The sequence below is a fragment of the Nannobrachium achirus genome (genome assembly GCF_963921795.1).
Source record: "Nannobrachium achirus genome assembly, chromosome: 15".
NCBI lineage: Eukaryota > Metazoa > Chordata > Actinopteri > Myctophiformes > Myctophidae > Nannobrachium > Nannobrachium achirus.
Window position 1 is genome coordinate 24453414 of NC_137822.1, and position 72089 is coordinate 24525502.

At 43.3% G+C, this 72089-nt stretch overlaps 1 protein-coding gene across 8 annotated transcripts; it reads left to right on the forward strand.

Moving 5' to 3' along the window:
• Positions 1 to 491: 491 nt before the first annotated feature.
• cdk5rap2 (CDK5 regulatory subunit associated protein 2) lies at positions 492 to 55394 on the forward strand. Of its 8 annotated transcripts, none has more exons than XM_080743905.1 (50): positions 492 to 645; positions 3499 to 3554; positions 7400 to 7461; positions 9959 to 10069; positions 10166 to 10242; positions 10800 to 10923; positions 12699 to 12871; positions 13143 to 13290; positions 14124 to 14177; positions 17453 to 17569; positions 17683 to 17802; positions 18615 to 18707; positions 19436 to 19654; positions 20207 to 20377; positions 21327 to 21441; positions 21532 to 21665; positions 22267 to 22446; positions 22875 to 23069; positions 25559 to 25729; positions 26170 to 26290; positions 26517 to 26656; positions 26764 to 26880; positions 27610 to 27753; positions 27940 to 28052; positions 29276 to 29415; positions 30776 to 30916; positions 31850 to 31959; positions 32286 to 32408; positions 33277 to 33351; positions 33476 to 33657; positions 33958 to 34309; positions 34534 to 36025; positions 37057 to 37164; positions 38793 to 38941; positions 39414 to 39880; positions 40727 to 40959; positions 41342 to 41393; positions 42764 to 42945; positions 44457 to 44789; positions 45571 to 45696; positions 46040 to 46153; positions 46802 to 46991; positions 48521 to 48642; positions 49691 to 49903; positions 50175 to 50255; positions 50867 to 51120; positions 51546 to 51695; positions 53134 to 53272; positions 53791 to 53837; positions 54773 to 55394. In XM_080743905.1, the coding sequence occupies exons 1-50, from the start codon at positions 593 to 595 to the stop codon at positions 54794 to 54796; spliced, it is 8607 nt and encodes a 2868-aa protein (XP_080600031.1). In that variant the 5' UTR covers positions 492 to 592; the 3' UTR covers positions 54797 to 55394. The 8 variants fall into 8 exon arrangements, with proteins under 8 accessions (XP_080600031.1, XP_080600034.1, XP_080600032.1 ...); XM_080743908.1 differs by having other exon boundaries at positions 50870 to 51120; XM_080743906.1 differs by having other exon boundaries at positions 37060 to 37164.
• The last annotated feature ends 16695 nt before the right edge of the window (positions 55395 to 72089 follow it).

Below are 72089 nucleotides of genomic sequence, written 5' to 3' on the forward strand. Positions count from 1 at the left end.
ACACACACACACACACACACACACACACACACACACACACACACACACACACACACACACACACACACACACTGTTATGAGTTTTCAACCAATCGTTTTGTACCAGTTCCCACCCCGCCCGCAGTTTGGTCCCATAGTCCAGACACTTTGTCATGCTGTGTTTGGCTAGTTGGCTGTTCCGTTACAGTTAACAGTAACACTGGACGGTTTAGTTGGATCGGACTCGGAATTAATAGTTTCCTCTTCCAAGAATGAAAATATTGTCATATTTTAATAATCCTTTATACTCCTATTAATCCATGGAATAAACAGGCTACATATCTCATAATGGCAGTCCACTGACACTGAGTAGGATAATAAATGTTCCTTGACAACCAGCTAGCCAATCACAGTGAGACCGTCCCTCTGGGCTATGGGGTGTAGAATCCGCCGTAACGTCCACAGTGGTGACGTCTTCACATCATGATGGCGGTAGTGTGTGAACTGTTTTGAATTGTGTCCGTTGCTTTTTGTTACGTTTATATGCAGAGCCTCGCTCGCAAAACGATGTGTTATTATTATAGATAGGACACAAAACTGATTAAGTCTAGCGATGGATTCCGTGGTGGGGGATGACCCGACGCTCCCCGTTGACATCAACGGAAGGTAATGTTCATAAGAGGGAGCTAGCTAACGAGCTAACGTTAGCATGGTCCACTGTACGTTATAATATGTTTATTATTTTTTTAATCGGCATGTTTTCCAGAAGAAACACGCTTACAGTGCACGTTATACGTGACGCCGAGTGCTGTTCATTGCCACGTTCAACTTGGTGCACCTATTTCGGGCATGACGGCATGTTATTATATGCAAATGTGAAAGAATTGTCTTTCATGTCATCTTAGATAGTGAAAGTAGCACATTTATAAGCTCTCAAGTCTCAACGCATCCCGATGCGAGTTCTGAGCGTGTCTACAGCTTGTACATTAAATTGCTCTAAGTCAGGTTTAATGTCTCCCAGGCTTTGGTGTACATTTTGTGTAACGTTACTGTCTGTCACTAATTCCATGTAAGGATTTGGTGGTCGGTATTGTGTACGGTAGCTAGCTATGTGGGTGATTAATAAATACATGAAAGACATTCGGGTTTGATGATGTTCTTATTGACAGCTTTTGACTGCTCTGATTGACTTGTTAGTGTTGCATCAGTATAGTAGTGTGGATAGGGCTGCCTGTCTTCCAAGTTGTGCTGCTCAGTTTATGGTTTGGTTAGATGTGCAGTAGCCTCGGGATCCAGGCATTTCAAGAAGATCTAGATGTACAGTAATAATGACAATAGTTGTTGTTGTTGTTATTGGTGAAGTGTAATTGACTTGTCATGCTTGTCAAAATGGTGCCATGGCCAGGTGCCTAAAAGAGGAAGTCAACAGACTGGGGCTCTTTCACTGACTGGGCTTGAAATTGATGTGCCTGTGACTCCTAGCTTGTTGCGAAATATTGTATGTATTTTTTGCTTGCTTTCTAATGAGAATAATATAATTTTGGACCATTAAGTGTTTGCTCTGAATTCTTCTTCTTCTTCTTCTTATTAATGTGTACATTGGTTGTCTGTCTAGCATCTCTCTGTGTATGTGTGAGCTGTGAATGGCAAGTATAGTCTTATACAGCGTAATGTCTTCAAGTTCAACCACTGAATAAGTGAAGATGGGTACGGCGTATGCATAAAGGTTGTTTCCAGGTGGTAAGCGAGCGTGCTGCCACAGTAATCCAAGATGTAAGTGATATGTGTGGTCGGTGTGGATTACTTATTTAGCAATTTTGAATCTCATTTATTGGGTTGTTTAACTGTATTCAGAGCATATTAATTTAAAGGAGCTATAGTCAACTTTTATATTTTGGCCGTTGTCAGGCTGACTTTGTTACATCCCTCTTCTATTCTTTTATATGGATTCCAAGAGGGATGTAAACAAAGTCAGCCTGACAACGGTCAATTGGGTCAAAATGATTATTTTATCATTATTTTACGCTTTTTGTGGTCATTTTTGAAAATATTTTCGAAACATTCATTTTATTTTAGCATCCATTTCTCAAGAAAATGTTGACTATAGCTCCTTTAAAGCTTGCTGGATGTTGTTCATAGTTCGTACTACTACTATTGCGTCCTGCCCTGATGTTTGTAGCTGGCATTTGAACACAATTGAGATGAGAAGAGGAAGTTACAGTTCAAAGTCTGACAGCGACAGCGTTTTCACTGAGAATGAGATTAGTTTTTAGTTGCAACAGTTGACGTTGGCAAACCTCTGTGTCATGATTAGCACTGACATGTTTTCTTGCTGACTTAAGCAATTTGTTCTGCTGAAACTAAATGAGTTGTGTCATTGTGTCAGTCACCTCTAGTTCCTCAGTTTCTCTGTAGTACTGTAGCACTGCTACCCTTTCAGATGAGGTTTATGCCTGCCTTCATTGCCTGGCTGGCAGCATAATAGAGACAAATCATGGCCTTTGCTGTATGCCAAGGCCTATTGTAACTAAGCGAACAAAGTGCAAGTAAGGTGAGGAGACTGTATGGTTATTATAAGAGACTTATAAGAGATGTGTTAACTTTTCTCTATTACTGTAACAAAAATGGAAAGGCAAATTCTGTTAGATAGAACAAATGTGTTTTCTTGTGTAATCCCTTGTTTTCATGTCAAGTTTGTAGATTGGCAAAAATCACCTACAATGACATGCCCAAGATAGCAACACCAGGTTTACAGTGTTTAAAAAATGGAAGTTGTTTTCTTCCAAATCCAAACAGAACCCCCATCCCATTGATTGTGGTCCAGATTTGCATTATTCTTCTTGTTTAAAGCATTGTGTTGGTGAGTGATGCTACTGTCGCTTCTGGGTGATCAGAACTACAGTGCTGTGTTTGTTTAATAACCAACGCTCTTTGCATCCACTGGCTGCTCTGTTCTCTCTTCTGTGTCAGGCAGCACATCACAAGGCTGCCACTGGCACATGGAGTCATGGACACACACACACACACACACACACACTCACACACACGCGCACAGCCGCACACACACACACACACACACACACACACACACACACACACACACACACACACACACACACACACACACACACACACACACACACACGCAGAGAGGTAAACAGCGGAGCAGGCAAAGGGAGACAGGCAGTGTCAGAGTGAATGTAAATGAAGCAGAGATTCAGTCTCCAGCTATTTATAGAGTGTCCTTTGGGCTAAGAGGAACTGGCCAGTGTGAGTAATGCATAAACATCAGGCATAATGTGTGTTGTTGTTGTATAGTAAGTAACTAACATTTTGTGGGCAGAGAACATTGGCCAATCTAGGACGGAAAACACCTGTGCTTTCAGTTGCGATTATCGTTTTAATTGTTTATTCTAGTGCTGCTGGTACAAAAATGTTACTTACTGTATATTCCATTTCACTGTATTTCATGGTACAATTGATTAGGCTGTGTTCCTAATGGTGTAATCTTTTCCCCAGCTGCAGACTAACTGACTCCATAGGTTCTGGAGAGTATTCCATGGACAGCATGACAGGTACAGTACAGACTTTCCTTTGTTCTCTCTCACTCTTCCTTTTTGTTCATGTTCTCTCGTGTTCTCTCTCCATCTCTTGACACATCTCCCCCGTGTTTTAATTAAGGCTGTTGCTGTGTTTTGCTCGTTTCACTAAGAGGTGATGACGAGGCATGTGGTGTGGTGGGTGTAGCTAATGATCTAGTTTCACTCTCATTCATGGTCAAGGTCTTACGTGTGCCAACAATATATACATAGACCTAGGTAAATATAGAACATACATTATGTAAGCAAGTGGTTGAGAAAGTGGAAAATCAGGTTAGCATAATGGATTTATGATTTAGGATAACTCCTTCTGCACTTAAATACTCACACGGTTGCTTAGATTAACTATTACTCCAGTATAGAAATGCATATTATTCCCATGCAGTGATGTTAATAGGTTTTTAATGTAATGAGTCCCGGGACCCAAGGAGGGTCTTTCGGATGAGTCCCAGGGATATTTTATGGGTCCCACAAAAATTCAACGCGTCATGTCATTTTTGACAAAGTGCAGCATTTGACTTGAATTGGTTATTATATGGTTATGTTCATGTTACGTAGAAATGTGTCTGAAAGAAATTAACCACAATTCCAAATCTTACAATTTTAATACTTCCAAATAGTCATGTGACGGTTTGATTTTTTTTAATACCGAACCGGTAATATCGGATGTTGACCACTTGGGGGCGCAGATAGAAGCTTTTACAGAGTCTTCATAATCAACAGCCACCTGTTATTTTATATACATCGATAATATATAGATCTTCTCAGTGAGATGTCTCCTGTTTGTACTGTTACTGCTTCTATGGAATGGGGGAAATGGTCTCTGCCGTGCTTGTGTTTGCTCTGCTGTACAGAGAACCAGTGGACTGGGTCAAAAGGGATTGCTTGTAGATCGGCTACTTTTGTTTTGAACGGTTGATCATAGAGGGACGTGCCGCCCCTCTATGGATGCGGGAGGGCAAGGCACAGGCGGCCGCGGTGGTCCGCTGCCCCGGCGGACCTCCAAAGGGACGGCGCCGCCACGAAAACACTATAATCAATCAAACAGTTAGGCAGCCTAGGCTACATACATACTATCTCAGATAGCATACATGCTAGGCTAGCTTGCTTCCTCCGTGTTGTAGTTGAGCCAATAAAGGTTATTTGACCATGTTGTAAAGACGCAATGAAGACCTGTGTGGCTTCTAACACGTTCTCCAATGTCCACCACATCTATAAACAATAGCGCGTGTATCCAGTTGTTATTGAATGAAGAGGATGAAGAGGACAGGGGGAGAGGGGGAGAGGAGGCGGGGTCGCTGTCTGAGCAGTGAGCAGTGAGCACGTCACGTTTCTGCGACGTGCCTTGCCATACACGTTCTGTGGGGGAACCCTTTTTTGTGTATCACCTAACACCCTGTGCCACTATGGTCAGAGAGCGGCCCGGTGCTACGCTAAAACTCAGGCACCCATTGAATTCTGTGACCATGCACGGACACAAAATGGCGTTCAAAACACACTGTCATTAGTTCTATCGTCTGTTTTAAGACTTTCTACGCGGATTTCATTTGTGTTAACATAGCGTAAAGTAGCATGCCTTCACCCATGAACAGTGGTGGCGTCTGTGGACTTTTTCAAATATATTTTGTTTCGCGACGTGGTAAATTATTTTCACGTGGACTCCAATGGAGGCGATGCGTCCGTGGGACCCCAGAACACTGACGTGAATGCGTCTCTAGGCAACGTGAATGCGTCAGAGACGCGGGACGCGCACGTAATGACGTCACTGCCCATGGATGAGAGATGAATGATGGTAGACTTAGACCAAAACAACATTATAATATTTAGCTTGGCCTTTTCCAGTACTTCAATCATGATATGAATGTGACGTGAAGAAAAAGGATAATGAGCATTGGTCAAGATAATATGAATATGAATGTAGGATAGGATAAGGCTAAATCACAGGAAAAGGGTTTGGAAATCAGCAACACAGAACGCACAAACTCAAATGTGGCAATAGGCTATTTATTTTCTATTGACTTGATTTCTCAACCTCCCACACCTGCCTCTCTAAACCACATTTTAAAAGGCCTTTACCTCAGGGCATTAAAATACTTCAAGTATGTTATCAAGCATCTCACCTGACTTCCCACATCCGTTTCTATACACAAACTATTTGCCATCAATTAATTAATTCTCACAGTTTTTCTTTATTTATACTTTTGTGTAATAGTTGTAGATATTGTAGGTTTGAAGCATTTTCACTGTTTTATATATTGAGAGCAGCAAGTATACATAATTTCCTTTGTTGACTAGTAGCTAACATATTTATCTTTATAACTAATATTGAACAACTTTTCATAATGTATACCCTAACCTGCTCTAATTTACCATTATCTTGAATTTATAAATATTAGCTGTTGGTTTATTGTCGTTAGAATTGATTAGATTACCACTGTTTGGAATGCAGTTCAGTATATATTTTCAGTATAGAGCAGAGGATGAAAAAAAAACAATATCATAAAGACATCACATACAGTATGCTTTCCCAACCAAAAATGATGGATGTTCTCATTTATTTTACACTTCAACCACACAACCCATTGCTCTGTGAGGCAGGTGTAAGCAACCTATGAAAAAGGACACCTTAGGTAATTATAGTGGTCCCTTATTTTAGTAAGCAGCCACAGGCATGCCAGAGAAACGATGAATCATTTCAAAATGATGTTATATGTTTTTTTCCTCAACAGTCGGCTTGCTTACAAGAGCTCTGCAGTGCTGTAAACAGAATAAATAAAATGTATAAATAAGCCTACTTGAAAAATGTATATATAACTTAAATCAGTGTTCAGCAAATAGTAGCCCAAATGAACATAATAAAAAGTAAATAGAAGAACAATAAATTAACTGTTTAACCAAAAGCATTTGATTACAACTCTTATAGCTTTACAGTTAAAAGCGTAATCATTAGCATCCCTGTTCTGTATGTTCGTGAAGGAACATTTGACGTATTTGACCCCGATATTAAAGAAACTATCAGCATGGCTGATCATTGCATGACACAAACAAAGAGGACTATTAGAGTGATGAGGGTCTGTTATACATTATATCAGTGCAGTTGACATAAACAAGATTTAAGTATTAAAATCAGTGGGATAATGACAGACCTTCTGTGAGTCTGATGGATTGTGACTGTGAGTCCAGTCCTGTCAAATGGTCAGCCTGTCAGTGAGGAATTAGCGTTGTGAAATGTGCTGTTGACTTATTTAGAGTGTTATATGAGAGGCAGTCGGTGGTTGGCTCACTGACCTGAACCGCTCTGAATAGGGCAGCACTCCAACTGTTCTCTTCACCTCTGATCCTCCTTGCAGAGAAAAACATGTCTGTTCTCTTTCTAACATCGTCAGGATTTATATTTTTGACTAGGTCTGCGTGTAACCTGTGTATGTATGCAGACTATGCACTTTTGAAAGAGAGGGAGTTATTGCCTTAAGCAGGGACTATTTCACAATTCCAAATTGTAGCTGCATGCTTTCTTTATATACCTGGTCCCATGCTGGAAATGGGTGCATCCCCCATTCCGACATGCTGCCATTCTGACATCCCCCCATTCAGACACTAACCCTATACCTAATCCTAACCTCTATGGAAGAGCTGCCACTGCGACAATTAGAAGTCTATGTCGGAATGGAAAGAAGCCCCCGCTGGAAATGGCCAGATTAGCTCACACCACGTCAGTGTGTCGTGAGCTTGTATATCGTCTATTTTCGGCGTGTGATACCGGCACACAACCAACAAAGTATACTGTCAAATCAAGCCTAACTCTCCCTTTTCCTCTACAGCTCCATCCTTCCCAGAAAAGATGTCGCCCATCAAGGCTGTCACCATGAAGGACTATGAAAATGTGAGTGATTCCTAAAATGTGGTGGTAGTCTTTCAAACCTTAACATCAGTCTCTCCAAAAATGAGCAGCCTAACCATATATGGAGATTTAGCATTGTAGGGGAAGAGAAAGGTGGCTCACAGCCTGAATTTCAGCATTTCACTGTGACTGGTATGCACACTCAGATTTCTTGCTTGTGCTGCCTGGCTGGCTATATGAATGATTAGAGGTTTGTAGAAGTGGTCCAGACTCCCCCCTCCCCCAGTACCAGATGTATGCTGTTATAGGCCTGGAGCACAATGATGCTCAGTCTGCTCAACGGAGCCCAGTGTTTCATGCACGCCTGCACACACTCAAACACACATACGATGCTCACTCCCATTCCCCCCATCTGTAGTAGCACACAAGCCTTTTCATTGGCCTATTAACCACTTTCAACCTGCGACCCTATTTTGGGCGAACATTTTAAAGATAAAAAAAGAGGAAAATTAGCTGATCTACAAGCTCACAACGCTTTGCAACACAATGCACAGGCATGTAACAATTCATTCGACTCACGATACGAATCACGATATTAGGTTAACAATACCATTTTTCACTTTTTTTTTTACAGTTTACAGTTACAGTTTAGGCATTTAGCAGACGCTTTTAATCCAAAGCGACTTACAATAAGCAAATAAACATCACAATAATAAACAAGATTAAGTGTCAGTACATCAACAGCAATATAACAAATGTGAATGAATATATATCTAGAAAAAAAAACTATATAATCCGTAAAAAAAAGGTTTCTAAAAACCTAAAAACAAATGCTAACTAGCTTCATGTATGGTCATTAAAAACACTTTCCAGACAATTGACCGAAAAATATATATTTTAAATTATTTCTCTCCCTCCCCGTCACCTGTTTGAATCGATTTATGATAAATCCTCACCTTGCCTTTACCACTTGGCCATTTGCACCACCAGATCTGCTACTTTTGATACTTTTGTGTGTAGTTTGAGGCATTACGTTTCTGCCCGACAGCAACGATTATAGGGGTTGAGTGGCTTAACCCATTCTGGACGGGTACCCATTAAAGTGTATTATCCCCTCAGGCCAGGAACACATTATGTAGTACAGTAATTTTTGAAAAAATATTTTAAGTTTTTCTGAATTTCTTCTATGAAAGCAAAAGGTGTAAGCCAGTGGTTCTCAAACTTTTTACGCCAAGTACCACCTCAGAAAATATGTCTCTCTCCAAGTACCACCATATGTTAGAAGATGTTACCGATCAATCGGCAATGGATCGGATCGGGCCGATCAAAGCGTGATCGGCGATAATCGGTGGTTTAGATCAAAAGGTAAATTCACCGATCCGATCCGATCGGTGCATCCGATCAACCAGCCGTTCAGTATGCCCACTTGAGGCCATTTTGGGGTATTGATTTCCACAGTGCTGAAGGAATAATTAGTTACTACTATGATAATAATTACATAGTAATGCTGGTAAATAACTATAAGGCAAATATATAAATGAATTCATGAGTGAATGAATGAATTAAAGTTAAAACATTAACATTTAGAAAACATAAATAATAACTTGATCGGATCGGTGATTGATCGGTATCGGGTGATCAAACTTTTGTGATCGGTGCTCGGTTCCAAAAAACCTGATCGGACCATCCCTAGTTAGAATATAGGTGCGTTACCGTGCGTAGACCCACCCCATATATGCACAGTTAACACAGGAGGCCAATTTATTCCTTGAATTCATGGAGACTTTTTAGTTTTTGTTGCATTTCTAAGCCAATAATTTGATGACCGGGGTCATCAAACAGATTTATCTATCTGTGAACTTCCCATGCAAACTGATGATATTTCTAATGTGATGAATCCGTTCTCAAATCCTCTAAGCTAGGTGTGTCCCTAGTGTTATTTTTGGGAAACTCCTCTGAGTACCACCAGAGGGGTGCCCATGTACCACCAGTAGTACATGTACCACAGTTGGAGAACCACTGGTGTAAGCTATCAAATAGTTTGGGAATTTTGTTTCTAACTGCTACAGAGGCTGAGTAATACGTTTTCCAGAAAAACTGTGGGAAATCGGAATTTCAAATCGGACTTAGGCCTAACTATCTCTATGGAATGGATGAGTGGTCGGATTGGACTCAAACCGTGTCCAAATATTTAGTCATACTGTACGTCATAGATATGTTATAGATGACTGATATCATACATAGACTGACTGGACACATGACATCCAGGATCCATGCTGTAAGTACTTGCGCCAGCAGAGCGGGCAAGTACTGCGATCAGTGATGTCTGTTTCCGGCCGACAGTACAAAGGCAGGACCTACTTGTGCGCTAGGCGCAAGTTGACAGAGCGTATTTCTAGTTAGACCCTGTGTTGTTTCAATTTATTCAGCTAGTTTTGTTGTTAAGAAACATAAAGAAAGATGTGGATAACCTTGTTAGGCAAACCTGTAATTGGAATGTACCTGCAACTTATGATTTTTCTTTCTTGTTTAATCACAGCAAATCACAGCTCTAAAGAAAGAAAACTTCAATCTGAAGCTGCGCATTTATTTCATGGAGGACCGCAGGCAGCAGAAATGCGATGACTCCACCGAGGACATTTACAAAACGGTGCGTTTTAGACTTTTTAGTCTTGTTACAATTTTAATTACCGTAATAACTGTGGTACTGTAGCTCTGTGTTAACACAATGATTATTGTTTCTTAGAACATTGAGCTGAAAGTAGAGCTGGAATCCATGAAGAGAGACCTGGCAGAGAAACAGGAACTTCTTGTGTCTGCATCGTAAGTATGACCCAATTTAGGTGCATATGCATATTCCTAGTTCCTCCCCTCACGTCACACGTGGGGGGGAATAGTAGAGCGTGTGTCTCCTCCCATTAACATGAAGTCACTAGCAACTTATTTTCACCTGACGAAGAGGAGTCATAATGTGTTTGTCAATTAAACAAAAGTTACTTGTTTTACAATCTTTCACTGGCATAATTGCCTACATGATTTCTTTTTCTTTAAACAATATTTTTATCTTTTAGTATCGGACTCCAACACTCATGCCAAAATGATACAGGCAGTTTCTGACAACTTGTTGTTGTATTCCAAAATATCATTGGCAGCTATGACCCTTCAGCATTCCTTAATTATATACTTCTGTATAGAAAAAAAGAAAAACGTTGTAATGACAACTAAGTACTTGTAGCAATCTTTTTGTGTGTTGGGTGGGTTAGTATCAAACATTAGTCAACAGAAACCTTTGTTCAAGATCAAGAAGTACAGATGTCATCGAGTCAGAGATGGAAACATGAAAAAGAATTAACATTCACTATTTGTGTGCACGTTGCTAGGAAAGCGTTGGAGAGTCTTGCTGGTCGAGAGGCAGGAGATCCCCGTCGTTTGAGAGATCAGTACCAGAGAGAGATGGCTGCCCTCCGGGACACGCTCAACAAGAAGATAGGTGACCTACAACAGGTGAGGATTCAAGAATGAATCTGATGCACAACTCATTAACTCTGCTGGCATCCCTATTTTGGACCTGTTGTTATGGGCAAATATTTTCAAAAATATCCCAGGCATATATCGTTGCTGTTGGGCAGCTTTTTTCATACGACAGTGTCATGTCATGCGAAAGCAATTTTGACAAATTCTTTTGTCAAAATGTTTGCCTATAATGTCATGCCATGTACACAATAAGGCTAAGGCCGTGTTTTATAATTATTTAACCAATGAAAAGTATTAACAAGAGCTTTTGACTACTAAGTAACTTTGGACCAATTAGAACACGGTTTGCACATTTAGGGCCCTATTTCCGCCAGTGCCTTACCCCCTTATCCCTAAACCATTTTGCTATTCTTTTACTATTTAAATGTTTTCTTTTTTAAACAGTTCAATTTCAATTAGCCGACCTACGATCTCACAATGTGTCGATGTAGTTCGGCTATTTGAGGTGTTATGAAATATTTTTCAAAATAGTAAAGAAAAAGGCAAAGAAGTTTTGGGATAAGAGATAAGTCACAGATGAAAATAGGACCCATAAGGTTTATATATTATACAAATATATATTCGTAGTACAGCTGTGTTGTGCAGCGCGATTAGCAGATCTACAAGCTCACAACTAGGCCTGGGGGGGTATCGACATTTTGTTACCGCGATTACCGTCTTCCCATTTACCGCCGGTACTGCGGTAATTACCGCACCCCCGTATCTATTAATTAAGGTTCGGCGATAAGCCAAAATATTGCAATCATCTTCCCTAAAGTCGCCTCTCCACAGCCTGACTGCCCGAGTTATACTTCCAATACTTCTCCGTACAGCACAGCGGGTATGGCTTTGAAAGGAGCAGATCTACAAGCTCACAACACATCGCATCCGCGACGCGTTCTGAGCTTTTAGATCTGCACTTACCATAGTCGGGTTACCATAGTAACGTAGGCTAGCTACTTGGGCTTTTCAGACACAAACAGCTGTGTGAACAAACCAGAAGAGGACGGGTAGTCAGATCGTGTACAGTGATTCTGTAAACTCACGTCACGTCTCAACTCTCACATCGCAGTGATTGAGTGCTGCTATATACAGGTTTTAGTTACAAGACTTGACAGAAAAGGTTATAAAATCGCCGACGCGCCGCCAGACGGGGCACAACGTGCGACGCGGAGGAAAAAGTAAAATAGTTTCATTTTCGGTTTTAGTCCACGCGGCCCGCGCTCCGCCAGTAATCCGTATGAATAAAAAAAGATATGCCACAACACAAGGTATGTATTAACATCCTTGTGTCGTGTGGATTACAGAGAAAGTTTACACTGCTCTGTAGCCTACTCCTCGCTGCTGCTGAGCTGCCCTGCGTAGGTCTGACTGTCTGTGTCTCTGAGAGTGAGAGTGACGTATGTGGCTTCCAAAGTGTGGTAGACGGCCCAGAGCAGAGCGGCATGGAGCGCATGCGGTCCTTGCTTCTCCCCCGTTTTAAAACTCGCTTGTTTTCCAATAAAAAATAGATTTTTTTTTGTCTTTTTTTACCGCGGTAAGCACACTGACACCGCGGTAGACCTCGGTTTACCGCGGTACGGTCCAACCCTACTCACAACATGACACAATTAGAGGCGTTGTGAGCTCTACACAAATAATCACCAAGACAGTAATCTGTAGTTGCAGTCTTAAACCCTTTTGTTACTTTGTCTGACTCTGACTTCTTCAGAGTCACCACTGTTTTATTAGTAGTTTCATTTTTATTCTTTGCTTGGCTCTGGCAGCAACTGAAAACAGCAGAGCAGGAGGTTGAGAAGATGGCAGCGATCGCTGAGCAGGAGAAAGTGAAGAACATCAACTTGGAGAAGCAGCTCCAGGCTCTGGGTGTCGCTGGTAATCTCACTCCTGCCCCGGGCACAGACCGTGATGTCCAGCAGGCCCTACAGGACAAAGACAAGTAAGACCACAGGACACTCCATGTACCCGTAAGGGTCCATTTGGTTCCATTTGTACACTCTTTAGAGTTAAATAAAGACTGAGGACTTTACAGTATAGATTGGGATCCCAGAGAAGAAATAGGAAAATAAAGATTGTCAAATGTGTCGATGGCCAAATTGTATCAAGTGGGGGTCCGAGGCCTAATCTAATGCATATAAAACTGGGGTGCCTTGAAATAAAAAGGGCTGTTAATGGACTTTTGTCCCACTGCTCTCCTTCTTTTACCCCAGTATCATCGAGCAACTCAGGATCTCTTTAAAAAACCAGCAAGCTGCGATGGAACAGAAGAATAGTGGTGATCAGGGCACAGATGCACCAAACAATGATCATGTCAGACAACTCTCCACGCTGGTTGCCAAGAAAGACCAGGAACTCCAGGTACATCCTCTATTCTCTTTTGGGAGAGTGTTTTTTGCAGGTCTTTCAGTCCGAGTGTATCAAAAAAGCAACTGGGTTAAGGCTTGTGATTGGCTGCGCGGAGGTGAAGAAAGTCGGAGGACGGAGATACACCAAAACCTAACCTTAACTTCAGTAAAACTAACGCTGGTGAATGCTAACCTGGCGGGTGAAATGCTAACCTGCCGAGTGCCGACTCTGGTGAATGCTAACCTGGTGAATGTTAAACTGGTCGGACCACCGGTGCTTAACCCAGTTGTTTTTTTTTTCGATACACTCGGACTGAAAGACCTGCAAAAACACTCTCCCATTCTCTTTTAGCCTACACAATTATGAGTGTTGAAATGATCCTCAACAACTCACTGTATCATTTAATGAATAGCTTTTTAAATTTAGTTGGCACAATACAGTTGCTGCCATAATTGAGTGGGTAAATATTTAGTATGGGTGATTTCAGACACATTCTATGTATGTGGCTGTGCATACATTGATCTACAGTATGTGGCTGTGCAAATGTACTGTAGAAAATACCCCAACAACAACATTATAATTATTATTATTATGATTATTACTGCTACAGTATACAAAAGCAAATAAGTTGAAAGATATGTTTGAAATATATTCTGACTGACTTACTGTATATGGATGTATTTATTTTCCTGTGTGTATTACACAGATCTTTGCTGAAGTACATGGCTTTGTCAAGCTAGACAAGGATGTCAGAGCAAATCTTTATCTATCCTGCAGTGGCCCGTGATTAATTCTGGCTGATCTTGTATAGGGGTTTGATTATAATGTCTATTTTTCCCCTACAGGCCCTGAGGGATGAGCTGGACTGTGACAGAGACAAGACACAAAGGGACCATCAGGTCATTATTCTTTTGTGTCATAATTTGATTGACCACACACAATAGTGATTTGCTCTGACTAAATCTGTCAGAAAATGCATTTTGTGTTATGTGCAGCTAACAGGAGCTTCTTTTGTTGTTACTGCCAGGCAGGCGAGATAGATGTATGATGTTGCAAAAATGAAAAAAAAAAGAAAAAAAAAAAAGAAATCTACTCCAAATGGGGACTGCCCCATAGGTCTCCTCCCGTTGTGTCGAACAGCGTCGGCAGGTTAGATAATCACCCGCGTCAGCAGGTTAGATAATCACCCGCGTCACGGTTACTGAGGTTAGGTTTAGGCATAGTTTTACTGAGGTGTTCGACCTAAGGACATGTTACCCTCCAAATTGTAGCACATTTCCAAAATGTTTCAGTATTTTGGAAATGACATGCCCTCAATAAGAATGCCAGGTTGAATGTGATTAAGACTGGATTACCAAACTGGTAGAATACAGTTTTGTGGAGAGAGTTATGGTCATCTGTGTTATGGTCATTTGTGTGAGAAAAAAGCTGTTTAACCTACCAATGTCTTTCATATTAGCAATGCCATCTGTGTGGTAAACAGATGGCATTCACAAACATGTACTGTATGTGCTGCGTGTGAGCACCCAGTAAGAGCGAGGTAATAAAAATCCCCCAATAGCACTTGATTGTCTGGCCCTCTTAACTCATTTAATGCCACCCTTTCACCACTAGAGGGTGCCCCAGGTGCCACAGACAATCCCATAGAGATATGCTGGTATATGCAGAAGCCCTGCAGCCATGACTTGCCTAAACACTTTCCTTTGTGCATGTACAGGAAGAGGATGAAGTTAGCTTGAAGTTAGCTATTGGCTACCAAGCATTTTAAAAGCCTTATTTTCGTCAACTTAGCCATGATTAAACCTTGCACACCTCATGCATGGGAAAAAAACAGAGAAGAATGAGCTCTAAAAAATCCAATGCAATCCTGGATTGCATTGTTGTGGGTTTGTGCAGTTTGTTCACAGCTTTCAAACAAAAAAATCCGATTGGAAATCCGTTCAGGCATTCTTGAGATAATAGCCATTATGTTTTACACTGTTGTGAGCTTGGAGGTCTGCTACCTGAGTTGTATGGGGGTTGTATGGGGGTTAAACATGCAAAATCGCGATTGAAATCATGTTCACTAGTTTTGATGGGGTCCAAAAAAAAATTTTCAAAAAAAAATTTCCAAAAAAAATTTTTTTTTTTTTTTTCTTTTTTTTTTGAATCACGTGTATACACGTGATTGGCACTGTGGGATGCGCTAATATATCACGTGTATACACGTGATTGGCACAGAATGAGTTAAGTTATCTCACCAGAAAAAAGAAATAAATATGTAATGTAACTCAACTCAATGAGGGTCTGGTATGATGAACAGTATGCATCAGGCAGGGTGAATGCTGCTGAATGAAGCTTCTGCATCCCCTGCCCAGGATGGCGTATGATTGTAGTCATATGACAGTTGTGAGCTTTTAGATCTACTATTTTCATGATTTTTGAAAATGTTTTAACATTTTCCCAAAATAGGGATGAAAGGGTTAATTTGGTTAACCGTCCTAGACTGGGCCTTCGTTCATGGTTTAAACAAAAATTCTGTCTGCTTTTTGTGGGTTTATAGGGATTATGGACACTGGCATCAGCCATAATAAAGATCACCGTAGCAGTTCCAGGGGATTTGGCCTGATTGAATGCGTAGAATCCAGTAGAATAGAGGCGGGTGTGGGGATTATTACAGCTTATGGTGCTGCCCTTACCAGCATGAACAGAGTTATTCGCCACTCTCTCACTGACGCATGAAGACAATATTATAATGCAGGTGGCTATTCCATGATTTACCGTGAAACGGTGGACATTTTGCATGTGAGAGGCAGGCTTTTTGGAACCTTTCTAAGTGCCCAGGTCATCGTTGGATCCAAGGAGATGTGGGAACCGTGTCGTGTGTGTAGAGTTGGATTGGCTGGCAGCCAGTGCCGCTGGATCTTCAGCTCATCTGCAAAGAGGAAGCTGCAGGTCCTCTTGTCCCATGTCTTGGGCTGGGAAGTAACTCGTGATGGACGTGGGGAGTTCCTGTGTGGGAAGTGTGTATATCAGTTGGAAAAGGTGATGGACTGTGATGTTGCCATCAGTTGGCTGCAAGACGAACACAACGCCCAGGTCCAAAAGCTCCGGGCAGAAAAAGAACAATTGAAAAAAACCCTCTTCCACTTGTACAACAAAAACAACCCGGTTCCAGAAAAGGGAGATGGGAACAGCACCTGCTCCAAAGTCCCCCTCCCATTGTGTGCAGTGGGGAGCCCTGTAGCGAAGGCTGTGCGTCAGCTTGCCTCAGAAAGACAGCAGCAGCAGAAGGTAAATCGATTCAGAGGTTTTGTAAATATGGACAGAATTGGGTATAAGGGGCCTTTTAGAGGGTGTTCAGCCCGCAGGAGCTGCGCACTTGGATCAAGGCCAAGGCTGGATGGCCTTGTGAAGAACCCTCAACTCAAAGCAGCACACCACCAGAGCATGTACCTTGACCTGATCCACCCTAAGGGCACCTTTATAAACCCTGTGTTCAAATGCCACTCCACATCCCTGCAGCCTCTCAATCGGGATTTAGCCTCTGACGCCACCTCAGACACTCAGACTTTACCCAAACGATGGCCCACAGAGACCAGGAAGTGTGTGGCTAGAGACGGTGCCTCCAATAATCCAGGCAGAAATCTTCTTTGCAGCTCATCAAGACGACCCTCAGTGATCTCTGACTTGAATCGGTTGCTGCGCGGTATCTCCAGACGGCGAATCTCTGCACCGCCAGGGAGCCGCATTCCTATCCTGCGGTGGCCAGGACCTCGTGGGCACATACGTACAAGCAGCCGTAACACCGAGGCCGAGTTCAGACACAGAGCAGCAGAGTGGAAGTTCCTGCATGATCTCACTGAAGAATTTGATGATGAATACTCTGTTGTCACGGTAGAGGTAGTTGTGAGAGGCAAACATCTGTTACTTGAGCCCGTTATGTTTATTAGCTATGTGTCTTTAAACACTTAGTTTCAACCTGGCGTCCTGATTTTGGTGAGATTCTTCAGAAAACAATGAACTAAATTAAAACACGCGTTGTGTGCTTGTAGTTCGGCAACATTTATACAACACCATCGTACGACGGAAGTACAGAATAGGGCTTAAGTGATTAAATACCGTCGCAGGTATTGTTGCAAAATTAATCCCTTTCTATTTTGATTTGTGTGTTATGTTTTTTTCTGAAATGCAGAGTGAGATCAGACGGTTGGAGTCCACCAGTAAGATGCTAAATGAAGAGCTCAACAAAACAAAAAGCACCAATGAAAATTTGATAAGAACACTAGAGGAGGCGCAGAGCCAGAGCAAGGTATTTGGAGAAAATGTATAATTTTATAATGTATAATTTAAGAAATTGCTACCATGGTAATTAGTCATTTTAATTTAAAACCTATAAATGTAAACCTTTTCTGTTTTTATCAGACGATGTCTGGTAAGTTGGAGGAGAAGGAGAATGAGCTCAATTCAGAGAAGAAAAATGCTCTGAAAAGGGATAAGACCATACAAGGGCTCACTCACGTCCTCAAAGAAAAGGAAAAAGAGGTGAGGACATTTTAATAATGGAATATTAATCATTTCAATGTTTGGCTATTATTAGTACATACGTAACAAATTATAGCAACAGTTGAATTGTCTGTCTGCTAACTTTACTATAATAAAAGGAGCTATAGTCAACTTTTTCATTGTAGGGCCGACACTTTGTTTACATCCTAGTCTATAGGCTAGAATGTAAACAAAGTGTCGGTCTGACAATGGCCAAAATGATTATTTTATCATTATTTTACGCTTTTTGTGGTCATTTTTGAATAGAAACACATATATGAAGCTTATTTTTTTATAAAATATTTTCGAAACATTTTTATTTTAGCATCCGTTTTTCAAGAAAAAGTTGACTATAGCTCCTTAAATATGACTATGCCAATTCATCCCCATCTGCCATGACCTCTTGCAGTGTTACTTAATACTTTGACCCTGAAGTCTTATATTAGTGCCGGAGTTGTGCACTAAAAATAGCAGATCTACAGGCTCACATCGCATTACAATGTGATGCGAGCTTGTAGATCTGCTATTTTCGGAAGTTTGTCTCGCTGCACAACCAAGTATAAATCAGGCATGAGGCTGAAAAAAAACGCCTCTTCAATCTGTTAACATCAGTTATTCTGAATGTACTGTTTGCACATACTGTAACAAGTGTATAACCTTTATTGCACATTTATAAATATCCGGCAACTAAATTATCCGTTTTATATTGTTTTTAGAACAGTCTGCACTAACATTTTGCTGCTTAGCCGTGACAAATAGACCCTGTTGAATCTTGAATCACTCTAATCCATTTGTTTTGGGTGGTTCCACAGATTTCAGAGCTGTGTCATGAAATAGAGGACAGGGATGAAGCTCTGAACAAGGCCAGAGAGGCAGCGCATAAAGCCCAACTGCAGAAATACCAGGCCAGTATTTTATTACCTTACCAAAGGACATGAAATTATTAAACTGAAGGTAAATAAAATGATAAACCACAAAGCCTCTCAAGTTTTCTCCAGTCAAAAAATGCAAAGGCAGTGGCGTTTACAAGTCCATACATTTTAAATATATTTTTAATATTGAATGTTGACCGCAGAATAGAATGTATTCGAAGAAAAGAAATAAGCAAAACTGTTTCATACCTACAGAGTAGACGGTGCGGAGAAGACCATGGGTCAATCATAGAAAAAGGAAAAAGAGAAAACCTGTCTCTATAATGTTGAGAATGATGCAAATCATTTATTATAATGTTGAGGATGATGCAAATAATTTATTATGTCTTACATGGCCACCCCAGATAATAACAAAACAGTTTGGATTATATTGTACTTGGTTATACTCAATGATCATAATAACAAAAACAACAATACTAATTTTAATATGCTCCCCCTGGATGACAAGTTTGCTGCCATTGAGGGTTAGGGACAACGAGATACATCAGCTCCAGCTGTCTCTCTTTTAATATTATTAATATGATACAGCATTTAATAACAACAACATAATATTATTGATGTACGGTATTTAATAATAAGAACACTCATAGTATTATTATTAATAATAATTATCATTATTAAAACCAACCAATCTTTCTTCAAAATATCCAATTATCTTTTGAAAATGGGACTTAATAAGAATGCTTGTGTCCTGAGCGCAGGGGGCGGAGGAGCAGCAGACGATGCTGCTGGACAACCAGAGCAGGCTGGCAGAGCTCCAGGGGGAGCACCACAACAAGGTGATGGAGGCCCAGAAGCTGCAGCGCTGCCTGGCCAGGAGGGAGCAGGAGCTGCAGGACCTCCAACAAGCCAAGGACCATCTGGAGGTGGAGCTGGAAGACCTCCAGCAGCTGAAGAAGAAAGGAGACAAAGCACTTAACGTAAGTCTGACATCGTTACTCTGAGTATGTGCACTCGGCCAAAGTGAACACTTTGTCAAGTACTTGCCTAGTGTGAAGGGAGCGATGCTATTAATGAGTTGTCAAAAGCTTGTCGAAATGTGATCCTGGGCGTACAACAAACTTTGGGCGCTTTGTGCACAGATATAGGCTAGATGTAGGCCAGATGTGCTTGGCCAATGTGACTGCAGTTTATTATATAGATAAATAAATGCAAGGATGTCACAGTAAAATTACTACTTTACTTTATTTAAGTTTGTAGCTCATAATAAAACTAAATGAATAAAAAATACAGAGTGTCCAAAAAGTAATCAAAAGTCTACATCTAAAATGTACATTGTGTGTGTTTGTGTGTGTGTGTGTGTGTGTATGGGGCTAGCAGTGAGAATATGGATGTATTAGAGTTTAGTAAAGGGAAGGTCTCGCTCCAAAGATTATTGAGATATAGAATTGTATATTCTTCATGAAATCGATTAACGATCGGGAGTGTTTGCAGGTGTATTAAAATATCCACCTACATTTTGTTGTCTCCAGGACATGCAGAACCAGTTGAAGAAGCTGGGCGGGGAGATCGGGGAGAAGGAGAGTTCTCTGGAGCAGCATTACCAGGAACTGCTAGACCAGAACAAGAGAACGCTACAGGCCCAAGAGGTTACCATCCAGCGCCTGACCTCCAGTCTGACTGCAAAGGAACAGCAGTTGCAGGTGACATAACATGAGAGGCTCATTTTATTAGCCTTGTTCTGCCCCTACAATACGTTTGGTAGTACGGAGTCTGTATGGCTTGGCAGACAGCTAACATTTGCTACCAATAAAGTTCCAGGCAGCTTGATTTAGGCTCTTTACTGGTCACAATTAATTTGTAAAACATTTTAAAAAGGTAGAAAACAAACATTTGTGTCATAATTCAAAAAGATATTTCACAATTATGCAAAATTAGCACATGTAGTATTATCTGTACTAGTTACATTCAAAGAATTCACATAGAACAGATCTTAAACTTAAAAGCATAAGCATAAGAGGCAAATCTAAACATCTAAACACAACTTGAACTTACAGATTCATCCTGTCCAAGGCTTGTTAGAAAAGGTTCAACATACAGTGTGCTGGTCTGAACCGAACTGGCTCATAAAAGAAGGGGGGAAAAAAACAATCCCTTAATCAACTCACCTGATGAGCTTGATCAGGTGTACAAAACTACTAATTAGGCGAAGGCACATACCACACACAACAGCCAACGTGGCAGCAAATCACACAGCACAAGCCTCAAGTGGCTCAGAGTGGAGGAGAGAGTATCACACACTAAATTGTTTATGTTTACAGGATTGTAAACCAGGTGATACACAGATATTTAGTGGTCAGTTAATTTTCAAAAGTTAGTGATGTACACAGTTATACCACCTGTGGGAGTTCCAGACTTTGTACCGCGCAGTTTCAAAAACTATCTGAAAGGACTCGCCAAGACTTGTGCAGTTACGAGTAATTGGCTACCAGTAAGCCTTAGAATGTATTTCAAGTCGAAATAAGTTCTGGAGCTTTGACAGTACCAGGTAAACTGCTGCACATTGAAGAGGTTGTCAAGTAGTATATTTATATGGCTTTTAAGATTGCGTTTCTTTTCCCTTTGTTTGTCTATCTATCCGTACATTTTCAGGAGTACATGAACATGCTCAGAGACGTTGAGCACAGCAGGGTCCCAGGAGGAAATGATGTCATGCTCTCCAAGCTTCGGGAACGCTTGAAGGAGAAGGAGAAGGCTCTAGAGGCATGTCTTCACCTTCACAGTTGTCACATGTCCCATTGCCTCCCAAAATGACTGTTCTTTGATTGTTGACGTACCTCTGTTTTCCAACAGCAAGCGTTGGATGACAAGTTTGCTGCCATCGAGGAGAAGGACAACGAGATCCACCAGCTGCAGCTGTGTCTTCGGGAGAAGGAGAGAGACCTGGAGAGACTCAACAATCTGCTCTCTCACAATGACGAAACCATCAATGTGAGAGGAGAATGTTGTGATATAAATACTGTCAAGAAAAGATGAAATACTATATTGGGACATCCGTGTGTCCCAATATAGCAACATGAAGTTGCAATCCACACAAACATCACACTGCTATAGCATCAAAATAAACTCCACTGTATAATATCCAAGTGAGTGATGTACATTTAAGACTCCAGCAGCTGTTTGTATTGTTTACATTGCACACACTATTGTCATGCACACGAACATCACATACTAGCAGCATTACTAGTGGAATTATTCTGTCAATAACCGTGTACCTTTCAATGTACGAGCACTTTACATTTTTAATGCATATTCGAGGTTGATGATAATTGGAAAAACTTTAAACTACGGACATAGTTGGGTTGTGTGCATTGCACATCAGTATTGTTATATTGTATCGTTATCGTCAATCCAATATCAAGTCTTGTATCGTGTCACCCCTACAAATTATACATCATCAAAGCTATAATGGGTAACGCGGAGACACTGAGACAAGAAACGATTTCGTCCAAAGTCTGACTTTATTTCACAAGCTCCAACTGCCTACACTGCATATGTCTTCAACTTTACTCTGCTTGTCTTTTTCATGCAGAGTTTTGACAGTCTGATCAAGGAGAAGGATGTGGAGTTGCAGCACCTTGCCAATACACTGAAGAACCTTCAGAGAGCCAAGCAAGATGTGGAGGAGAACCTGAACCGAGCGCTAAGGGAGAAGGACTCCATCATCAACCAGCTACAGCTCTCCTTACAGGGCAAGACCAAGGACATGGAGGTAGAAGGGAAATTTAGTAGTGATTTTTCTGCTATTTAACCACTCAAGCCCTATTTTATACTGGTGTCATGAGTGTCATTGTAGATCGGCTATATTAGAAAATGTCACCTATGATAATGCCCAAAAGATTGATTGCAAAGTTCAACGCAAACTCCTTCTGAAAAAAAATATTTTATTTTCTAGAAGTACTCTCTATGGTCTGCTCTGTCTGTCACAGTCAGGGCACATTCCCACATGCTGTGGCAATAGACCAGACAACACCGTTGAAAGGAAAGCCCTCTAAAGTTTGGGTGTATTTGGGTGCGCGAGGTCAAAGTAATAACTTGCTCTTCTGTAATACCTCTGTCATCTCAATACACTTTAACCTTCAACGTGCCTTTATTACAAGGGGCTGACAGCTTGCTTCCTCCCTCCTTGTCCGTTTCTAGGAAATGACTTCAGCGATGTTGAGCCAGTCACAGACACAGGCCCGGGACCTGGCTGAACAAATGGGTCAGAGGTTAAAGGTGACAGAGGCTATGCTGGCTGAGGCTGTGAAGGTCAGAGAAAGGCTGGTGGCAGATAATGAGAGTGCTGTAGAAGGACTGCTGAAGACCATTAGCAGCAAAGACCAACTCCTCAAGGTAAACCCTTCATTTAACCACGGCAGTAGTGAAAATAGCCTATCTACAACCTTGCAGTGTGTCGCAAAATATTGTGAGCTTGTAGGTCTGTTATTTTCGCCTTTTTATGTTGTCAATTCCTGTCAATGTTTCCGATAAGGACATGCCAAAAATAGAGATGCCAGGTTGAAAGTGTTTAAAAATGTACTGTATATTTGTTGCGTCTTTATCCATAGTGCTTTACAGTGTGCATTACATTCACTCATTTACGCACACATTCACACAGCAATGGTGGAGGAAAACCATGCAGGCACCAACCTGCTGAACCTCTCTAAGGAGCACTTAGAGGTTCGGTGTCTTGCTGAAGGACACTTTGACATGACGCCAGGGGGAGCTGGGGATGGAACCTTCTAGTTCCCAGTAGGGCTGTCCTCGACGCAGGATTTATCAAGTTGATCCGAGTCGCGGGGGTTAATCCGACGCGTCGACGAATCGTTTATGTAAAAAAAAGAAGAAAATCACACTTGTGTGAACTGAGCGGTTGTGTGTGTGTGTGTGTGTGTGTGTGTGTGTGTGTGTGTGTGTGTGTGTGTGTGTGTGTGTGTGTGTGTGTGTGTGTGTGTGTGTGTGTGTGTGTGTGTGTGTGTGTGTGTGTGTGTGTGTGTGTGTGTGTGTGTGTGTGTATTTGTGTGTGTGAGTGTGAGTGTGCCTAGCTGGCCTGAACAACAGCGCCCCTCCCTTAACATGTGTGGTCAGAAAAGGTATAGCAGCCAGGCTACATACACCACAGGCTACAGACAGACAGACAGACAGACACACACACACGGATACACACACGGCCACGCTATGGAGACGGTGTGACCACCGCTCAAAAAAAAGAAAAAAAAGTGGTGCTTTAAGCTTTTAAACCACGTCAATGTAATACAATAAAACAGCAATATGTTTTAAGCCTTTAAAGTGAATTAGATCCATGAACTACCGTGCATATTGAGACATGATAGCGGTGGACACTGGACATTAATGACGATAAGATTGCGTCCAGCCGTGCGTAATTTGCCGTGCGTAATTGTGAATTGTGGAGCAGAGTAGAACAACGGAGGAGAGAATAATGCATCTCTTTGACAGCATGTCGTGTATTATTTCCACAAGTTGTATTTTCTCAGAGCACCGCTGCTGTATCAAAAGAGCTATGTTGCCGATCTGGTGCGAGATAATAAAAAGAAAACAGTTCGCCCGTCGCTATTCCTCAGCCTGAGTCCAACCACCACACACCCACGGCAGTGAAAGTGAAAGCGCATCGCGCTGGCTCTGCTGATTCTTTGGCCAGCTCTCAAGTAGAATAACAACACGTCGACGCATTTCCTTTCCAAGCGGGTAACTTCAAAATAAGAGCTCCCTGTTATATGATCAAGGCAACTTTCAAGTCACGTGAACTGATTTTATTTTTAAGTCTAGTTTACAAGTAGTAGGAAGTATGGACTCAATAAGAATTACATGACAGTCACAGTCCAGCGCTCTCATACCGCACCACAGTATACTGGTGTGATAAAAAAATTATATATTTTTGACGGCTCGACTCAAACAATTGGCGTCGATTCCGGGGGCTTAAAACGACGCGTCGATTCGTCGATTTTTAGAGGACAGGCCTAGTTCCCAGGTGGCCACTCAATTCAATTCAATTCAAAGTGCTTTATTGGCATGAGAAAACATACGTTTACATTGCCAAAGCAGAAATGTACACAATACAATACAATACAATCAGAACAAAATATATACAGGTGAAAACAGTTTTCATGCATCACGGTAACGTGCAGGCAGAGCAGTGATATATACAATGGTTTTTAAGGTGGTTGGGTTCCATTTGATATCCTTCTCTTATCACAGCAGCTCACGAATCTTGCTGCTGTGTTTGCACATTGTTTTACTTCCCCCAGCAGGTATGGGAGTTTTCTCCCTCCCCAAGTTGCTGCTGCGGTGGCAGGCAGTGCCCCCCACTATTTATTTATATGCTAACTCTCTACATCACTGATTGTGCGTCGCGGACCAATTTTTATGGGTCGCAAGTAAACATCCCCCTTTTTTTCGTTTCCTACGTTTATTTAATTTCTTAAACATTTTCAAAGGATTTTAGTTAAAAAAACAAAAAAAACAAAAAAAAACACAACTTTTCAACAATTCAATTTCTTTTCTAAGGTATTTGATGAAAAAAATCAAATTAATTTTCACTAGTTTGGGTCAAAGGGAGGCATAAAGTTTGTCTTTTGGTTCACGGGCTAAAAGGTTTGGGAAACACTGCTCTACACCAGTTGATCTCTAGGTGGATTAGGTTGATTCCATTATATGGGTCTAAATTGACCCATACAAGTCTGTAACTCCGATTGTATACAAATGGAGTATACTGTCAGAGTTAAGGGGAGACCTCGAAATGTAAAAGTTTGGGAAACACCGCTCTGAGCAGTCGGTCATCCTTTCGTTCTCCTCCTCATGTGTTCTCTGTCCTCTCCTCCCAGGAGTCTGCGGAGCACCACAACCTCATGCTGTCTGAGCTGAGGAGGCAGCTGTGTGAGACCCAGCAGCAGCTGGCCACCGCTGAGAAGCACAGCTCCACGGCAGCCCAGGAGGCTCACCGAGACAGCGCTGAGCTCAGAGCTCAGCTGGCACAAAAAGAAAGCCTCATCAATGTGAGTTCACTGCAGTGTTGATGATTTTGACAGCAAGTTTTGGTTTATTTTTGTCATAGGCTTTTGAATATCATTTAATTTAGTTTTAGTCATATTTTAGTCATCTGAAATATTTTGGTTTTAGTCTAGTTTTAGTCAACTAAATACCATAACATTTTTAGTCGACTAAATCTACAGTAGATTTTGTTGACTAAAATGTATTTTGGCAGTTCTTGATGGTGTCGTAAATGCCAGATTTTACACTTGGTTGCATGCTGCAAATAGCCGATCTACAGCTTGTAGATATGCTATTTTCAGAGCGCAACATTTGATCTTTTCTCCACTATTTTTTTAGTCTAGTTTTTAATTGTTTTTATATTTTTGGATGTATTTCACTTAAAGACAAGGTCTGTTGACTGTTATTAACTACATTAGATTGTGTTGTCTTTACAATTGTGCAGAAGCTGCTTGCTCATGGCCAGGGACAGGACAGAAGCCAGCAGCATAACGAGGAGACCAGTCAAGTCCTGGAGCTCCGTCACACCATTCAGATCCTACAGGAGAGGCTGGAAGAAAGCGGAGGTGAGACCCTGAAGTACCCAATAATACCTTCCAAGTGGAAGTTGATCATAGCCATAATGGTTAACCTCTTATCTACAAGCTCATACCGGGATGTGTTGTGAGCCTTTATATCTGTTTTCACAATTTTTATATATATTTTTGCTATAATGACATGCCCAAAATAGCGACAATATGTTGAAAGGTTTGTGAATTTACTTTCTAAATTCTTCTTTCATGGACGCTGAAGCTGATCTGTCCAGGAGGAATAATGAAGATAACGTGGAGAACATTCCACTCAATAAGAAAACCATTGTCATCCTGAAAAAAGAGCTCATGCAGAAAACGGAAGCTCTAAACAAATCACTAAAGAGGGAAAATGAACTGAAGGTCAGTAACAAACCATTAACTTCTCGTCTCCATAATGAATGTATACTTTGTGCTTTTTGTTCTGTTATAATCTTGCTACCTGATTTGCTTTATTTTTTTTTATGCAGATTTTACTGGCAGAGCTTCAGTCGAGTTTAAGTGAACTGGAGGGGACCAATAAAGGTCAGGCTGCTAACTTGGAGTCCTTGACCTCCACACTGGAAACCAAGGATGAGATAATCAGTGTAAGAAGACACTCATTCACATCGACAGACAGTCACACACATTAACACATCAACTGCCAGGTATTAATTAATTAATCCATCCGTCTCTGCCACAGTGTTTCAGTGTTTTTACCTTATTTTCGCCGGCATGTGGCCAGGATGTAAACAAGAAGCACATGGTATTTTCTTTCACACAGAAAATAATTAATGTATCCGTCATCATCTGTTCTTTAGTTAGGGTCCATATAAAAGCTTGTTTTGACCAAAAAATGCAATCTGGGAAAAGAATCCAAGATAAATAGATTTTTCTAAATCTGATAACATGGAGCAGAGTGTAACATTTTGGGATCCGGTTATATTCTGGGATTTGTATTCCTGGGATCACTCACTCATCCAGCGTAAACCACTGAAAAACTGTTTGACGACTTAAGTCGTCCTTGGCGGTTATCTTCTTACTTTCCGATGAATTTAATATTTTTAGAAGTTTCCCTTCTTTAATAGATTTGTTATCGACAATCAATTATTCTTATTAACCACATAAGCCCTGTTTTATACATCATCATACACCAGTGTCGCACAAGAATAAGGGCTTTTTCTTTTTTATAATTCGATTTGTTTGATTAACTGTTGCACCTCTTCATTAAGACATCTTCTAACTTGGACAAAGAGTGCTTCTGCTCACTACATTTGACATTGTTGACCTGCTGTAGCTGTCTTTTGAAAGGACGTGCTTCTTCTGTGTCCTGGTAGGCCCTCCATCAGCGTCTTGGCCAGAGAGGAGACAGTCACACCAGCCAAACACAGGACCAGGCCTGCAGGGCTGGGATAGATAGATCACTACCTGGCCTACCTGAGAGAGAGAGAACCATCATAGGTGGAGATGGCCAGCAAGAGGTACATTATAAAAACCTGTATTCATTAACATTCACACATTATTTTCTATACAATAACTAAAATCAAACTGAATCCAAGAATCAGTAATTACTCAGACCTACTACTAAGGAGAAATGGAATGAAACGTCTAGACACAGACAGTAAAAATGCTGGCCTTGATGTGATTGGAGTCACGTGTCTCCCCAGGCTCTACCAAACTTGACATCCCTGCAAGAAGGGCATGAGGCCCTGAACAGAGCCCTGAGAGCCGAGCAGCAGCTCTACTCCAGCCTGGTCAGAACCGTCAAGGAGCAGGACAGGTATGGCTGCTAGACACTTAGGCCTATTTATGCTCAGTTGCACGATGGTGTCGCTCGCCTAAAATAGCAGACCTCTAAGCTCATAACGTGTTTTGAGCTTGTAGGTTAGCTATCTTTCTTCGACGCTGATGACGCATGCCGGTGTCGTGTGATGTATGGGTCAGGCTTTACTCGATTTAACCCTTACAGTGCCAAAAAGACAATTTCTATAATAAAATCGTCTAACTATGGCCTTCCCTGCCAATCGTCTTTTTTTTTTTTTTTTTTTTTATGTACTAGGCATGATCGCGATCGTGAAATTGCATGTTTAACCCCCATACCAACCCCATCTTTCAAACATGGCAGCCATGTTTGTTTACATTTGAAGAAAACATAAGGGCTGCTATCTCCTGAATGCCTGAACGGTTTTCCAAGCAGATTTTTTGTTTGAAAGCTGTGAAAAGCGTGCACATGCGTAGTGCATGATCTGTGCACGAATTCGTGCACACTATTTTTTAACCCTTTGTACCCTTTGGTGGCAATATAAGAGGTCCCACTTTGCATATGGCACTGAAGTTGTTAACATGATTAGGATTGTACATACACAGATGTATAATTATACAACAGGTATTTCCGACGAAGCAATCTGATTGGTTGAAATTGGTATCTACCCTTGCTTCAAACCAGCATGACCGCTCAGGACCTAATCACATTAATATATCACTCTGCACCTGATTAAACCATATATGGCACAGCTGCGATGTCCCACTGAAGGAAAAACTAGACTGTCAAGGTGCCATCTTGCGCCTTGGCTGGCCCTGTAGCCAAATATGGTTTGTCATCACCCTACTTGCGTGCTCTCCCGGCGCAAGTAAAACCAAAACACAACAGCAGCCTGCAAGAAAGACCCACCAGAGAACAAACAGCCAGTACCCTTATTAGTATGTTGTTAATTTTGTCTGGTCGTACGACGGAACATATATCCTATTGGAATTCCTCCCACTTCACAGGCATTGACAGCTCAGCTGTGTTTATTGGTGACACGGTGCCTCTGTGACAGATTGGTAACTGTTGTATAATCGCAATATTACACTCGAGGGTGGCACTTCAGTGATGCTCGCGGAACTCAGCTTCACCTCGTTTCCTGACCGCATCACTGGCGTGCCAATAATCACAGGGTAAAGCACACATTCTCCATGTAATATTGCTTAAATATCCCCTGTGTGTGCGTGTGCGCTCTGCAGTGCCCAGCGTCTACATGCCCTGCAGCTGGAGCTGACAGCCGTTCAGCTTCTCAGGCAGCAGTTAGAGGACGGCATCAAAACCAACGAGGAGCTGAGAGACGACTTGGAGAGAGAGATCCAAAGAGCTCAGCTCAGAGAAGGTACAGTACCGTACACGTGTGCAGATGGGGACTGGCATTTAAAACAAACTGCAATTCAAGTTACGTTATGTCTTTCGAGTTCTATGAACACAGGCGTCACTTAACCCATAGCCTGTGTGAAAAGCTTTAGTTCAGATGGAACTCTAGCTAATAGTAGCATCCTCACAGAAGGCAAACACTAAATGTCTGTCAATGTCATTGCGTGTCAAGTTCACTAATGTTTCTTGGTGATAAAGACATATTCTTTGTTTCTGTGTGTTACCCAGCATGCACCTGGTTCCTTCCCTCCTTACTTGTCTTCTCTCTTGCCATTGCTTTCTACATCATCCAATCATCTGCATGGATTAATCCATAACAAAATAGCTCTGCTTTCAGTGTCAAAAGAAAGCGATAAATCTTAATCCAGTAATCCACAGATTTTTAAAAGGTGTGGAATGAAATTATAGCTTTTCCCCCCAAATAACGATTATTGTGAAATAATAATTAAAATACCGGTACCGTTTTCAGTCTGGCAAATCTACAAGAATTACACTTGTGTTTACTTCTGTAATCTGTAAATTGACGGCACATTATTGTCACAAAACACATTATCCATGTGTTTTTGTTTGGTATTAATCAGGCTGTATGCCAAACCACTTCAGTTGTGATCCTGCAGGTGTGTTCATGCACATCCATGAGCACAACAGTTTGTATGAAGTACTGTACATTCTCTTTTGTATGAAGTACATCCTCTACCTCAGCCCTGGTCTAATATTAGCCACGGCACGTGTACAATATAAATGGGTCACATGTAAGTAACTGACTGTGACTCGCACACATTCCTCCTCATATGACAGAGGATGCATGTAGCTAGTTATAAAGAGAGTGAGTGGGCTCTCAATTCATGCAGGTGACCACATCGTGCTGGACTATTTATGATCTGTTTACTAAACATGTGCAATCTGATGCCACTTCTCGGACGCATAGCTCGATTATATAATTAGATAACCATTCCATTGACTGGACCACCACAAACCACTGCATGTGTGACATCTGTGTTTTTAGCACCTCTAGTGGCAGTAGTGTTGATTTTGTTGAGGGCTAATTTTGATTTCGTTTTAGTCAGTCTTTTGAAAACTAAGACTAGTTCTACGGGATCTCTTCTCCACTAGTCCCTCTTTAACACTTTAGTTTTTATTTGTTTATGAAATTCTCAATATATGTAGTCTTAGTTTTAGTCAGTTTTCATTTAGTTTTTCTTTGGTTTCTTCAGTGAAAAAAACTAAAATGTTGTCGTCATAGTGTTAGTCGATGAAATCAACACTAAGTTGCAGTGCTAAAAACAATTGGCGACATTGGTGACATTGCATATTTTGTTCAGGTGTGGACGTGGTGGATCCCAGAGAGCTGGAGAGCATGAGACATCAGCTTGAAGACGCTCAGCGATGGAACACTTCTCTACAGGCCCGTCTGGGAGCGATCCAGAACCGAGGAGGGGGAGTAGGAGGAGCTAATGACACTGGTACGATAGGAAAGTAGTAATACCACTGAATAACAATAATAATGGGAAATCTAATGGGGTCCGAGCCACGTGGCTGTCTCCTGTTTCCATAGCGTGAGGCAGCTTGATGTACAAGTACACCCCCTGGACATGACGCTAGTATGTCACACAGGGTTCCCACGGTCATGAAATTCCTGGAAATATTTTGAATTTAGAAAAATATTTGTCCAGTACTGGACAAGTTTTGGAATTGATTAAGGGTCCTGGAAGGTCCTGGAAAAAATAACTATGCATTGTCTTTCGTTAATGATTTTGTTAATACTGAAATGACAAATTAAACATTGGCCAAATTGTCAAATATTAGAGGCAGAAATTGTGAAAAATAGCAGATCTACATGCTCACAACGCCTCGCGTTGCGAGGCGTTGTGAGCATGTAGATCGGCTATTTTCACAATAAAACCGTGTTATACAAAATCAACTCAACTCTCTTCAAATATGATTATTTCGGGGGTCACGGCCTGCAAAGGTTGAGAACCACTGACATACACTACCTGTCTTTGGGCATTGCGCATAGGAGTAAGCGACTCGTTATTGAGCTGAATTATTGTTATATAGTCCTGGAAATCGGGTTAAATATTCTGGAAAAGTTTTGGAAATTAATTGGTAAAGATGTGTGGGAACCCTGGTCACAGGAACCTATCCCTAATCCAACCCTTGATGCTTGCGTACCATTTTCATAGTCTTTGGTATGACTCGGGACTGGGTATTTAACCCTCCCAGTCTCAGGACAGACACTTTAACCACAAGACTACTGAGCTTATACATAGAGAGAGAGATATAGGAGCTATAGGTGCCTCAGTTCTCTCAAATTCTTAATGATTTCAAGCATTTTAAATAATTCAATAATTCATATTGCTTTAGTTTAGTCTGTGACCAGTTCTTTTGTGCCTTAGGTGACACTTGGAGCTTCTTAGCAGACCAGACGTCCTACATGAGCATCTGTGTGGGCGAGGGCCTGGAGGGGGGCTTGTCTGAGCTCTCCACGCAGGAGCTCAGACAGAAGGTAAGAGCTCTTCCATTTTAAGCACCTGGCATCCCTGTCCTTGCCGAAAATAGACGATCTACATGCTCACAATGCATCGCAATGTGACGCATTGTGTGCTTGCAGATCTGCTGTTTTGACCATATATTCACCCCAAAATAGAGATGCTAGGGAGCTCTCCAAACTCCCAAGGCATCATGATGCAATGCGTCGGGAGCTTGTAGATTTTCTATTTTGCCATTTTTGTCTACTGTAATGCTAGTATCTGTCATTAATATTTAGTGAGGACAATGAGGATGGTTGTAAATACAGTAAATGTTTTAAATGTATTCTATGCCTTACTGTAGATTGTGGAGCTACAGGAATATGTTAGCAGACTGCAGAGGAGACTATCACTGTCAGAGAGGACCACTAATGACTCATTCAGCAGAGATGACCCAAACCTGGTCCACACAAGTCCTGGGAAGCAGGTTAGAGCCCACAAAACTTGCAGTCGGTAGAATGTTGAACTCTTTAAACTCTTTATTTTATAATTAAAGCAACTCTGTATTGATCGGCCTTGCATTAAATAGAATACATACTTGAAACCTTAGAAGAGTCGTCTGGGTCACATCCTGCTCCTGTCTGGATCATATCCTGTTCCACTTCCTTCTTTCTAACCTCTTAAGCCTTCTGACCTTCACCTATGCGTGTTTTAAATTGTCTTGTCTCCTACTACTGCCTATCTTATCCATAGTACAATATGTCCTGTTTCTCTAACCCAGGGGTCTTCAACAGGGGGTCCTCAGAGTTACTACAGGGGGTCCTCCAAATCTTTGTGTGATAGAAACTTTTTTCTCCCTTTTTATATTAACCACTTGAACCCTATTGTCCATATTCTGAGAACTTTAGCCAAAAATAGTAGATCTACAAGCTCACAACGCCTCACGCTGCGAGGCGTTGTGAGCTTCATCTCTCCCAACAAGGGGTCCTTGGCCTGAAAACGTTGAAGACCCCTGTCTTAAGCCTTTGACCTTCACGTATGCTTGTTTTAAATGGTCTTGTCTCCTACTACTGCCTATCTTATCCATAGTACTATATATGTCCTGTTTCTCTAACCAATGCATTGTTTGTCAGTAGCAGACGTTCTCTTTCCTCCACCTCTCCTAACCAGTCCCTGTTTTCCTTTCTCTTTGTCCCATGAACGTGTGTTTCTTTCCCATCATGCCACATTAGACACATCACACCATTCTGATGTTGCTGTGCATTGCATCTGTTATGGATTCTGTTGCGTCGTTGACTTTTCTTTTACAAAGCCATGTGTGTCACCCTCGCCTCCCATCCCATTACTCTCTCTAGCAGCTAGAGAAGAGAGACAAGCTGTGCCATTCTGTGCAGGACAAAGAGAGCCAGACAGAAAACATTCTGGAACAGGTATGAAATGGAGCAGCGTTTCCCAAAAAGTGGGCCGGGACCCGTTAGTGGGTCGTAACAAATTGTGAATGCAAATAGCCTGCTGCTGCCGCTGCTTCTTTTCTTAAAAATATTTCCATTTTAGGTTTGGTCTGGAAAACAGCTTGTTGATGCAGATTGTGACCACAGCCCGAATGGAGAGTATGGCAATCTTCACAATGACACCTTGGACAGTTCCAGGAGAGATTTTGAGGAGGAGAACAGAGAGAGAACATTGTTTAAATCTGTCCTGGCTGACTGTGGGGTGACATCAGCCTCCGGCTTTAGGTAAGCTGGAGAAATGTGTCTCTGCTTTTATTATAACCCTAATACTTCCACAGAGCTTTTAAAAATGTGTGGAGGGTTCCCCCGCTAAAGCAATTACGATTGTGAAATATCCATGTGTTTTCATTGGGAATGTATCCCCCCCCCCCCCCCTTCCCCCACACACACCACCACCTGATCACTGCCTCATACATGTCATGGGGAAATAGTGAACCTGATGTGTAATGGAGCCGTTGTAAACGTGCAACATCTAGTGGCTGAATTTTGGCTATTTCCCCTTTAACTGACTGAAATGTCCTGCAGGGAGGAGCTGCTCCGACTAAGGTCAGAGAATGTGGAGCTGAGAGGTCTCCTCAAGGAAGAACAGTCTCAAGAATGTAAAGAGAAAGAGAGCGCAGACAGCTCGGGGACATCAGGGGACATCGGTGACACCTCCGGTCAGTCCGGGGACCTGAAGAAGACCGTGGAGAGGCTCCGGGCGGAGGCAAAAGGTCACCGAAAGGTCATCAAGTTCTTAAAGGAGCAGCTGGAGAGGAACTCTGGTGAAGTTCCAGATGGGGACTTTGATGACACCAGCGTTGCAAAGGACCCAGAGAGTCAACACGCTAAACGCCAGTCACACATCATGCACCCACAGCACATTACGAGACATGGGGTAAGCTCTATTCACTGATAGGAATGGATATACTGTATTACATTTCTTTTGGTATGCACTATAAGAGATAATGCACACAGCTTATTTGAAAGGTCTCTATCATTGCTAAAAACATTAAACGTTATTTTAGAAAAGTCTTCTATAGTTCTCATTCCTTCATTATAATGGTGTCCATTGTTTTTCTAAGCCTGCTATAATATTTTTTTCTCTTTTGCCTTTCATAGGCTGGTGTCAGATCTCGCTTGCCAGTCCTTGTGAAACACAGAACGGAGGACGGCAGTAGCAGAGTGTCTGCAAAGCACAAGCAGCAGTCAGGGCAGGGCTCAGACCATTTGAATCCTGACACACACAATTACTTACATCCGGATCATCTCTGTGGGACCGACCAGAACTCGAATGACGCAGACCGTCTCATCCCTTCCCCTGGATCCGACCTCAGATCCACTCATCGCTGCAGCAGCCCAGCACTGTCTGACGCCAGCTCCGACTGCAGACAGACTCAGGACCAGACCCAGCCAGATTCACCTCTCCAGCTGGCTCTTCTTCACCAGGAGTGCCAGGAGAAGGAGGCTCTGATAAACAGGCTAGAGGAGCAGCTGGCCGAGTTTGAGGACCTCCATGCACAGCTCCAGGAGAAGGACCAGCTCAACCGTCGGTACCAGTCAGCCTTGCAGGCTGCAGACTCCAAAATTCAATATCTGACCGCCTGCACCCTGGACAGCCAGGGTGGACTCGGGTCAGACTCAGGTACAGGTTCTGGCCTTGGCGTCTCAGATGCTGCTCTCCAGAGGCAATGCATGGAACTCCAGAAGGCCTTACAGGAGAAGGAGAAACTCAACAGCCAGCTGATTGAGTGTTTGAACATGGCAGAAAAGGCCATCTCATCGCTCAGTGCATCGACATCTTCGTCCGACACCACAGAAAACAACGCAGACACCCATGAACTGTGTTTGAGGTTAGAAAGTGCTCTCCGACAGGTCAATGTCTCTCTGGATGGGAGTGGCCCAGAGGTATCGGCAGATCCTCTGGGGCATAACCTTGAACTGCAGCGACAGGTCGATTCCCTGCAGGAGGCGCTGTGGGAGCAGAATAAAATCAATGCTGAGCTGCAGGAGAGACTGAGAGGTGCAGAGGCCACTGCCACACGGCATGACTCCAGCAATACTGGAGTTGGAAAAGAGGAGTCAAAGGGACTAAATGGGAAAATGGGAAGCTCTATAAATTACAGTTTAATTCAGAAGGAGACCGAGTCTCTGTCTGACTGTCTCAGTGCGGCAGAATGTGCTGTGGCCTCTCTGGCGGCATATTGGACCAATCATACCGCCACGGCCCAGACCAGCTCTGAGCTGCAGCGACATCTAGACAGGCTCCAGGGCGCCCTAGAGGAGAGGGAAGGTCTGGGGGACACCCAACTTCATCGAAACCTCTGCCTCCTCCACAAGGCCTTCGACGATCACTCCCAGAGGATCGCTGACCTTCAGGCGTCCCTACAAGAGGAGTTGGACCACAGAGAGGAGATGGTGGCTCAACGGACAGTGCAGCAGGCCAAGGAGATGCCACCAAATAATGTCCAGGTTCAGCTAGAGACTCTCCAGAAGGCCCTGAAGGACAAGAAGCGAACCTGTAAGAGCCTGGAGGAGAAACTAGCCGCCGCGCAGTCCATTATCACATTGCACAACTCGGCCAGGAAACATTCTATTGAAACTGCACAAAAAGGTAAGGAAACGGCTCAGAGAAAGGTGTTTGTATCATTTATCATTTTCTACCCATTCTGTATAAAAAATGGAATGGCGTGTCTGTGTTCCGTGTATTGGTATTGCAATAACACGAAGGCAGACTCATTTGTGTGCCGTCTTCGATTTGAGTGAATAGTTAAAGCATACAAAAAATAGTGCCAGCATCATCTTGTAAGAGCACATACTGCATGCTGCATGTGTTAGAATTAATTAAGTTTGCCTAATGTTTTCTGCCACTGTTTTTTTTATTTCTTTTATAAAGTATTATTAAAGTATTATTCTGAGTTGGATGAGAGGGTTAATATAGGACATGGGGTGGAAAATAATCTGTTTTCTTGGGGTGATATTGTTCTTATCAGTGTTGTGAATCCTTGTTTATCATGGTTGAATATTATTATTATATTATTATTAGAGCTGGGATGCGATTAAAAATTTTAATCTAATTAATTACAGGCTCTGTGATTAATTAATCACAATTAATCACATTTTAATCGCACATCGATATTTGACCTGAGAAGCTTTTTTTTCAAGTAAAACACATTTTGTTGTACGAGTGCGTCAATGAGTGAGTTTTTGAAATCTAAATTTCTCATCCACTGGGCCAAGCAAAGCGCTCTGATCGGCTACTTCTCCCTTTGCGTTTGTTGTCTCTTCTTGGTTGGTGCATCGCTATGATCGGTATGCCCGAAACTGAAGGTTCTGTGGTGCAAAAACTAAGTGCGATTAAAATGAGTTAATTTTTTTAATCGCGTTAATTTTCTGTAATTAATTAATCGCAATTAATCAGTTAAAGTCCCAGCCTTAATTATTATTTTAAATCTATAGAAACAAAGTAATTTCTGCCTAAAGCCTGACAGGTAAACAGATTTTCAACAGCAAAGTGTTGCACCGCAAAGTAAAAGAAAAATAGCCATAGGGGCCATTACATTGAGGTGTGGTTCTGTTGAAACCAATGCATGGGTACTAGAAACGCGTTGCGTTGGGCCCTAACCTGACATGTATTGCCTCCAGCAGTGATTCTGGAGCAAGATGACAAGTGCGTGCAGGTGGATTTGCAGGACCTGGGTTACGAAACCAGTGGGAAGAGTGAAAACGATAGGGAGGAGAGCAGTAGCACAGGTAGACAGACAGCTGCTGAGTGGACACTAATCCCACCCTGTCTGTCTGCATGAGGAGTGAACAGACTCTCTGCTGGTCTTAACCTGGGACTTTCTGCCCAATGTTTATTGCATGTTTGACTTTGCACTGTGTTTGGGAATGGCTCTACCACTAAGGATACACTGATTATTCGGCGGTACAGCGCTGCACCGAGTGCCGCGCTGCGAGCTTGTAGATCTGCTATTTTTGAAAAAGTCGTGAAAATCTGTGCAAATCTTTGAATATATGTATTTTCAAAGCGAACGTTTGTAACTCAAATTTTGCTTCTGGGTGGTCCCTGGAACTAAATATTTTGAGATGGGGGGGGTCCGTGGCCAAATACATATCATTTTGGGGGTCCTTCACATGAAAAGGTTTGAGAACCTCTGATATAGTAGTCTCTCAAGAACAGACTAACTGAGCTCCAGTTGAGTGAAAAGGACCTTTTCTTTGACGATGGCTAGCCAGATTGCTGACATAGAATCAAAGGTTTTTCAAAAAATCTTAGAAGGATTCAAAAGACACTTATAGAATCGGGTCAAAATTCTAATTTTCACGATTTTTCAAAAATAGCAGATCTACAAGCTCGCAGTGCGGCACTCGGTGCCGCGCTGTGAGCTTGTATATCTGCTATTTTTCAATAGTTAAAACATAAAATAATGATACACAATAATGTGTAACCGTTCTAAATGGGTTGAAATATGTATTTTATTTCCCTGGCAAAAAGACGGAATGCATAACAGCAGCAAACAACAAAAAACCTCCGCCCAGAATTTCCAATCAGTGCATCCCTTCCACTTTATTCAACACTGAACACTCTTATTACTTTCCATTCATATTCACTGTCTTATTCCACAGCCTGGCTGTACTGTATTTTAACAAAATCTCTTTCTTTCTATATGGCACAGTAGTCTCGTGAAGCCAGACAATTAGAGATCTCTACCCACTAATAAATATGTTTGGTGACATCTAAGTTAATTGTAGGGGCCAAAACTGTGTGGAAACTATTTCGAGATTTAAAAAAAAAAAAAAAGGGAAAAAAGAAAGAAACTGCATTGCAGAACCAATACAAAGATGTTATGGCCGCCCGGTCCTTGGACAGTGATATGATTTGTCTTCCAAGCAATATCCGTCGGTTGGTTAGCATCCGTTCTCGCCGTTATTCTAGCCCAATATGTTGAATATAGGTTTCCTCAAACAGTAGGCGGAGATCTCTGATGGTCTGGCTACGCAAGACTACTGTGGCACTTATCTCTTAAGCCCTATGGGGCTTTTAAGCCGTGACATAATTTTGTAGGCAGAGGAGAACTCTGCCCCCAGAGCATTTTCTGTCCCTCGCTATTTCAACAGATCCGAGACAAAAATAACGACTAAAGTATAATTCTAACACTTTCCTTTCAACAACAAGAGTAGAAAAATGTGTAAATAGTAAAAAGATTCACGGAAACTGGGGGCAGAAGTTCTCCTCTGCATACAAAATGATGTCATACTTAACAGCCCCATATAGTTTCTGGCAAAATAGAGATACCAGTTTAAAAGTGGTTTAGTTTCTTGCAACGTCATATTGGCATCCTATTTGACTGTTATGTCTGTGTGACCTTTGTTCCCAGATGTAGATGTTGTTCTGCAGTCTGGTGGCTGTGTTTCCAGCTTGCCCTCCCTGCTAAAACAGGACCAGGCCACGTTCTCCTCCACCGAGAACCTGGACTCCAACTCCAGTGCCTCCTACCCCAGTTCTCCTGCTCTCAGCTCACCAAAGGTGAACAAGTCTAACTAGCTTCACGGTCAATTTGGCCTGTCACAATTATTACATAATCGTCTAATCGCAATTATTTGACATTTTGTGATAATTATAATCGTCATAATCGTTGAAAAATGTTCATATTTTCAAACATTTCCTAAAATAGTGGAAATAGCAGATCTACAAGCTCACGTTGTGAGCTTGTAGATCGGCTATTTCCACCATCAATGTTCTTTTTTAAGTATAAAGTTGTCAAATATGTCAGTAATTTCTTTGTATATTTAGGTTATGTGTCATATCTGCCATGTGCAACTTCAAAGCCTAAAAGCCAAACAGAAATGTAATTGTCAACAACTAATCGTAATTATTTGAGTGACAATTAATCGTCATGTAAAATGTCATAATCGTGACAGTCCCACGGTCAATCAAATGTAAAATTAGAAAGGCAAAACAACAGCTTTTTTTTGACCGGCTTCTTTGTCCTTTTCAGGTGAGCCTGAAGAGCCTGCAGGCGTATGAGGACTACGGGCAGTCTGAGGATCCAGCTAGGCTCCAGGCCCAGGTCAGAGAACTGAAGGTGCAGCTGGAGTGCCAGTCCAGAGTTATCCTCCAAATGCAAAGCCTCCTGCGCAGGAACTCCCTCTCCAGTGACCTGCTGACCACACCCTCTGACCCCTCCACGTCCAGGGACTTGGACGGGACGGGGCGGGAGGGTCGCGCCCAGGAGACGCAGAGCGTGGAACTGAGGGAGAAGGAGGAGAGGGATGAGAGGGTGATGAGGGATAAAATAATCCTCCTGAACGTAGAGCTGAAGAGAGAAAGGAGTCTCAAGTGCAGCACGAGTGAACAGCCGCAGCACACACAGCCGCGCAGGATGAGCGAACCGCTGCAGCACCTTAACACGAGCGAACAGCTGCAACAGACACAGCACCGGAGCCGCTCTGCATCACCTGCGAGGTCGGTGTGCTTTTATTTCCCTCCATTATCATTCATTTTGTTAATTATGAACGTGTAGGGGCGCCCGCTGGCCTAGTGGTCAAGGCGCGTACCATATACTAGGCTATGATGCCTGCTGGCGTCGCCGGTTCGATTCCCGATCCGGACGACCTTTGCCACATGTCATTCCCCATCTCTCTCCCCATTTCCTGTCAGTCTACTATCCTGTCAAATAAAGGCATAAAAAAAAAAAGCCCAAAAACAAATCTTTAAAAAAAAAAAAAATTATGAACGTGTAGTAGTAGACCCCATCAATGACCAAAGCAACATTTTGAAAATCCAACTTGTTCACTCATTCTTTGCCATCATCATCATCATAATCTGGGAGACGGGGACGTTGCTCAACGTTATACCGCATGAACATTAGCGTCCATATTCTGTGGAAAGAAATGCAAAAATTGTGGATCTACAAGCTCAAACAACATAACACGTTAGCTTGCAGATCGTCTGTTTTCGGCAAAGAGATTTAGTGTAAAGGGAAAAAGTATAGACCCCTTGGGGGTGAAATACGTATACTGTAGGTTTAAAACCCTATATACTGTACTTGTTTGCCCCAAAATAGGGGCACTAGGGCTCATGAGGTTTAAACAAAAAATAAGTAATTCACTAATTAATAAACTAATTCAATTTAGTCAGTAGGTTAAGTTTAGGCATGCTTTTGGTTAGTATGGTTAGGATAAGAAATCGTTTGGGGGTGTTAAATGCCTCAGCCTGGACTTAACGACATATAGTGCTAACAATTGACTTTTGGGTGTAAAAGGTCACGGTCAGAATGGAGGTCTAATCCTCTTTGTGTGGTGTTCCCAGACTGGACTCCCTGGTTCAGTCTCAGGCCAGAGAGCTGTCCAAGCTGAGGCAGCAGATCAAGGAGAGCCGTGGACTGGGGGCACTGCAGCGACAGCAGCTGGAGGAGCTGAGCAGAGCCTTCACGGACCTGCTGCAGGCCAGCGATGTGGACTTCCAAACGGGGGAGGTCTTCAAAGAGCAGCTGGACAAGAGCCTGAGTGTCCTGGAGAGACTGGAGGGACGCCTGGAGAAAGGTAGCTATTGGGAACGTGGTTAGACTGAAGTGATATTGATCCATTCCAAATATTATCAAAGTATTGTGAGGCACACCTGGTCACAGCAATCACTTTGAGAAACCCTGGACTACATGCCGTACAACGATAGAACTCTTACCGTCACTGACATTGATAGGATAAACAATCCCCACACATACTGTAGGGAAATGGCTTTGCTGTTATGGGTTCGAATTCCAAATCATGTGTCTTAGTTTGGATAACATAAAAAAAAAAACGCTGTGTTTGTGTATCATGTAGACATCTTGGTGCATACAGAGGTGATACAGAGGTGAAAGTGAGCAATACGCACTGAGAGAGAAGGTTTTAGAGGTGTCATTTACTTTTTTTCCCCGTTTCCTAGGAGACACTCATCGGGATAGTGATGATGGTGCAGCGTTGGAGCTGGCTCAAAGGTATGCTTATAATTACATCTGTTGATGTTTCCGTTGCTTCCACTGTTGGTTTGAACAGTTGGGGTGTATTCTACTGCTGTTGTCATTGACTTGGCTCAGTCTAACCTCGACCAAAAACACGAACCTTATGTTTTTGAAATACCGCAACATTAGATGAGAATTTGTATACATTTAGGCAGTACTGTGTCTTTTGTTAGGAAGACACTGTCATCATTGTTGCAAGGAATATTGTACGTAAAAGATTTTTCTGGAGTGTTCAGATTAAAGATGTAATCAAAGTCCCTCCTCTCCCGAATTACAACAAAGTGAGCGACATGCATTTTCATTGCATGTTATTGTTGTTACTGGTGTGGGCAGCTCTGGGTGGGAGCTCCAGCAGGAATTGTCCTACTTGTTCTCCCACGTGGGGGGAGACCTTCCTCACAGCCCGGCTAGAATCCAGCAGGAAATAGAGTACCTGCGGCTTGAGCTAGAGGGCGAGAGAGAGCTGCTGCACCTGCACCTCAGTTTCCTTGTCCAGCAGAACCACAGCCAGGCTGAAAGCGCCAAGGAACAGCTGGACCTGTGAGTGGCAGCAGCCAGGCCGCGTCAGAGAGTGCAGCATGATGTTTTGATGTGACCTCTCTTTTTCATAATCTTCGTACTGGGTGTTTCTGTTTCAACTTAAAACGTTTCTCAAGCTCTGTAACTCTGCGTAGTAGTGTGCACATTCAACATGCGTTCCCCCTCCCACCTGGCCACCTCAGCCTTCAGTTGTGTGTGTTTCTTGTTCTTCTTGAAGAGTTGGCCCAGTTCTCCATCTGTGTGCTTGATCTGGTGCTATTTTAGATTCTTTGATTATTATGTGATTGGTCGATAGATTGGCTGTCACAATAAAATAATCAAGTGGATTAATTGTCATACAAATAATTGCGACTAACGATTTAATTGTGTTTTTGACATAAAAAGCAAGCCTGTATTGGAACATAAGAATCAAAATAACATTTCTGTTTGCCTTTTAGGCTTTGTAATCAAAAATTGCACAGGGCAGATATGACAAATAACTTAAATATACAAATACATGACTGACATAGATACCGGTCTATATATATATATATATATATATATTATATTTTGTATATAATTTTTTTACGTAAATACCTGTTCTTCATGCTCACAACGCATCACAAAGTCATGCCTTGTAAGCTTGTAGATCTGCTATTTCAGCTTTTTAAATTTTTATATCTCTCAAATAATTGCGATGATCTCAAATAATTGCGATCGGGCGATTTTCTAATAATTGTGACAGGCCTGTGGATAGATTCTTCTGTCTCCCACATTAATGTACAGTACTGTTTGCCTCCTTTGTTAACAACCCACTGGTGTGCCAGGTTGTCTAAGGAGCTGCAGGAGAAGAACCGTTTGATCCAGAGCCTCCAGAAGCAGCTCAGAGGACAGAGCCCCTCCAGTCAGCACAGCTCCACCTCTGACCTGTCCCACCTAGAGAGAGCCGAGGCCTCCTATGACAACTGCAGCCCAACTAGGCTCAGTGGCAACCTACCTGCTCATGATGGTAAGCAGTGCTGGAGAAAACACTCGTATTCTTTACTTAATAAAGTATCAATACTGCAATATAGAAATACTAAAGTACAAGTGAAAGTTCGGAATTCAAAATTGTACTTAAAGTATTGCCATAAAAATATACTTGAAAGTACCAAAAGTAAAAAGTACTTGTTATGCAGAATGTCCCATTTAAAGTTTTCAAAGGTTTGCAAAAATAGCAGATCTACAAGCAGATGCGACGCATTGTGAGCTTGTAGATCATCTATTTTTAAATGCCCAAAATATAAATAGGGCTGAAGTGGTTAATGTTTGTTTTGTAATAATATTAAAAATCTACAAAGTAACTAGTAACTAAAGTTGTCCAATAATTGAAGTGGATAAAGTATGGCTGTCAAAGTGCTGACACTCTCACTGCCCAAAAATGGTTGTTCTTGCCTCCCTCTATGAGGAAGTTTGGCGCGACACAGTACACACCATGCTCTGAGCAGATCGCTCCATTGACCATATTCACTCGGCAGCCATCTTGCCATTAAGTCAATGAAATGCCACCCCAGTTGCCACCCAGTTTCAATGCAAATTTCAAACATGGCCGCCAGGTGAATATGGTCAATTCAATGAAATTGAAGGAGATTTTTAGGAGCCCTGTCTAAAAAAAACAAGAAAACATTAATTTGCTTCCAGTTGCATCATGATGTCATGATGTACAGCTTTGGATCGCCTAAATTAGCCGAGAAGCGAGAACTCCATCTAGTGCCGAAAAAGTGTTAACACGTCTTGGGCACAGAAAGCGTTAATATCGGTATGATGGATAGATGGATTCAGTTGTCTCTAGAGTGATGCGATTTACTTAATTCAGTTCTCTCTAGAGGGATGCGATTTACTTAATTCAGTTGTCTCTAGACAGATGCATGCGCCTTTCTTTATGTAAAACGTCAGTCCAGGTAATGTGGTGAATGTCATGGAATGGTTCCAGTGAGATATTGTATAGTGTGTAGTTTTCCTGTTCCTGGCCAGACTAATAGCAGCTGGTAACGGCACTTATTTTCCACTCAGGTCCATTCTGTTGCAGTCAGGCATCGCACAAGACAAAGAGTGCTTGCCAAAGGCAGGACAAGTATCTTGTTTCCATCAACCTCCACTTAAAGTTGCATTATTCAGTGGCACATATCCGGTTTAATCTTCAAATTGTTTCCCTCAGAGGGGAGACAGCGAAGGCTTTTACAGCAACAGATAGTTTATGGACATGTTAGACCTCCTATACAGAAGACGAGAACACACGAGAGACGAGAACACACAGAGGCTACAGGAGGCTATGCGTTGCATGGAAGCTAACTTGCAGCAGTGGAGATGAAACATTCCTACTAAGATAATGACTATAATGGAATAGGAAACGGGGAAATTGAATGGCATTGAAACGAGCTACTAAAGATGAAGGGTGGGGTATGCTGCTTATTGGATGTCTGGAGGACATGCTTTGTGATTTCACTCTATAACCACTGTTAATTCCCTGTCCCCATGCAGGCCAGAGAAACGGCAACGACGGGGCAGGAAGAGGCGAGGAGGCTGCGGTCCAGCAGTCAGTCACTCCTGTAGGAGGAGGAGCCCAGCCGGGGGGAGTCTCCGCTCTCTCTGCCCCCAGACTACAAGGCCTACAGAGGGAGAATGGACGCCTGCAGGAGCAGCTGAGGAGCAGTGAGGAGTTGAACGCTAGCCTGCGCAGCGAGTTGGACCTGCATCGCTCCATTATGGCCCACCACCAGGACCAGGGAGCAGACTCTGGGTCTGGCCCTCACCTAGAAGGACAGAAGGTCCCAGGCAGGGATCCAGCAGGACGCTCTCATAATGTTAATCCTGGTAAATATGATTTAGTTGCTGTGGGGGCAGAAACCTCTTATATCCATGTTTTTTTTTTTTTAAGATTTGTTGTTGGGCTTTTATGCCTTTATTGGATAGTACAGTAGACTGACAGGAAACGGGGGGAGAAATGGGGAGAGACATGCGGCAAAGGTCGTCCGGTTCGGGAATCGAACCGGCAACGCCGCCAGGCATCAATGCCTATATGGTATGCGCTTAGACCAGTAGGCCACTGGGCGCCCCCTATATCCATGTTTTAACTTTTTGTATTTTTTTGTGTGAATTAATGCCCTACTTGTCTGATCATACTCTACTACAGCATCACACAAAAGCATTGAAAGTAGCAGATCTGCGAGCTTGAAATGCGGCGTGAAGCAATGCGTTTTGAGCTTGTCAATCTGACACTTTTGCTGTTTTTGAATTGGTACTTGGTAGCCAGGATCATTTTAGGTTTGTTTTATAGATGGTTTCTGTCTGTAAAGAACATTCTGAACATTGTGAACGTCCAGTTCATAACCGTTGGCCTGGACACAACAGTTTTTTAGCTGGTTGGTTCATTATTGCTTATTGTTTTAAACGAGATAGAGGTGTGTACTGTGTACAGTTGACAGTATGGTTTGTAGTATGTCGACATGGGTTTTTACGCGGACTCCTCTATAGACAAAGGCTTTGTGGTGGGTGTACTGTAACTGTATGAGGATATATTGTATATTTAGATTATTCTTAATAATATTGCATGGTACCAACATGTGGCTCAGTATACTACATGTTTGTGTGGCAGAGCTGCTTGCAGAACATCTTCAGGAGATCCGGGCGTTGCGTCAGCGCCTGGAGGAGAGCATCCAGATCAACGACCGGCTCAGAGAACAGCTGGAGAGGAGACTGGCTGAGGTGGAGAGAGACCCCTGTATGTGTTTTTCAGACTTTTATTTATTTTTTATGTCCGCTGGTTATGAAAATAATGTGTTCTGTCTTGAAACATTCTTAAAATAAAGGGGGGTATTTCCGAATATTGAGTCACTTTCTGACTCAATTCTATAAATGTTTCTATGTCAGTGGTGCTCAAACCTTTTCATGTCAAGAACCGCCAAAATGATATGTATTTGGCCACAGACTCCCATCTCAAAATATTTAATTCCATGGACCCCCAGAAGCAAGATTGCAAGATTTCTCAATAGCTAAACCATAAAATAATTCCAGGTCTTAAACGTTAATGCTGATGGGTTTGGGTTGTAATTGTTTCTCTGCAGCTACCAACATCTTCATCCATGGTAGCGAGGAGCAGGGTCAGCTGGCCAATGAGGTTCGCTTCCTGTGGGGACAGAACCAGGCCTTAAAGGAGCAGCTCAACCAGGGAGCCAGAGGTAGCATGTTTACTGACACCACAGACACATCCACAAGTTGAGGGTCCCAAGTGACAAAAGGCAACCTTGCGAGGCAGGACATTTCTGACAATTAGTTATGCATGATTAGCCTTGACAAAGTCTTTACAGTAATTTATTTGAATTCATTTGGTGAAAATATCCACTGCAACCTGGAAGTATTTGACAGATTTTTGCTTGTCAATGTGTATTATTGTATATTCCGCGCTTACAATCGTTAGACCAAACACTATTCTTCCTTGGGTCCAACATCTGGCTTTAGCGCTCTGCACGGACGACTCCATTTAACCACATAAACCCTGGCCTATATTCTTAGCTGTACGTCAAATAGCAAAAATAGCAAACACAGCTGAATCACAAGCTCACAACGCATCGCAAGGTTGTGGATCCGCTATTTTTGCAAACCGTTCGTCTGTCATGACATGACCAAAATAGGTACGCTAGGGTTCATGTGGTTAATTAATTTAATGTCCAGGACTTTAACGAAATTATGCCATTTGCTTTATCCAACTTAACATTCTCTTTCCCTGTAGTTTCCATTATTTTACCTTCATAAATAATCAGACGGTATGTGAACACCCATCATCACTGGCACAGCGCTCATGTCTCATTGTGTTTTCTGGCCTCCAGACAAGCAGAAGGAGAACGAGAAGCTACGGGAGGCACTGGCCAAGAGGACGGCCAAGCTGGAGCAGAGCAGGAAGGACTGCGAGGCTCTGAGACAAGAGCAGACGCACCTGCAGCAGAGGCTGGAGCGCAGCGACCAGGAGAACGCACAACTACAGGACTCCCTGCACTACACCAGGGATGAGCTACACAGGTACACACACACACACACACACACACACACACACACACACACACACAACCTGTTTTGCATGGGCAGAAAAGAAGGTATACTTAATCCTGCAGGTGACCACATGAACCCTAGTGTATGTACCTATTCTGGGGTTCGGTGAAACATTCGGTGAAAATGGCAGATATGCAAGCTCATGCAACTTGACTGTGAGATTGCAGGTTGGAGAGATTTCGAATCTCATACACCAATATATAAATTGTTTTGACCAGTATGCCTGCAATAGGTCTCATTTAGCCTAGCCTCGGAAACCCAGACTTCTTTTGGCGATCGGAAGAAAAAGAAGCCTGTGCGATCGCGTTATGATCACTGTTGGAGGAAGTGTAGAATTTCCCTAACCAATCAGAGTGCAGAGAGCGTCGCACCAAATGTGTTGACGTCATGACGCAGCAGCGTTCTCTGCGCTGAGCAGAGGAGCAGAGGGGGGTGGGGGGAGGAGAACACTTGCTATTGGCTGGAGACTTGCGGAGAGACTCACCGCGCCCGCCCATCTGCCTACACTAAACTTTCCGCGTTAGGTTAGAGTGCATTTAGCCTAATGTATGTCAAATACTGCAACAACTAACTGAGCACATACAGTAGTTTACTACTGTAGTGTGGAATAACATACAAGTGTCGAACCGATGCATTGTCTTGTTGAAACCAGACTAATATGTCCATTGAATGCATCTAAACACAGGTCATTTGGCTACGTGGCCACTTATAATTTCAAATTTGTACTTCCCACGTGGACAGAAAACGCTTGAACACAAGTGCTATAACAAAAAGGTCTCTGTGCAGTGCAACATGATACTACACAAGCAATCTATTAGCGTTCAAAACGATCATTAGTATAATTCTATACTATTATTACATGTTACTTAGTAACATGAGAAGGTATAATTTGAAGGTTCACGCCATGCACGGTAATGATGTGGAATACAATTTACAGTAAGTGACCTCTAGGCTTGGGTTCATAGTGACACAGGTGAGTGTGGGTGACACATGACACCCGGAGTCTAGTTCACTGCCATGGCACTTCGCCTCTCCCTTTGCTGTCACCGTTGCTCCATTTTTGTAATATACCATATGGCAATATTATTTTCAAGTTTTTAATGATTATGAATAGCAAAATTCACAATGTAGGACATTAACCCTGGAGTCAGTATTTTGTCATTTATATATGCTAAATTGTTTTCTGCATACAGTCATACAGAGACCAGTGTTTTCAGGTTGGTGATGTTGAGAACTGATCGTTCTAATGGCTGGGCACTGGCAGATTTTTAGTGTTACGTCCAAGGTTTACAAGAGATGTGCATGGAACAACTTCCATGCACATCCAGCATTTTAAAATGCTTAAAAAGTATTCAAACTAATTGATTAATTGACTATGATGGGGCAGCTCTACCTCAGTTGCTTTATTTTCGAACCAGGGATGTTGTTCTGGTCATCTAGTGGTACACCTCAGTAACATGTTACTTCCTAAAATGTGTGTATTTTGTGTCTATTTCCAGGCTGCAGTGTGAGGTGAAAGTCCAGAGTCAGCAGCTGTGTGACTCACAGCATCTCCTGCAGTCACTGCGTGTCGAGCTGCAGGTTGTTGAAAAAATGAAGACTGGAGCTCACAAACATACAGGTACAGTATAACGATTACAATTTAGGTGCTCTTATCCGGCACGACTTAACAGTAAGCAAGGTAAACATACACATAAAATACATAGACAGTGCAGTGCCTCAGTAACATAGATTCATAGGTAAACCAAGAACCTAGCACCAGTCTTAACCATAGACCGTAAAAAAAATATGGACAGTAGGAACCGTCACGTGACCCATTGGTTTCTATCGGAGCGAAAATGTCGCTTTTTTTGCCCTCGTATGGGTGTCGCCATCATTGTATTAATGCAACCCAGGGAATGCTATTGGCTGCCAACGGTCACGTGCAACCGCAGGGATACTTGGGAGAATGTCTTGAGCTTGCCGAAAATAAAGCACACGAAGAAGAAGTATTGGATCAGAATCATCACAAGATAGCCACGCCCCTCCTAAAGCACACCCTGCTTTGATGTCAATTATAAAATAAATAAATGGGAACATGTTTTCACAAAACGGTGATTGAAAGGAGACTTGAAACTAGCGACAAGAACCATACTGTATTTATGACGATGTTCATTAAGGCAAGAAAATCAAATGTAAAGTTCAGGTGAAAATGAATGGAGTCCTATGGCGAACATATTGCTTTTGGTACCAGAACAGCGCAACTAGCACCAATCATAGGAACCTTTAGTTCCGGGTTTGCTTCATGTTAAATCCGGACAACGTGCCCCCTGGTCTAAACAGTATATACACAAAAGAAATCTGTACATTGAAATGATAGAAACTCTGGGATCTGTCTACACAACATGCTATCTAAATAACATCCTAACCTTTGCATAAGACTGCATGGTCATCAAGGCTAGCTGAAGTGCTATGACTATATGACTGGTTCATAGTCATGTTGTCTTCACATACTGTCAGTATTAAAATGTATGTAAAGAAAAAGTATGCTTTTGAATACTGACTGTTGTTTCAGGTGAAATACACCTGTTCATAACAATCTGAATGGGTAATTTAAATTGGTTTATATACCATAGTTAATGATCAGCAATGCTAATTCTCCCTGTTTTGGTCTGTTCTCCTCTGTACAGACACCAGTGAGGTGACCCAGCAGCAGCAGCCTGCTGCTGGCTCAGACTCAGTGGACCTCACAGAGCTCATGTCAGAGATTCGCCACCTAAGGCTGCAGCTGGAGAGAAGCATCCAGACCAACACAGCCCTCCGACAGAGACTGGAGGAACAGCTGCTCAGAGGACCCAGCCGTCCCGACACCATCAACATCAACTACATGCTTTCCACTTCAGGTAGTACATTGAACAATAACAGACAATGGGGCTATTGCTGTCATTGTAATTCTTCATGGGGCTTCTTCTTATGTTATTATCTTTAATGTTAACTTTGCACGGTATTGTGGACCTTGCCGCCCAAGGTTTTTTCTTTTTTTTTTTACATGCTCACATGATGAAAAGTTGACATTCTTTGACATCTTTGAAAGATGTTCGCCTATTATGACATGCTCAGAATGAGGCCACAGGTTGAAAGTCGTGGTTAATGTTGGTTTTGCTTGTGTCCTAGATGAAGGTGCCAGGTCCCCTGGTCGGGACGGCTTTGATCCTCTCCGTCACTCACACAATGAGCATGCCAGCATCCACCACGGTAAGGAATGTTGTGAAAAACAACTTTATTACTAGGAAATAGCTGACGTCAGCTAATCTGTATTTTCAGTTTGTGACGTCCGACCAGAACTATGATGACAGATCAGGGCTATTTTCACTCTTGTCAAGAGCAATACTCTTAGTATCCAAAGTTTGCTCCGTCTTGAATAGATTCCATGTATTTTAAATATATTATAAAGCTATATAATCATCATAGAACCACATACCTTGACCATGTCAGGTCAAGGTATGTGGTTCTAATTGGAAATTGCAGATGCAAGCCCCTGGAATGTTTGTTAATGGGGAGACAGTACAGTACTCCAGGCCAAATATGTGTATTTACAGTCCTCTGAAAAGACATACGAGAGCTAAAGAAAGGTAATAGCATTTTACTCTTGTGATGTAAGCGCTAAGCAGTACAGCTGCAGTTAATTAATAATACATTAACAATTACTACTAGGCGTGCTAGTTTTAGGTGTGATCAAGCATTGACAACAATCAACAATTACCATTACCAGAGCAGGGCAGCAAACTCATTAATGTGGCTGGGTGTCGAGTTAACCCGCATTGAGTGACTGGATCTAAAGTAACCGGGCATTCATTTGTGTCCAGAAGCAAAGCGGCAGGCGGACGAAGGCTCCCAGTACAGCGTCAGCTCTGAGGAGAGTGCCACTGGTGCTCCCTCCCGCCTGGTCCCAGGCCACCGACTCTTGGCCAACCGCAACGGTCGGCACGTCTTGGGGCTGATCGAAGACCACCACGCCCTGCGTAAACAGATCTGTGAAGGCCGCAGGCTCACGCGCAGCATGGACACACACCTGCAGGAGTGTCTGCACACCCTCAAACAGCACGACTCTGACAACAGAGTAAGTGCGATAAAATGTGTCCAAGTCTTTTGAATATATTGACCCGATTCTATGTCTTCTAAATCCTTCTTCTAAAATCAGTGGTTCTCAAACATTTTCATATCAAGGACCCCCAACATTACATGTATTTGGCAGATAACGCCCATCTCAAACTAAGTTGTTCCAGGGACCCTCAGAAACAGAGATTTGAGTCACAAATGTTTGCTTTAAAAAATATATATTCAAAGATTTACGAAAAATGACAAGATTTTTGCCCCTCCCCCTGTGTTCGTCGTGGTGTTATAGGACACGTGATGAGTGCTCATCATTGGCATTAAAGGAGTTAACAGGAAAATAGTATACATGGCCACTTGGCCAGGCCAGAGCTGTGAATTAACCATAGATTGCCACATTTGACTGTTATGGTATTCTGTGGTGTGGAATAGATCTTGGATCCGCAGCAGCTGAAGAGTTTGTCCACCAGTGTGAACACCATGCAGCAGGTCCTGGAGGAGGCTGGTCGACTGCTCAAACTGGTCTGGAGAGTTTCACTGCCCACTGGTCCTACAGCCGGGGACAGCAGCACCAACCAGCAGGTACACACACACACACACACACACACACTAGGGATGGGACGATATGACAATTTCATATCACGATTATTGTGACCAAGAAATATGCAATTTACAATTTTAGCGTGATAATCAAATTATCCCCAACATCCATTATCCTGAAGCGGAACATTAGCAAAAAATAGCAGATTGGTAGAGAGTGAAAAAAAGGACTCAAGTACGTTATGTAAAGGTCCCAGTGCATGACGGAGGACCATTTCACGATAAATTAAATCTCCACGATACGAATATTGTGAGCTTTTTTTACCACGATTATCGTCACATTTCTAACACACACACACACACTCACAACTTGTCACAGTAAATCAGGCATACTTGCAAGCCCTAAACCTAAAATCTAGTATAAATGCCTAATGCTAACCCCAACCTGAATCTTTATTCTTTTCCCAATTGTAAGCCTAATAACTCCCCAAAAATCTTTCACAAGAGGAAAACCAGGACATTTTCTCAAATTCTACTATTATAATGACTAGTCCTTGCCTGTTCTAACTTACGTGCAGTTTGGGTTATGGGGTGTGCATGGTATATGAGGGGTTGAATGTAGGAGTCTCAGAAGTAATGTTGGAGAACCCAGACGTATCAGTGATGTCAGTCAGCTCCAAATTTGGGCACTGTTTCAGCATGCGGCTGTTACCATGGCAGCGACACGTGCGCGGTACAGGCGGCGGTATCTGTGATGTCAGCATGCATGTATATCAGACAAAGACAGACATTCGGGCATTTATTAGTAGGATTGTGGGGACATTTGGCCCTCACGAGTATACAGTAGTAATACAAGAACACGTGCACGCAAATAGACAAGTGCGCACACACAAATACAACACCTAGCCCTTCCATGAAAACACGTTTTGCTAAAACAGTTGGACAGAGAATACCGATGTTACTTTATTATGCTGTGATACAGTATATTTACGTAACAGACTTTCAGCCAGGTTTGGTAGCATCAGTTTGGTTAACTCACTCACCAACCTTTGAAAAATCGCATCGCTCCGATCAGCCCACGGGAGCCTTCAAAAGATGCCCATGGGTGTGCTAGAATCTGAGAATAATCCTGGTCCATACGCGACAATCTATTTGTTCCTGTCACGCCATCGACGTGTCAGGTGATGTCCAGGGAACCCCGGAAGTAACACTGCAACGCGTCAAACCCAGTCAATGAGTTAATGTTAACCAGCATGTGACATCAGTGATCTTCTATAATATGTATCTTCGGCATACACACAGTATGAATCCAGATTTGTGCAGCCAAGCACAGCACCATGTTCCGTTATCAAATATATTTCAAAAACAATAAAACATACGTGAAAGTATTAGGAAATTAGTGGAGGTACTTCTGTACTTCCCAATGTCTCACAGTGACAAATAAAGTAACCTGAAAACTCAATCTTGTGGTCCATGCCAGGATGAGTTGTTGAAGAACGAGATCTCCAGGCTGAAGAGCAGGCTGACCCAACAGGAGAGGATGCTGTGTGGGGCCGTCAAACGCCTGCGGACCACCAACCAGCTCAAAGAAGGAATGGAACGCGTCATCATTGACCAGTGTACGTAGATGGACCTGTATCAACCACCTAAAACCGACTCCTCAGGCCTCTGTTGGTCCTTCCATTTTTTCCCCTCTACACCGTGAGCTTGTAGATCGGCTATTTTGTTCGGCCTAGAATACGACATGAGGCAGATTCTACAAATGCCCTCTAAATCGGTAGTTCTCAAACATTTTCGTACCAAGGCAAGGATGACCCCCAACATGATATGTAATTGGCCCTGGACCCCAGACCAGATTTTTTCAAAAATAGCAGATTTACAAGCTTGCAGTGTGGCACGAAGTGATGCGCTGTGAGCTAGATCTGCTATTTTTGAGAACCACTGCTCCCTAACTAAAAACATTTCAAACCAAATTCCTTAAACTACTGTATTTGTCTGAAGAGCTTTGGCTTAGATGCCTATATAATCATAATTTTCAACCTTGTTGCCTTAGCTGCCAATACGCAAATATTTTAGGATAAGGTGTTTACTTACTTACAACTAAAAATGTTGTTCTCTATGTTTGTTTTCAATATAGTGGCAATAACCCATGGAGTGTTGAAGAAGGCCAGAGGAAATCTAGAGGTGAGACAAAATTAACATTTCACACAGTAAAATCCTTGGAGTTCTTTTAACTCAGAGGAGTGTACAAATGGATGGGTCCCTTTTGTTCCATTTGTACACTCTTCTGAAATTAAATAAACAAGGGGATTTCCAATGGCAGATGCTATTACATGACCAATAACATAGTGATTGTAGCCAGTTTCCATTGAGTGAATTGCTCTCTTCTCTCCCTCTGTCATTGTATTTTATTTGAAATCATTGTAGACAAATTACTGTCCCCTCTTTGGGCTGAAAGGTGAAGGATCAGAGGAAGGTTGGTGTGTGTGAGGCACAGAGTTGCAGTAGTGTGATGCATGATTTTTATCTGTTTTGTTGCATGGTACATGGTGTACAAAATGTAGCCCCAAATGCCTGCTGACCTTTCCAAGAGTAGTTTGAGTTGGATAGATTGAGTTATGAGATTTTGTTTTGGGTTTGTGTGACTCTCCTTATCAGCCATATGAACCATTGTTTCAGGAGCATGATGTGTTTTGTGTGATTCAAGTATTGTTTTAGTTTTCATTTTTGATATTCTTTTTTGATATAAATAATATCAGCATGCCTCTGTAGTTGTGCAGTAGTCTGGAAATGCCTATTTCCATCCATATTTGTTCCTTGAGTTCAGGTTTGCTATTTCCCCAACACCCCAATAAGGCAGCAATCATTTACCGTAGTCTGCAACATTGTAACGCGATGGCTGCCTTACAATGTAATGCCGCCACTCAAACAAAAAAATACTCTATATCTTTTAGTCTGAACGCACCTTGAGAGTGGAGCGGTTCTATATCTGTCTCCCTACGTGGGAGACCTGGGTTCGAATCCCGGGTAGGACATTGAACTCACGGATCTCAACTTTAACACTGAGGATGTTGCGGTTGTACGTGCAATATTATAATTATAACTTGTTTCTTTCACAGGAGGTCCCAGTCAATGGACAATAGGACACGCTACAAGTCCTCAGACTGAGGACACAGGCGTCCCTGTCCCCGTGTCAGCCCAGGCGACTGTGGAAGATCGCAACAGTGACGGCTCCTCCCACAACAGTGATGGCTCCTCCCACTGTAGCTACTAGCTGATCTTAACCCTGATTTGTACTTGGTGACTCGTGCAAACAAATAGAGACTACTTCTACTTTCAAGCATGGGACACCATCGTACAACGGAATATAAAGTAGCCTCTAGTCTACCCTGCCTTAATACAGTAGCTACCGATTGACCTGCCTTTCTGCCCTGCTGTAAAACTGTCTATCTGCTTGGGAAATCATTCTGTAAATTGCACATGTTCTGATTATTTCGGGTACTGATGTTGTAAATTGTTAATTCTATTCATAGTAATGTTTTAGGAGAAAAAAAGTTGTACATATCAAAATTCATGCAATTTGAGTATTATTTGAGTATTTTTTATATGACAATTATTTTACACAAAGATGTATTTTATTACTGCTTTATTTCCTTTTGAGGTTTCGTGGCAATTTAGTTATGTTTAATATGGTTCATGGCTACCAAGTGTACCGATAATTCTGTGCAAAAGCAGTAAAGAAAACAAATCAAAGAGTTTGCATCAAGGTGTCCTCTTTCTTTACATTTCTTTCAGCACAATTCACAATAATCATGAATCATTCAAATTAATATTGGATTCCTGTTTCTTGTCAGCACATTTTAGCATCTTAACAAAATGATGTAGATGTTTAATAGATGGTGACTTCAGTTTTAGCATCGATTTCAGATTAAAAAAAAAACAATTCCCCCATTGTACCGTTTTGTAACATTGACTCAAAAGCACTGCTATTATTGATTTAGTTGATTGTGGGCGGGGTCTCTGGGCTCAGGAGGGGTGAAAGCCACTTGGTCTGGTCGGAGAGAGAATGAGAATCTACTGCAACCTAAAGCCCTGTCATGAACAAGGCTCTGCTACCATCTAATGGAACCTGGGGAGAGTGCTGTAGATCAACAGGTTGACACAGACAACAGGTTTTATAACTTTTAGAATGAATTAAGCCATCACAGTTCAGGTTTTACAGAGCTTAGGCACAGAGACAGTTTGTGCACCAGGCAAAAGCAGGTTTGTTTGTACCACCTGTGACCAATGCCATGCAATCATGCCTACATCTAAGGGGTCCGACTCCGGTGTGCTGCTAATAGATAGGCGGGAACGCGGGAATCTACACCATTTTGAATTCGGCATTCTACAAGCTCACAACACTATTTTCACTCAAATTAAAATCGCATTTACATTGATTAGTTAGAGTAACGATGAAACCTGTAATATTTACATTACAGAACTTGTCAGAGAACTATGTTGAGGCATATGTTTATAAAATGATTATTGTAATCAAAGCAAACGCTATGAAATAATTGTGATATTGATTTGATGTCTCCTGTGTAGCTAATGGTTGGTTGTTCATATCAATTCTTATCGATCTCGTCTCAGATCCTGGAGAGGAATATTCCTCCTCTCCTTCCCAACTTTCATAAATCTCTTGGAAGTGAGGGAAGGCCTTTCGGGAAAAACTGAGGCCAGTGTGCATCTTTTATCAGGGGAAAAGGTACGGACGAGCTGAAGGGCCCTGGACCAAGTTCTTTCGGTGAGCTACTAGGAACCCATCATCACTGGCGGAACAAGTCAGAACTGGGCCTGTAAGCAAGCCACAATGATTGGGCCCCCTCTGGGTTGAAAGTGACTAGTGGAGCTGCCTCTGTAAATATTTAAAACAGTTAAAACTTTCTTTCAGACATTTTCTAGAAGAATATAACGTTATTGTAACCATATAAGATGAAACACGAGTTAAACGCTGCACTTTGACAAAAATGACACATGTTATTATGACTCTGTGGGACTCATAAAATGTCCCTGGGTCCCATCTGAAAGACAATCCTCGGCCCACCTGTGTGTGTCTATTAGAATCATTACGGTAACCTTGTTTGTACAGCTTCAAACAAGTGTTGATATGTCGATCAAGCAGAACTTTGAAGAACACAGCAAGCTTTTCATTATCAGTGGATGGTTGCAAATTTAGAAATAATATAAACAATCTAGACACAGTCAAGCTTATAGCTGTCTTTATAGATTAGTTTTGAGGTATGATTATTTGTTGAAAATGAAATAAAGTGTTTAAAAATGCTTGCATTTGTAGACATGATGACAGACTATTTGCAATAAGGCCAACTTTAATCGAATCAAGTATATTGCAATTATATATTTATCAAAGATATTGCACATATGTGTTATAAATATGGACTTAAGGCAGACTGTTTCACTGCTACATTATAAACAATAACATATAGAATTCATGTACTCAAATGGTATACCTGCAATAAATGTTGCTCAAAACTATGAACATAATGCTGCCTTTTTAAAGTGACATTTATACTTATACGTAAGCTCCGTGGGTTGGAAGCGGAGGGGGAGAGATATATCTTGCGTCCTTTATTAGATGTAGATTTAGAGCCAGATTGAGATGGTCAAGAGGCCCTCAGTATGTTGGCGTTGCCCATGTGTGATATAGTGGTTACACTTGCATTTCATTTGTTTTGAATGAAAACACGAAAATGACAAATACAGTATAAGAAAATGGCTTGTGTGGTGGAAGCCATTCCTACAGTAGGCAGACTGTTTTTCAGTCTATAGATTGTATATTATATTCACTGTGGTTTGACTGTACTTATTTATCCATATTCCCTCCCTCTGTGTACCCCTCTGCGTGCCAGCTGAACTTGAGTAGAAGAGCTTGCAATAAAGAGGTTGGCAGTGGCACCATCCTGCAGACTTTACCATTTCCATCACGATGCGTTGTGAGCAAGAAACTGAAATACAAGGGCTTACTTGTTTGATGTAATAATTGCAGTAAATAAGCTGTGATATGACTATGTCCTAGCGATGATCAGTCTTGTTGTATAGACAATTTATTGCCCTTTCAGTGGGGCAGCTAATATAATTAAATTATATCAGCAGCATCAATGTAAACATTGAACACACTTTGTCTCACTCTCATCATGCAGAGACACAAGACAAACTGTCTAGGGCAGCGGGCTATCAACACATCTTCATTTGAGCCAGATGGCACTGTTTACACCCAGTGACATCTCAGCCAGGCAAACATACTGTATATCATATAACGTCCACACTTCTGAGCCACGACTTCCTGTCATCGCATGAACTCCTTTCGTTTCCTCCTCCCCTCAGCCTCACACAGGAAGTGTGGCCCTGCCCTAGCTGCTTACCTCTGTAACCCCACCCCACCACCATCGCACGCACACACACACACACACACACACGCACGCACGCACGCACGCACGCACGCACGCACGCACGCACGCACGCACGCACGCACGCACGCACGCACACACACACACACACACACACACACGCACGCACAGGGGTGTCACAAGGGGGGGGGGGGACTGAGTTACTAGGGCCCACGGTGGAGGGGACCTTAATTATTTTATACTTTAGCTATTGAAAAATAACAGATATACAAGCTCACAGCGCAGCACCGAGTGTCGCGCTGCAAGCTTGTAGATCTGTTATTTTTGAAAAGTCGTGAAAATGTGTGTAAATCTTTGAATATATGTATTTTTTAAGCGAACATTTGTAACTCAAATTTTGCTTCTGGGGGGTCCCTAGAACTAAATATTTTGAGATGGGGTTCTGTGGCCAAATACATATCATTTTGGGGGTCCTTCAAATGAAAAGGTTTGAACACAACTGACATAGAAACATAGGTTTTTCAAAAAACCTTAAAAGGATTTGAAATATTCAAAGACTTGCACAAATTTTCACCAATTATTTTCAAAAATACTAGATCTACAAGCTCGCAGCGAGTGCCACGCTGTGAGCTTGTATATCTGCTATTTTTCAATAGTTAAAGCACAAAATAATGCGTTCCCAGTTCCTCCTATGAAGAACATTCATATGGGGGCCCACAGTGAATCCTTGTAGCCAGGGCCCAGAATTTGGTTCGACACCCCTGCCTGCATCTGTCATTCTCTCTCTCTCTCTCTCTCTCTCTCTCTCTCTGTGGAGGAGAGGAACTGTGTGTTTTTCACTGTGGTTGGTCTATACAGCTCAACAGTTGTTGTTCAACGTAGTCATCAATCTCTCTATACTTCTTCATGTCTACTGCCTTGTTCACACTACAGCTTTTCACAAATCCTTCAGCTGGACCCTGACTCTGACTCCACTCTCCACACTTTCAGCTTATACAGCCAACATGAGCATACGGAAACTAAGTGAGTAAAATGTGTGTGTGTGTGTGTGTGTGTGTGTGTGTGTGTGTGTGTGTGTGTGTGTGTGTGTGTGTGTGTGTGTGTGTGTGTGTGTGTGTGTGTGTGTGTGTGTGTGTGTGTGTGTGTGTGTGTGTGTGTGTGAGAGAGTGAGAGAGTGTGCGTGTACGTGTGTGTGTGTGCCAACCACTTGGGTGTGTGTAATTGCAGCATGTTGGTAATGTATTGCTACATTTGCTGTCATTCATCAAGGTTATGTTGACATCCAAAAATGAACTTTCAGCATACTTATTATATATAGACTTTTTTTTGTCATTTTGTAATTGCAGGTGTACTTGTTTTTGATATTTGTTAAATTTAACTATGGTTGAGGGGAAAAAAGCACAAAACACTTTTGTTGTCACCAGCTTTGAACCATAGGAATAAACAAGTGCATGTAACCACATACAGTACATGCATATCATCATGCATTTGCATTTTGTGTTCAACAAAATGCTGCAACTACAAAAAAGGAAGTTTCATTGGGACCACATCACCCTCTGTACAGTAAAGGCAGAAAACCACAAAGTATGACTGTGTCAAATTCTAGAAATGTGCACATGCAGGTTGTTAAAGCCCCCACAACATAATCATCAGGTATTATGATTATACTTGGAGAAAGATTATTTTCAAAAAAGTGTACAGACAAGTGTTAAAATTATGTTTTTATGTGGCCACACCAACCTGTGACCCAGCTGAAGTTAACCACACACACAGCTGTTGTTGGATGGTGATAAGGGGATGGGGATAATATTATGATTTCATTATATCAGTGTATTTCAATCAGGCCTTTTGACTCAAAGAGGCTTGCAGCTTTCAGGAAGTAACCAACAGTACACAGGGAAGACATAATAGCATATTATAACCACACCTGGGGGCATTTTAGAGTAATGTTGACTCCATATAGACACTATACGAAACTACAAACTATGGCACCACCTCTTTAAGTATAATTAGAGGATTCAGCACCGGTTAAGCGTTATTGAGCAGAGTGAGTTTAAAACTAGAAATGTGTGTTCAGTAGAGCAGTGGTTAGTAGAGCAGTGGTTCTCAACCTGTGGGTTGGGGTCCCCAAATTATTTTGGGGGGTCCCCAGATGATTCACAACGCGAGGCATTGTGAGCATGTAGATCTGCTATTTTCACAATAGAACCGTGTTATACAAAATGTAATGCCTCAACTCTTAGTGCTCGTCAGGATGGGGGTTCCCCTGTTAAAATATAATTATTTAACTAAAATCTTTGCTTCTGGGGGTCCCCGCCCGGAACGAAATATTATGAGATGTGGGTCCGCGGCTAAATACATATCATTTGGGAGGTCCTTGACATGACAAAGTTTGAGCACCCCCGCTGATAGAGGCCGATTGTTCAAATGTTCTTAATGCTAACAGTTTTATGAAAACACTTATGCTGCTGTATCAGTGGTTCTCAAACTTTGTCATGTCAAGGACCCCCAAAATTATATGTATTTGGCCGCAAACCCCTATCTCAAAATATGTTGTTCCAGGGACCCCCAGAAGCAAAGACTTCAGTTAAAAATGTTCACCTTGAATTTTGTGTCTTGCCTCATGCTAGATGCAGAATAGATAGACGCTTCCATGCTCCTTCTTTCTGTGTGTGGGGGGCATGTGATGCATATGAAAAGGCACAGGGCAGTGGGAGGAAGGACTCTGAAAAAGGATACTGATAGTTTAAAGCCTTGAGTCAATTATGTTATGCAGGACCACGATGGAAACAGGTGTTTCAATCTAGCCTAGCTGCAGCTAGACATCATCCCCACACATGTTAAAACAAGGAGGGGATATACTGCAGTTAGTTAGCTGCATTAGTATATAGGCTGGCCCCAGGCTAGTTTCAATCTGCTTTAATAATGTGTTATCCTGGGTTATATCGTGAGTTTACTTCTTTACATATTTCACCAAAATAAAAGCTAGGGCTTTGTAGCTAAAGTAAAATGAAACAATCCCTTTGTGGATAATTTATTGGTAGCGTTTCGGGTCGGGAGGCTCTTCCTCAGACCTAAAGAACACAATGCAACAACGAACTGTACTGTAGAGAAAGTAAAAAAAATAAAAATAAAAAAATATAACCACACATCAGTGGTTGTAAAATGAAGGTGTGAATGTGAAGAATGTCTGAAAATCTGGCATTTTCAGTTCAGTTCAGTATCATCTATACAATGTGCATCAGTGCCATTTGAGCAAGGCACTTAAAGTAAAAAATAAAAAAAAGTCCATTTGACATTGGACTTTTATTTTCTTTTTTTGTGCCTTGCTCAAATAGCACTGATGCACATTTTGTATGTAAGCCATTTACCATGAGAGGGAGTGGGTTGTTGGCTGATTTACCACTGTTTCAGGGTTGTGCCACGAGCCGCAGGAGTGCTTATGTTGAAAGAATTGCCCTCTGTGTAGAAATCCATGCCATTACGCCACATCTACAGTAGCCTATTGACTTTGTTATGCTTAGTTCAGTGTGGTTTCACACACCGAAAATAGCCGACCTCCAAGCTTGTGAGCTTGGAGGTCTGTTATTTTCGGTGCTTCCACCAAAAGTCCCCTTTGTTAGAGAGCCCCTGCCTCTCTTAACATTCTCTGCACGTCCCTGCTTCCCAACGCCTCCAGGTTTCAAATGGTTCGGCAGCCTCACCAATCTCTCCTTCCGTCGCTCCAACGACAAGTCCAGGCAGAAGCCTACCGATGGAACCACCAAACACACCCATAGAGATGAGGGGGAGGAGGACACCTGTGGCAGAGCTGCCGAGACAACAGTAGATGACTTGAGTGCCATGCGCCCGCGTACTGCCAGCTACGCCCGCTCCAGTGACGACTACACACACATAGGAACCCTGCCACGCCTGCTGTCCAGGAAGAGGGATAAAAGTAGCAAAGGTAATATAAAGCCGAATTAAGACATTCGGCATACGATGGAATCACACTTGTAGATTGGCTGTTTTCAGCGTGTAAAACCTTTGTACGATGGAGTGTAAAATGAGCCCATATACGGTAACGGTATAAGGTTTTAAGTAATAGTCAAATAATTAACCAATGATTAATGATGTTGGTTAATTAATGATTTATTTTGTTTGAGAAGGGAAAACGAGTCACATTTTGTGCAAAATGTAACGGATGCGCGCTTCAAACGCAGCGAGAAGCAACACGTTTTGAGCTTGTAGATCTGTTCAACTTTTGATGCTTTTGTGTGACGCTGTAGTATGATCAAGTAGGTTACTCATTAAAAAAGAAAAAACACAAAAAGTTAAACTATAGGAGGAACAATATTCAGCAATTTTCTCATAGACCTTTTCCTGTCTCATTTTGTTTCTGCCTCTTATATTGAATTTCTGTTCTCTCTCTCTCCTCTAGAGGGCCCCAGTAGTAAGAAGAGCAAAGAGAAGAAGGACATCCCCAGCAGGAGCCAGAGACCTGCTGCAGATGGTGTTTGCATCTCTCCCCTTCTTTCAGCCCTCTCGTCTGGGGATGGGCTTGAAGAACGTTCCCCCTCCATATCCACAACCACAAGCTCGTGCAAGGTCCCTGAAAAGAACAACATTACAAGCACACCAAGCATCTCTCCTGAAACTGCACTTGCCTCGAATGATGTACTGCCATCTAGTGGTTTGAACACCAAACTGCCAAGAGAGAATCCAGGTAGACTGTGCATCACATGCCTTTATTTCGTCCAGGGCCAGGCTAGACTACTGCAGTTTACAGTTTACAGTTTAGGCATTTAGCAGACGCTTTTAATCCAAAGCGACTTACAATAAGCAGATAACATCACAATAATAAACAAGATAATATGTCAGTACATCATCAACAATATAACTAATGCAAATGGATATCTATCTAGAAAAAACACAATATAATCAAAGTTCTGAAAAAACCTAAAAAACAAAAACAAATGCTAACTAGCTTCATGTATTCATTGATTCTTTTTCTGTAGTGCTAAGGGTTTAGGTGGAGTCTGAAAAGGTGAGTCTTCAGTCCACGGCGAAAGCTAGCGAGTGAGTCCGTTGTTCTAAGTGCGACAGGGAGTTTATTCCACAACTTGGGGGCCAGGAGGGCAAACTGTCTCGGACGAGTGGATTTTTGCCCTGGAGTTTTGAGCGAGGGTTCTGTCAGCATCCCTGTGTTGGCTGATCTAAGTGACCGGGTGGGGGTGTAGGGGTTGATCAGCTTCTGGAGGTATGGAGGAGCCATACCTTTGGCTGCTTTGAAGGTCAGCATCAGTGTTTTGTATTCAGTGCGGGCCGCAACCGGGAGCCAGTGGAGGCTGCGGAGAAGGGGAGAGACATGTGAGAACTTAGGCTGGTTGAAGACCAGTCGTGCCGCGGCATTTTGGATCAGTTGGAGAGGTTTAAGTGCACATGCCGGGAGACCAGTGAGGAGAGAGTTACAATAGTCAAGCTTTGATATGACAGATGTCTGAATGAGGAGCTGGGCTGCCTCCTGGGTGAGGAAGGGTCTGATTTTACGGATGTTATAGAGTGTGAACCTACATGACCGGGTGACTGATGCAATGTGTGCCTTGAATGATAGCTGGCTGTCCAGGACCACACCAAGGTTTCTAGCAGTAGGAACTGAAGTCACAAATGCATTATCTATGGAAATAGTGAGATCTTGCATGGGGCAAGACTTAGCTGGGAAGAAGAGTAGCTCCGTCTTGTCCGGGTTCAGCTTAAGGTGGTGGGCTGACATCCACTGTGAGATGTCGGCCAGACATGCAGCAATGCGTTCTTCCACCTGGGTGGCAGAAGGGGGGAAGGACAAAAACAGTTGAGTGTCATCAGCATAGCAGTGATAGGATAGATTGTGAGCAGAGATAACAGCACCAAGGGATTTGGTGTACAGGGAGAAAAGCAGAGGGCCAAGTACGGATCCCTGGGGGACTCCCGTTTGGAGGGTTCGGGGGGATGAAAGCAAACCTTTCCATGAGACCTGATAGGTCCGGTCCGACAGGTAGGAGGAGAACCACTTTAGTGCCGTCCCGGTGATGCCTAGGTCAGCAAGGGTGTCCAGGAGCAGCTGGTGATTCACTGTGTCGAATGCCGCTGATAGATCAAGAAGAATCAGGACTGCAGAGTGGGAGGCAGCCTGGGCAACATGGAGTGCTTCCGTGACTGCTAGGAGTGCAGTTTCTGTAGAATGGGCTGGTTTAAAACCTGACTGGTTGGGATCCAGCAGGTTGTTCTGTGAGAGATGGAGAGAAAGCTGGTTAGAGACCACACGTTCAAGGGTGGTCTCTAACTGCAATGCCTTATATTCTGGCATTGATCAGTCATTGGTCAGGCGCTTGCAGTTGGCCCAGAATGCGGCTGCACGCCTCCTCACAGGCACTAAAAAGCACGACCACGTCTCCCCAGTCCTGGCCTCGCTCCATTCAAAATTCCTGTCAAATTTAGGATTGATTTCAAAATCCTAATAACTGCTTTTAAATCCGTTAACGGTCTGGCCCCCTCTCAGTTAGAGCTTTAAGGTCAGCTGACCTCTCAGCTTAGAGAGTGGAAAATAGTCCACGGGTACCGCCCAAATGCTAACTAGGGGCAATCATGCTTTTGGTCATTCCAGGCTCTGGAATGACCTTCCCCTTCACATCAGGCCTCCCAGTCCATCGAGGTCTTTAAGTCCCTCCTTAAGACTCACTTTATCGATTTGAGTTTTAACCACAGCCATGCTTAACTTTTAACCTGATCACTGCTTTTTTGTTTATTTGATTGTATTTGGTTCTTTTGCTTCTTGTTGCATAGTTTTCCTTTTGACTTGTACAGCACTTTGGTCGACACTGTCGTTTTTAAATGTGCTATATAAATAAAGTTTGATTTGATTTGATTTGATCACTGTGGAGTTGCATAACAAAAAGCACATTATTTTGGGGTCGTCCCCAAATGACGTTGTTTTCTCACTCAACAGTAAACAAACCAACATAAAGTTTTAAGTGTATAGAGGGTATAGTATCTACATATTTCTAAAGTGACAATTTAAGGACGTTTTAATACCTTTTAATAAAAAAATGAACATTGGCCAAACTGTCAAATATTAGAGGCAGACATTGTGAAAATAGACGATCTACATGCTCACAACGCCTCGCAGTGCATGTAAATCTGCTATTTTCACAATAGAACCATGTTATACAAAATGTAATGACTCAACTCTTAGTGCTCGTCAGGGTGGGGGGGTCCCCTGTTGAAATATGATTATTGGGGGTCGCAGCCTGAAAAGGTTGAAAACCACTGGCATAACAACTCTATGTGTATCACACCAGCAGATGTGTCCGTGATCGCTGAAACTCCAAGGGAAACTTTAATTCCAACCGTCAACCAGGGGTACCGTGTGCCAGCTTCCAGAGGGCCTGCTGTACATAGCATGGAAGAAGAGACCAAAGTAGAGATGGGACAGGACCAGAGCTACCGTGCATCCCAACCTTCTGCCAATGTTTGCAGGTGAGATAATCTGAAGCCTTCATGTTATTGGTGAACATTATACACAGAGACAAATGAATCGAATGGCCTACTGGTCTGGGCGCATACCACCTAGGCATTGCCACATAGGCATGGATGCCTGGCGGCGTCTCCGGTTCCATTCCCGATCCGGATGACCTTTGCCGCATGTCACTCCCCGTCTCTCCCCTATTTCCTGTCAGTCTACTGTCCTATCCAATAAAGGCATAAAACAAATCGTAAAAAAATATATATATACCAGTAAGACGCTCTAAGGGCGAGAAGCGCACTTGGGTGCGACGTGCACATAGGAGCGTGCACATGGGTGCTTTCGGCATGTATGCCCTTCTGCTGAGCTGGTCAGCAGAACAGGTCAGCTATATTCATATATGGATTCCGTGAGGTCAGATGTGGAGGTATTGGTCACATTATGGATCGTGACAGTCAACAATGTGATGTCACAACAGACATTGAGGCTTTACTGACTCACTGACGGACAGGATCTGCCGGGTTTCATAGTTTTTTTTTTAAATTATTATTATTTATTTTAGTTTGTAGGTCAGCTATTGTGTTACTACTAGACAAAGTACAGTTTGATAAGTGGTTAGGAAGTTGGAACTATTGCACATATTCCCTAGTATTCCCTAGTATATTCCTTAAGTGATATAGTGTGAAAGTTGGGCATTTGAGCAGAGTTTAGTGTTTCATGGTACAATTCCCCGGCGATGGGATGTGAGGTAAGAAAACAAAACAATTGAATCCATTTCTTTTACGTTTTTATTACAACAAGGAAATATCAATGCTGTTTATTGATTAGAGGCCAATGGGGAGTCGGCCGCTGGGAAAAGTTGTTTGAAAGCCTCTGTTTTGCGTAGCCTAAAGCTAGCGTTGTATGGATTTATTTGACGCCCAAGAGACCCGTAATCCGCAAGATTTGTATCTCACATGCAGTTCACAATATTGTTGCTAATTTATGAACCAAGTCAGCATTTTCCTATAGACCCCCCGCTCCCCACCTCACATTTTCTCATTGTGTTTTCTCATGCCAATATGTTCCACGTGTGGTGTGATGCATGTATCAGTAACTATTGAACCAATTTAACAATATTTTTGCCCCTGTGGATTCCGTGGACCATAACACAACTTCAACCAAGGTGGATATACAGATGAGGATAGTTACTGATTTATAACACCCATAGCTCTATGGATACTGTCGCAGTAATAAATATAATAACGCCACTAGAAACGAGGCAATAAAAATATCAACTAAATCATAGTAGTATGGAATAGAAAGTATGCAAACGTATAGGTTCCGAACGGAACCATGTTTATTTAATACCGGAGGACAAGGTCCCCCTATGGGATAACCAGCGCCATCTGGCGCTGCAACAGAGTAAAACTCATAAGCTCCCGTACGAGAAATATCATTTGTCGGTAGGGCTGTCAATCACAAATGAGGGCGCCGCCCCCGAGTGTATAAAAGCCCTGCGGGCTATCATAACTTCCTCTAAAGCCGCACCTCTGCGCCCGCAACTAGCGAACCGAGGGGCTTTATTCGGGGGACCTTGTCCTCCGGTATTAAATAAACATGGTTCCGTTCGGAACCTATACGTTTATTGTCATACCTCCAGACAAGGTCCCCCTATGGGACTCATATACTCCCCGAGAAGTCATGAACCGACAAGACTGTCGTGCACACCGACCACATCCGGAAAGGAGGTCCTGTCAACCGACGTGACCCCTTTCAGGACTGATCCGACCCAGACCCACAGGGCCTGGGCGTGTTCAGACAGAAAAAGACCCTGACAGACCGAGGCCTGCCTTATGCACTAAGGGCAGACACAGGTCCACCTTATAAAATTGCAATAATATAAGGGAAAAACTCAGGGTCCCCCCACGTATCCTAGAGACAGCAGCATGCTATCTCAGGAAGGGGAGAGAGCCGCCCCACTACATAGTAGGAAGGGCAGCAGCACCCAGAACCGTATGCGCCATAGCAGAAGGCGCAACGTCCAGGTGATAGTAGGTCGCAAAGGTGGACGGCGAAGACCAATTCGCCGCTGCACAAATCTCCTCAATGGAGACACCTTTGGACAAAGCCCAAGAGGTAGACACACCCCTAGTACTGTGGGCCTTAAGTGCTTCCGGCACTTCAGACCCAGACCGGGTGTAAGCCAACCTAATAGCATCCACAAGCCATCTCGACAGAGTGGGTTTGGACACCGCTTTCCGTTGACGGGCATTCATGACCACGAAAAGCTGAGAAGTAGACCTGCTGTCCACCGTCCTATCACAGTAGGCCTTCAGGGCCCTAACTGGACAAAGACAATGAAGACGCCTATCCTCCTCTGATGCAAACGGAGGAGGATGGAAAGCCGTCAAAACAACAGGTTCCTTCGGGACCACTCGGTTCTTAGGAATAAAACTCAAATGAGGTTTAAGAAGAACCTTGGAGTCATTATTGAGAAACCTCATACAATCAGGGCTCACAGAGAGCGCACGAAGGTCGCTCACACGCTTAGCCGTAGACAAGGCAAGCAAAAGAGCTGTTTTGAAACTTAAATGTTTCAAAGAGGTCCTCCCAATCGGTTCAAAGGGTGCCTTGCAAAGGCCCTCAAGAACCACTTGTAGATCCCAAACAGGAAACAAGGCTCTGGTCACAGGTCTCAAATGGTCCACACCATGCATGAACTGGACCACCTCAGGGATTTTAGAAAGGCCTTTGCCTGCCACCCCCAGGTGGCAGGCATCAATAGCCGCTAAATAACCCCTCAGTGTAGAGAACGCCAGACCAAGGTCCAGGCGGTCCTGCAGGAAATCTAACACCTTCTGGGCCGAAGCTATATGAGCCACCACAGGTGGCTCCTGTAGCTCACACCAGTCCAAAAAGGCATTCCACCTTCCATCATACACAGCCCTAGTAGAGGGGGCTCTAGCACTCTGAATAGTGGCTACAACCATCGGTGAGAAGCCTGCTGCAAGCAGGTTCTCCCTCTCACGGGCCAAACCCACAGGTCTAGGCCCCGTGGGTCTGGATGGAAGATCTCGTCCCCTGCCTGGCGCAGCAGATCCCTGAGCAAGGGAAGCCGCCAAGGGGGTTGAGAGAGCAGTGGGGTGATCAGAGACCTCCACACTCCCCTGGATGGTGTCACCAGAAGAACCTCCTGGTTGGAACATCTGATCCTCTCCAGAGTGGGAAGAATCAGTTCCAGGGGTGGAAACGCGTAGAGAAGACCTTGTGGCCATTCGTAAGCAAACGCGTCCATCCCCAGAGGAGAAGGTCCGGTCCCCTCACTGAAAAGTAAAGGGGACACTTCGCGTTCTCCTGGGAGGCAAAGAGATCGACTCGCGGTCGACCGAACCTGGAGAAAATCTGCCTCACCACCGCAGGGTGGAGAGACCAATCCTCGTAACGAGGCTCCCCCCTGGACAACAGATCGGCGCCGCCGTTCTGAAGGCCCGGGACATGGGAGGCTCTGATGGACCTCAACCGAGGCAAGCACCAGAGGGTCATCTCGCGCGCCAGCTGATCCAGCGTCCGCGAGGAGAGGCCGCCCTGTTTGTTGAGATAATACAGGGCCGCCGTGTTGTCCGTCCTGACCAGGACATGGCAACCCCGGAGAAATGGTTCGAAATGCTTGAGCGCCAAGTAGATCGCCATTAATTCCAGATAGTTGATGTGGTACTCCAACATGGCCTGGGTCCAAAGACCCCTGGCTGAGCGCCCCTCGTGGGTGGCGCCCCACCCCGAGCGGCTGGCGTCTGTGGTGATCACCTTGCGTGACACCACTTCGCCCATGGAGACCCCACTTGTCAACAACGCCTGGTCCCTCCATGGGACCAGAGCGTCCATGCAGACCTGGCTGACTGTCACCTTCCTGTACCCTTGCAGGGAAGGAATCCTGAGCGCCAGTGACCACCGCTGGAAAGGTCTCATATGAAACCTGCCCAGACGCAGAAGTTGCACTGCTGAAGCCATCAGCCCAGTCAACTTCATGCACTCCTTGTACCTGACCACCTGGTTCAGTCGGAAGGAGCCGAGACAAGCCAGAAACCTGTCCACCCTCTCCGGGGAGAGGCGAGCGGACATGGTGGCCGAGTCCAGAGATATTCCTATAAAGGAAATCTGCTGGGAGGGTAACAACATACTTTTGCCAAAGTTGACGTTGAAACCCAAGGCCTTCAGGTGTGACAACACCAGATTGGTATGGCGCGCCGCTTCTGAGCAGGAGGCGGCGGAAATCATCCAATCGTCTATGTAGTTCGCCAGCCTGACTCCCTGATGCCTCAGTGGAGCAATGGCTGCCTCGGTCACTTTCACGAAAACCCGAGGGCTCAGAGAAAGACCGAAAGGGAGGACCGTGTACTCGTACAGGCGCCCCTCGAAGGCGAACCGCAGGAACTTCCTGTGTGGGGGATAAATGAGGATGTGCTGATAAGCGTCCTTCAGATCCACTGAACAGTGGAAATCCCCCTGTCTCACTGATTTCATCAGTGACTCTGACGTCAGCATCCTGAATTTGAACTTTTTCAAGTGCTTGTTCAGAGCACGTAAGTCCATAATCGGACGCAGCCCCCCTCCTTTTTTCTGAACCAGAAAATAACGGCTCCAGAAGCCTAAACGGCTCTGGTCGCGTGATAACTCCACTATAGCGCCCTTGCGCAATAGTGAGCTTATCTCCTCCCTCAAGGCATCGGCCTTCAAGCCGCGGGCTCGAGTATAAATAACCTTGCTGGATAGGGAGGGTTTTTTCGCGAACTGTAGTCTGTAACCCCGCGTCACCGTCCGAAACACCCAGTGATTCGGATTGCAACGTTTCCATTGCTCTGCACACTGTGCTAACGTGTTGCTGAGCAACGGAGAAGCCTTGGGGTTGTACCGCCTGAGCGGAACTACTGGGCCGGGAGGGAAAGGTTCCATATCCGGGCACGTATCCGTATCCGCTAGACGCCGGGCCGGAAGGCGCGGAGTCACCGGCGGAAAGAGCGTTTCCGTTTCCGGTACGCTTATTTCCGTATCCGGTGGGAGACGAACACGTGACCTCCAAGAAGCCTCGCTTGTTAATAATACATGCGACACACAACGTGGAGCCCGGGGGACAGGGTTCATCGCATAAGTAACATAATCCCCGGCTCGGGGAATTGTATTTACGTTTATAACCTGTGCTAAGGCCTTTATATGCTTCCTTGCGGGAAGACGAGGCCGACCCTGGGTGATATGTGTTGGCTTCTTCCCTGACGCTAAGACCAAACTCCTGTCCTGAACTAGAGTCGGCATAACAGTGCCGCTCGGTGGAGACAGAGGGGTATTGCACACTAGAGAGACTATACCACTGTGAATAGGAATTAGCTTGTCTGGGAACATTTTGCAAAGAGAAATATTCTGCTTGTAACCTGTCTGCATGACTGGAGGAAGCGATATTTTCTGAGTGGAAAGAAATTCCAGCCTGGACTTCTCTACACTGGTTAAATTCATGCAAAATGGGGTCGTCTGTAGTAAAGCAGGTGGGTTTGAAATAAACAGGCATTGTTTCATCAACACACTTTTTATTACAGGCACTGGAGGAGAGCACAGAGGAGGAATAAACATTAATTTCTTGGCATGAGAAAAATTGTTTGTATTGTCCAAACGTCTGCGCTTGCAAGGGGGGGTCCCCTGAAATTTCAGGGGGACCCCGCCAGAGTCCAGTGTCACTTTCGCGGCGGCTTCCCACGGGCTTTGTGGGAGCTGGCCGGTATCCCGTGCCTGGGAGGGTGGCGGGATTGAGAGCGGGCTTGAGCCCCCACTGCAGTGTGAGGGGGTCCCGCGGAGGAAGAAGAGGGGGTCCTAGGGGGATTGTGCTGTTTCCCCTGTTTGGAGGTAGAGCGCCCCCTGTCAGCCTGACCAGGGGCCTTGCTCCGTCCCTGTCTCTTTTCCTTTCTGGGTACCTGGGGGTCCGTCGTGGCTCCCAGGAGCTCCAGAGTGATCTTCTTATCCGCCACCTCCTGGCGGAGAAGCTCCAGTCCACCGCCCATGAGGGAGGTAGGGTGGCCGGGGAGGTCTTGCAGGACCTTCTCGGTCTCCTCTCCGGAACTGCCAGGACACTTTACCTTGTCTAGCCACCTGGCACGTTCCGCCTGGATGCAATAATCCATGCCATGTCCAAGCCACTCGATCGCGTGGACATTCAGGTCCATCAGCATGCGCAGCGACTTGTCCATTTCCTCCACCAACACGTCAGGCACCTCCCGCATCTCGCTGAGGAGGCGCCTGGTGGAGAAAAGCAGCAGCTGGGTGGCGTTCATCGTCCTGGCTGCCAGCGCGGACGATCTGTAAGAGTTCCTCACCCTTGAAGACTGCTTGTCATCAAAGGCTATGGCAAACCCAGGAGGCTTCTTACCCACGGCCAGATTGAGGGGAGGCCGGCCTCCAGGACCGGTCCGCTCATGGCTAGGCTTGAGGCTCCCTACCAGGGACTGGGCCATCAGCTTGTCCATGGGAGGGCACAAGGGGATTCCCGCCTTCTCTGAGTCGCGGTAATCGACCAGGAAGGGGAGC

Coding starts and splice junctions, on each gene's coding strand:
- cdk5rap2 (XM_080743905.1), top strand. CDS start 593: ATGGATTCCGTGGTGGGGGATGACCCGACGCTCCCCGTTGACATCAAC. Junction 32,409..33,276: donor ACACAAGTCCTGGGAAGCAG/GTTAGAGCCCAC, acceptor TACTCTCTCTAG/CAGCTAGAGAAGAGAGACAA. Junction 33,352..33,475: donor CAGAAAACATTCTGGAACAG/GTATGAAATGGA, acceptor TTTCCATTTTAG/GTTTGGTCTGGAAAACAGCT.